Genomic DNA, 72,089 nt, shown 5'->3' with positions numbered 1-72,089 from the left:
AAGTTTGACTTGACCAAGTAGAAGTTGAAACATCAAGTTTGACTTGATGTGTTGCCACATCATAAGGATGACTCATCCTTGCCACATCACATGCCACCTCATGGAGGTTACAACACTTCCCATTCCATTTAATGTGGCCGGCCACATTAAATGAGGGAGTTATGTGTGTGGCCGGCCACACTAAAGAGTAAATGGTTTTCATTTAGTGTGTATTGATGTGTGGTAATTTGATTATCTTCTTCCTTGCTTCTTCCTTCTCTTCTCTTGCTATTTTTCCGTGACTTCCATGGTGTGGAGAAGGTGGTTGAGTGAATTCCAAGAGCAAAGGAAGAGTGAAGGTCACAAAGGAAGGATACTACTAGTGAGTGTATAAGATTTCTTTTGTATCTTCTTCTTTTCTTCCTTTCCAATCCCATTCGAGAGCTCTAGAAAGTGCTAGCACACTTGGGGCTCTCTTCTCCATCCTTTGAGTGTGAGAGACACTCCTTGTTCGTGTGGATATCATTAGAGGAGTGTCTACGTTGACACTCTCGAGATCCGGCGTACCGTTGGACGAGCTGGAACGCGAAATGGCACACATCAAAGGTATAAAGTGTTTTCCTTTGTAGATCTACTGTAGATCTTAGTTTATAACTCGTACTCATGTTTTTCGAAATTTTTCTTTGCACGGATCCTACGGCTTTGGGTGATTCGGGGTTTCCGTGACGCGAAAAGCGGTTTTCGCGGCCCGAAAAACCTAACAGTTGGGACTTTCGGGCCGTAAAAACCGCTTTTTGCGTTGGGGCCGGAAAAATCACTTTTTGCGTTGTGAAAACCGAAGTCTTGCCACCGGATTCGTGCGAAGATTAAAATAAATTCATGTACATGTTTGTTATCCTAGATCTACCTTAGATCTACATGATAAGGGATATACCTTTGAAGTGAAACCCTTCACAAATCCCGCTCATCCAAGGTTCTTCAGATCTTAAGTGTTTTCAAGTGTACACACCTCTAGAAGTATCCACACGGGACAAGAGATGGAAGAAAAACACCTAGAGTGTGCTAGCACTCTTGGATGTTTCGGCCAAGGAGGATGAGAGGGAGAGAAGAGAAGAGAGGAGGAAGAAGAAGGAATGAATGAGCACACAATGCTCTTGATTCCTCAATTAAAGTGGCCGGCCACTTATTGGAAGGTTATAAACCTCCATGGAATATCAAGAGTCAAGTCTCTTGATCTCCCTCATTAGGTGGCACACCTTGATGATGTGGAACACCATGATTGGCCGGCCCATGCCAAGTGGTTTTGGTCAAGTCAAACTTGACCAATGAAGTGGCATTTGGTCAAGTCAAACTTGACCCTTCACCTTCCCTCTCAAGTCAAGTCAAACTTGACACATTTATCTCCCATGATTGATCAAATCCAATCATAGATTCAAGTCAATTTGATTTAATGAATCTCTATTAATTAAATTAAATTGATTCAATGAGTCATAATCTAAATTAGACTCATTGAACACATGAATCAAATTGAGTCCAACTCAATTAGTTTAATTTGGATTACTCTTAATCCAATTTGGTTCATCACATGAACCTAATCCTCTTGGTTCATCACATGAACCTAATCCTCTTGGTTCATCATATGAACATATTCTCCATCTAATTGCCCTTTGTGTGTGACCCTATAGGTTCTTGTAACGTTGGCAATGCTCCTAAACCCATTTAGAAGCATAAGTAATGAGCGGTATCTAGCAACACATCATTACTACCCAAGTTACAAGAATGTTGAGATCCAACATCACCTTGTGACTACTAATTGTGACCCTTCACAATATATGATAATGTCCTTCTATCCTTGACATCTAGATTGATCAATGTAAGGTATAGACCGTGTCATCCTCTAATCAATCTAAATCTTGAACTCCAAGTAGACTTACTCTAATCAAATGAGCTCAATATCTTATATTGACTCATTTGGGCATGGCCATGCACTTAGTGGTCTCACTCTATCAAGAATAATGATGTCACTCCCGTCATATAGGAGGGATAGATCTCATCTGCATCACTCACATCCCTCCGCATAATTTGTTACATACCCAGTAATCACCTTTATGGTCCACCCAGTTATGGGTGACGTTTGACGAAGCCAAAGTATGCAACTCCTTATGTAGGGAACCATGGTGACTTCAGGTCCAAGGACTGATAGTCATACTAATGGTCACACGAGAAAGTATATGACACTCATATAACGATCCATGATACTTTCTCATGGTGCATGGGTCATTCGGTATACATTCTCCAATGCATACCCATGTGTCAACTTGATATCTCTATATCCATGACTTGTGAGATCAAGTCATCGAGTTGACCTACATGCTAGTCTCATCGCATTAACATTATCCCTGAATGTTAATACTTGACTAGGAATGATTAAGAGTAGTGTTCTCTATATCATCTCACTATCGATTCAACCAATCGATTGATATAGATAAGAATCTTCTACTCAAGGATGCTATTATACTTAGTTATTTGGCACCAATACAAGTAAGTATAATAAGCATAAAGAAATGCCTTTATTTATATACAAGAATATGATACAACGAGTCCATACAACAATCATCATATGATTGGCTCTAGGGCTCTAACTAACAATAAGTTTGTACTATTAGAGACCTGCCCTGATGCACCTAATAGTGATTCTAGTGAAGAGGAGATTGAGTATCATAAGAAATGGGTAAAAGAAAATGAGATGGCGTGGTGTTACATTTTGGCTTCAATGTTAAATGTGTTGCAACATCAGCATCAGGACTTGCCAACTGCTTATGATATGATGAACAATCTCAAAGAACTCTTCGGACACCAGAATCGGGCTGCTAGGAAAGAGGCAATGAGAAAATTAATGACAACCACCATGTCAGAGGGGACACCCGTAAGGGATCATATCCTAAAGATAATGACTTATTTGAACAAAATACAGATCCTTGGAGTTGAAATCGATGGGGAAACCCAGATCGATATTATTCTCCAAACGCTACCCAGAAGTTTTGAGCAGTTTCGCCTAAACTATAACATGAAAAAACGGGCTTATACATTGGCGGAACTTCTGACAGAACTTCAGGCAACAGAAGGTATATTTCATCATAGTTCTCAGATTTACTTTGCTGAAAATGTTTCTATTTCTAAGTCAAAAGGCAAGAAGAAGAACAAACATGCTGGCACAGCAAAGAAGGTGAAAAGATCTCTAGGTACTGGACCTAAAGCTGGAGTGAAGAAGCCAAAGGGCAAGTGCTTCATCTACAAGCAGACTAGACATTGGAAGGCGGACTGTCCTCATAGGAGGGAGAACAATATAGGTATATCTTATTCCCTAGTAGTTGAAACATGTCTAGCGGTATTATCTACCAACACCTGGTGTGTAGATACAGGAGCCACTGATCATGTCTGCAATACATTGTAGGGGTTCCAGGAAACCTGGTGACTATATGAGGGAGAGATAACAGTCTACATGGGCAATGCTAAAAAGGTGGCGACTGTTACAGTGGGAGACGTCTACTTATCATTCGATAGGAATAGAACTTTGGTTTTAAGAAATTATCTTTATGTACCAACTTTTAGAAAGAATTTAATTTCAATTTCTGAATTATTTGTGGATGGATATTTTGTTTCTTTTGATGACAAAGTAGTTATCAAGAAGAATAGGGTTATTATCTATTCTGGTACATTAGTAGGCAATTTGTATACTTTAAATCCAATTTCTCCCACAAAGCAACAAATGTAAATTAATAACACATCTTCTAATTCTAATAAGAGAAAGGAACCTTCGAAAATGAACCAAACATATCTTTGGCATCTAAGGTTTGATCATATTAACTTGAGTAAGATTCAAAGGCTTATAGCCGATGGACTCTTGGGTTCATTAGTGTTGGAAAACTTTCCAACTTGCGAATCTTGCTTGGAAGGTAAAATGACCAAGAGACCTTTTAAGGCCAAAGGATATAGAGCCAAAGATGTGTTGGAACTGGTTCATTCTGATAAGTGTGGTCTTATATCTATCCAAGCAAGAGGTGGTTTTGAATATCTTGTCTCTTTTATTGACGACTATTCGAGATATGGATACATTTACTTGATGCGCCGCAAGTCTGAATGCTTTGATAAGTTCAAAGAGTATAAGGATGATGTGGAGAAACGTCATGGTAAAAGTATCAAGACACTACGGTCTGATCGTGATGGAGAATACCTCTTTGAAGAGTTTAGGAATTACTTATTAGAGGCTGGGATTCAATCCCAATTATTTGCACCTAGTACACCCCAACAGAATGGTGTGGCAGAACGAAGGAATATGACTCTTATAGAAATGGTTAGATCGATGATGAGTTATTCAGAATTACCAGATTCGTTTTGGGGATATGCTCTAGAAACAGCAGTATACATTCTGAATATGGTACCTTCTAAATCAGTACCCTCTACTCCCATGAAATTGTAGAATGGGCGTAAGCCTAGTCTGAGTCATATTCGGATATGGGGTAGTCCAACACATGTGCTAAAGGGAGATACTGACAAGTTGGAATCACGTACAGAAGTTTGTCTGTTTGTAGGATATCCTAAGGGAATGAAAGGTGGTTTGTTTTATAATCCTAAAAATCAAAAGATTATTGTTAGTTCCAATGCTCGATTTTTAGAGGAAGATTATGTAATGAACCATAAGCCCATGAGTGAAATTTTTCTAGAAGAAATGCGAGAGGACACGCCAACTTTAGTACCAACAGTGCAAGATGAAATATTACAAGAAACTGCAACACGTATCACAAATGATACACAACAACAGACAGTGTCTCGTCGTAGTGGGAGGGTTGTTAGGCAACCTGAAAGATTCATGTTTTTGGGAGAGTCGTCGGACTTGGTCCCAGGTAAACATGAACCTGATCCCTAAACATATGACGAAGCACTCCAAGATATGGATGCAGCATCTTGGAAAAGAGAGATGAATTCTGAAATAGAATCTATATATTCTAATAAGGTCTGGAGCTTGTAGAACCACCAAATGGTGTAAAAGCTGTTGGATGTAAGTGGATCTACAAAAGGAAAAGAGGGATAGATGGGAAGGTGGAAACCTTCAAAGCAAGGCTTGTTGCGAAGGGGTAAAAAATTTTAAAAAATTCTTTAGGTCTAATAAATTTAAAATGCAGAATAAAAAGAATCAAAAAGGAGGAAGAAAGGTGCGATGCTACCAGTGTCAGAAGGAGGGACACATAAGAGAAGACTGCCCAGAACTCAAAAAGGACAAAAGGAAGTCTCCCAAGAAACACAACCTAAAAGCAACTTGGGATGACACTTCTTCATCTGAATCAGAAGCTCAAGAATACGCCGGGATAGCACTGATGGCAAGCTACGATGGACAAAGTATATCAGAATCGAGCAACGATGAAGAGGGAGCGACCTCGGATGAAGGCAGCGAAGCAGGGGGAGATTCAGGCTTTAAGTCTGACATGGTAAGTGAGGTATGCCTCTTACCCCCTGATCAACTTTACTCTGGCATTAAGGCAATGACTAAATCCATGTATAAATTAGAAAAAGAAAATGCCAAATTAAAAAATGAAATTTTGGAAACAAAAGGAATTTTAGCAAAATCTTGTCTTATAGAGGATTTTGATAGATTGAAAATTGAAAATGAAAAACTAAAAGAAGAAATAGAAAGATTGAAAAAATATAAAAGTTCAAATATTTCTACTTTTAGAAATTATAGAGGTTTAAATTGGTACTATAGATTTCATCAAAGTCAAATTAGAAATATATCAAAAATCTATGTACCTAGGAAATACTTGGTTAACCCTGTAGGTAGGAATCTCTACTGGGTTCCAAAAACCTGTTTAATTTAAAATTAGACTTAGCATTTTCAGCAAGGAAATTAAACGACTAATTTCATTATAAGGCTTTGTCTAAGGAAGTGGTTGTTGCTCCAATAACCAAGAAGGCCTAGTGCCTCGCCACGACCTGGAAGCCAAGTATTGAAATGAAAAGTTTAATTGACTAACTGAAAAAGCATTAATTTAACTTACCTAATGCTTTAAAAGAGTTATTCAATTTGTATTAGAAAAAATTTAAAATTAATTTAAAAAAAAAAAAAATTTAAAATAATTTTTTTAATTGACTTAGAAAATTTCTGAAAATTATTGACTTAGATATTTTTTTTAAATTAACTTATAAATTTTTCTATGAATATTGGCTTAGACATTTTCCTTTGAAAATTGCCTTAGAAATCTTTTATGAAACTAAATAAAAGATATTCTGAATATTGACTTAGATTTTTTTTAAACTAAATATTCTCTTGTGAAACATTGCCTTAGAAATTAATATTAATTGCCTTAGAAAGTTTTATGAAAATTTACTTAAAATTTTTTTTACCTTAGACTTGTTTAAAGAACCCCTATTTTTAATGTGATCAAAGGGGGAGAAGTATGTTAAGTCTAGGGGGAGGTAGATAAACTTTTTATGAAATATCTTAACTTGTTTTTATTACCCCTATTACAAATAAATTGTTTTTATTGCATCTGTTTTTCCCTAGCTTAACTTGGGTTGCTCACATCAAAAAGGGGGAGATTGTTGGAACCCCGAGGTGTTTTGATGTGATCAAACCAAGTTAAGTTAGGTCCTGCGTTGTTTAACCCTTGTGTCTAAGTGTGCAGGAACTTAGGAACACAGGAAGTCGAGCGGAAGACGCGGCTAGCGAGAAGGACGGCACGGGAAAGAGCCGACGGGCTCGGTGCGTCCGAGGGACGAGGTGTCCGCGGAAGAGTACACCGGTGGACGAGAAGAACGTGCGCGGCGTTCGAGGGACGAGAAACCGGGAAGGAAGGCTGCTCGAGGAGAAGGCCGGAACATGGGTTCGGGTGAGCCCTATTCCGGATGGCCAAGATCACCCAAGCTAGTGGAGCCGGAACAGAAGATCCGGACCGAGACGAGCTGAACAAGCGACCGGACGGAAAAAGTCAACGAGTTGACTTTTGGGGTCCGGGGCGAATGTGGTTTTGACCAGATCGAGTCAAACGGATCTGAACGTTGGGGATAAAGTTTTATCCCCAGGCGCCCGGAACCAGGCGCCCCGACCAAGGCTATAAATATAGCCTTGGTCGAGAAAATCAGCACGACGAACTTGTAATCAACTTCTGTGTGCTTTACTTTTCTTCTTGTACGTTCAACGCTGTAAGAGGCTACTCCGCCCAGAGGAGAATCAGATAGTGCGCTTTCTTTGCCTTGGATTAGCAATCCTCTGATTGCAAACCAAGTAATTCCTCTGTGTCTATTTTCTGTTTTAATTAGTCTCTGCCTTTTTAATTACAAGTTCTTTTAAGTTAGTTGAATATCCGAGAAGGGTTTTTGTTTTATTTTGTAGGGCAATTCACCCCTCCCCTCTTGCCGGCCTCCAAAGGGACCTACAAGTGGTATCAGAGCGAGGACGCTTCAGGAGGACTAACCGCCGATCAAAGCAACAAAGATGGCCGGACCAAGCATCGTTCCACCAAAATTCGAGGGGAACTTCACAGACTGGAAGCGTCGTATGGAGGTATTTCTAAAAACCGAGATTGAAATTTATTTCATTATGAAATACGGTTTTGTAGCTCCAACAAATCAGAACGGTGAAGAAAAAGAAGAAAGCAATTGGACAAAAAAAGAGCAGAATGAGTTCGTAGCAAACAGCCGTGCGGAACATCACCTGCTAAGCGTATTACCGCCTCAAGAAGTAAACCGCATCGGAAGCTACTCATCAGCTAAAGAACTTTGGAATAAGTTTCTAGAACTCCACGAAGGCACATCCGAAGCGAAGCTCGCTAGAAGGGACATCCTCCGAAACAAACTAATGAACATCCGCTTGGAGAAAGGTGAGAAAGTAGCCGGTCTACATGCAAAGGTAAAAGAACTAGTTACTGGTCTCGAGAACCTCGGTGAAAAGGTAACAAATCGGGACGCCTTACGCTACGCACTCAACGCCTTTCCCAGAACTCCAGAGTGGACGTCAATAATCGGCGCCTACTACATCTCAAAGGACCTGGAGGTAAGTACATTAGAGGAATGTTTTTCCACTCTTGAATTACACGAAACTAGATGTGCAAGAACGACAAAGGATACAACCCAGACTATAGCGCTGAACACAACTCAGAAGGATGAACTCGAGTCAGACTCCGAAGACGATCAAGAAGCGCACATGGTAAGAAATTTTAAAAAATTCTTTAGGTCTAATAAATTTAAAATGCAGAATAAAAAGAATCAAAAAGGAGGAAGAAAGGTGCGATGCTACCAGTGTCAGAAGGAGGGACACATAAGAGAAGACTGCCCAGAACTCAAAAAGGACAAAAGGAAGTCTCCCAAGAAACACAACCTAAAAGCAACTTGGGATGACACTTCTTCATCTGAATCAGAAGCTCAAGAATATGCCGGGATAGCACTGATGGCAAGCTACGATGGACAAAGTATATCAGAATCGAGCAACGATGAAGAGGGAGCGACCTCGGATGAAGGCAGCGAAGCAGGGGGAGATTCAGGCTTTAAGTCTGACATGGTAAGTGAGGTATGCCTCTTACCCCCTGATCAACTTTACTCTGGCATTAAGGCAATGACTAAATCCATGTATAAATTAGAAAAAGAAAATGCCAAATTAAAAAATGAAATTTTGGAAACAAAAGGAATTTTAGCAAAATCATGTCTTATAGAGGATTTTGATAGATTGAAAATTGAAAATGAAAAACTAAAAGAAGAAATAGAAAGATTGAAAAAATATAAAAGTTCAAATATTTCTACTTTTAGAAATTATAGAGGTTTAAATTGGTACTATAGATTTCATCAAAGTCAAATTAGAAATATATCAAAAATCTATGTACCTAGGAAATACTTGGTTAACCCTGTAGGTAGGAATCTCTACTGGGTTCCAAAAACCTGTTTAATTTAAAATTAGACTTAGCATTTTCAGCAAGGAAATTAAACGACTAATTTCATTATAAGGCTTTGTCTAAGGAAGTGGTTGTTGCTCCAATAACCAAGAAGGCCTAGTGCCTCGCCACGACCTGGAAGCCAAGTATTGAAATGAAAAGTTTAATTGACTAACTGAAAAAGCATTAATTTAACTTACCTAATGCTTTAAAAGAGTTATTCAATTTGTATTAGAAAATATTTAAAATTAATTTAAAAAAAAAAAATTTAAAATAATTTTTTTAATTGACTTAGAAAATTTCTGAAAATTATTGACTTAGATATTTTTTTTAAATTAACTTATAAATTTTTCTATGAATATTGGCTTAGACATTTTCCTTTGAAAATTGCCTTAGAAATCTTTTATGAAACTAAATAAAAGATATTCTGAATATTGACTTAGATTTTTTTTAAACTAAATATTCTCTTGTGAAACATTGCCTTAGAAATTAATATTAATTGCCTTAGAAAGTTTTATGAAAATTTACTTAAAATTTTTTTTACCTTAGACTTGTTTAAAGAACCCCTATTTTTAATGTGATCAAAGGGGGAGAAGTATGTTAAGTCTAGGGGGAGGTAGATAAACTTTTTATGAAATATCTTAACTTGTTTTTATTACCCCTATTACAAATAAATTGATTTTATTGCATCTGTTTTCCCTAGCTTAACTTGGGTTGCTCACATCAAAAAGGGGGAGATTGTTGGAACCCCGAGGTGTTTTGATGTGATCAAACCAAGTTAAGTTAGGTCCTGCGTTGTTTAACCCTTGTGTCTAAGTGTGCAGGAACTTAGGAACACAGGAAGTCGAGCGGAAGACGCGGCTAGCGAGAAGGACGGCACGGGAAAGAGCCGACGGGCTCGGTGCGTCCGAGGGACGAGGTGTCCGCGGAAGAGTACACCGGTGGACGAGAAGAACGTGCGCGACGTTCGAGGGACGAGAAACCGGGAAGGAAGGCTGCTCGAGGAGAAGGCCGGAACATGGGTTCGGGTGAGCCCTATTCCGGATGGCCAAGATCACCCAAGCTAGTGGAGCCGGAACAGAAGATCCGGACCGAGCTGAACCGAAGCAGAGCGACCGGACGGAAAAAGTCAACCAGAGTTGACTTTTGGGGTCCGGGGCGCCCGGAATGTGGTTTTTGACCAGATCGAGTCAAACTCGATCTGAACGTTGGGGGATAAAGTTTTATCCCCCAGGGCGCCCGGAACCCTTCCAGGCGCCCCGACCAAGGCTATAAATATAGCCTTGGTCCAGAAGCAAATCAATTAATCAGAACGACGAACTTGTAATCAACTTCTGTGTGCTTTACTTTTCTTCTTGTACGTTCAACGCTGTAAGAGGCTACTCCGCCCAGAGGAGAATCAGATAGTGCGCTTTCTTTGCCTTGGATTAGCAATCCTCTGATTGCAAACCAAGTAATTCCTCTGTGTCTATTTTCTGTTTTAATTAGTCTCTGCCTTTTTAATTTCAAGTTCTTTTAAGTTAGTTGAATATCCGAGAAGGGTTTTTGTTTTATTTTGTAGGGCAATTCACCCCTCCCCTCTTGCCGGCCTCCAAAGGGACCTACAGGTATTAGTTTATCTTAACTATAAAATTAGACTAGTACACTCTGAGTGTATTGAGCAGGACCATTTAAGGTAAGTTCTTTTTATACTGACTGAATAAAACAACAAGACCTTTAATATTATGGAAGTGTGTGCTCTTAATCATGATATAATAACAAACATATATACTAAATATTCATTTCTTTAATTTATCAAAGGGTGTGATTTAGTTTGATAAATCAATAGGCCCGATAAGTTGAGAAATGGTATTATTTATATGGTGTGTTGTTGATTATAGAATGAAATTGTGTCCTAGTAATCTATGTTGATGATGTCCCCAAGAGGAGCTCATAAGGATTGTCATGTAAACCCTACAGGTGTACTTAGTCCAACATGACGATAAGGTTGAGTGGTACTACTCTTGGAGCTAGATATTAATTAAGTGATTTGCCAGTAACTCATTTAATTAGTGGGCATTCTATATCTTAAACACAGGGAGATTAACATACTCATGATAAGAAGGAGCCCATATAGTAATATGAGATTGGTGCGGTAGTTCAATAATAACTCTTTATTGGAATGAGATATTATTGATGAACTCGAGTTGGGTGTTTGGGGTGAACACGGGAAGCTCAAGTTCATCGGGAGACCAAAACTAATTCCTCCTCTCGGTCCCTGTCGTAACCTCTTATTTATAAAGTGGTATACCCACCCATACCCATCTTCATACCCACCTTAAGGTGGCCGGCCAAGCCTAGCTTGGAGCCCAAGCTAAGGCCGACCAAACCATGGTGAGATGGTTTAAAGAGGTGGCCGGCCCTAGCTTGAACCCAAGCTTGGTGTGGCCGACCACAATAAATTAAAAAGGATTTTATTTTTTAAAATCTTTCTTATGTGGAAGCCATGTTTTTAAAAGAGAGTTTAAAATTTAAATCTTTCCTTTTATAGTTTTCTACAAAAGATTAAGAGAAAGGTTTGATATCTTTCCTTATTTGTAGTTAAAAGGAAGATTTTAATTTTTGATAAAACTTTCCTTTTTTGTAACCATCCTCATGATTTTAAAAGAGAGTTTTAAAATTTAAATCTTTCCTTTTATAGTTTCTACAAAAGATTAAGAAAAGATTTGATATCTTTCCTTATTTGTAGATTGAAAAGAAGATTTTTAATTTTAGAGAAAACTTTCCTTTTTGTAAATCATCCACATGTTTTAATAGAGAGATTTTAATTTATAAAAGTTTCCTTTTATGACCAACCATGAAGGGATTTTTTAAAATAGAAATTTTTATTTAAAAATTTCCGGAAACAAATTAGGAAGGTTTAATTTTGTGTTTAAAACTTTCCTTCCTTGGAGGATTAGATATGGTCGGCCACATTAATAGAGAAAAGGATTTTTAATTAGTTAAATTTTCCTTTTCAATGGCAAGGAAAATAAGGAAGTTTTTATTAAAACTTTCCTTATTTGCCAAGACCAAGGAATATAAAAAAGAGAGTAGAGGTGCCTCACCTCACAAGAACATACATCTAGTATTCCTCTCTTTTCTTCCTTGGTGTGGCCGACCCTCTTCCTTCCCCTCTCTTCTTCTTATGGCCAAACCTCATCTTCTCTTGGAGTTCTTGTGGTAGCCATATCTTGCTTGGAGAAGAAGGAGAGAAAGGAGGCTTTATTTCTTTGCATCCCTTGGAGCTTGGTTGGTGGTCGAAGACCTTCATCTCTAGGAGATTCTTGGTGGCCGAAACTTGCAAGGAGAAGAAGGAGACTTGGGTGGATTCTCGTCTCGGTAGATCGTCACCCACACGATGTCCGAGATAAGAAGAGGAATACGACAGAAGATCGTGAGGTCTATAAGCTATAAAAGGTATAACTAGTTATTAGTTTCCACATCATTACTAGTTCATCCTTTTATTTAGATCTTGAAATACCAAACACAAGAGGCTAATGAATCTAGGTTATCGAATTTATGTTTTCTATTTTGTGTTTCTTTTGTTTTTCAAACTTGTGATTCGATTGTTCTTTTTGGTTAAACCTAGGGTTACTATAAGGAAATTAAATTTTGAATTTCGTTGAAAGACTTTGTTTAGGAAGTGGTGGATGCTCCCATACCCAAGAAGGCCTAGTGCCTCGCCATGTTTAACCTGGAAGCCGAACTCTGAAATTAATATTTAATTGAATTTGTAACATGGGTGGATTTGGATCAATAATGTTAAGCATCGTTTGCGATCCAAGTCTAAACCACTAAGAACAGATAAGTTGAATTTGGATTCAATAATGTTAAGTTCCATTTGCGATTCCAAATTTAATTTCTAAAGAACACAATAGGTTGTTTGGAATGCTCAAGACTTGTACAAAATTTTTGTACAGGGGAACTGACACGATATCCAAATAGCAATCAGCTGTTGGGAAGGATCGTCGAACATTTATACAGCATACTGGTTTTCTATTCAGTCGAGAAAATTTGAAGGAACATTTATACATCTTATATTCAGTTTCGATCGGATAAGCATACCTGACCGATTTTCTATGTAGTCAGGAGGGCTCGAAGGCACATTTATATAGCGCATATTCAATTTCTCTTGATCAGGAATCCCCAAAGGAGTACATCATATCTAGACAAGATACTTAATTTATCATATGAACCTGAAGAACATCAGGAAATAAGTTCATTCATCATCACATATTATTCAGAAGATGACCAGGGGATCTACTTCCTTTGATTATAATCTTTTAATGGAATTTCTCTACATATGGTCAACATATTGGAGAAGGTCATTTATACAAACGCCGTTTATACAAATGCTTGGGTGGTTCTAAAGTAAAGTGAATCACACAAGTGAAAGCAAGTAAGTGTGAACTTTCATTAACATTTTATAAACACTAAATAATATACATCAGTTAGAAATTGTTATCAAATGCAAGTACAAAACCCCAAGTCTACTCGAATTCTCTCAAAAGGTCTTCTGGGAGTTCTCGGTTGAGTCGCCGATGATCTATGAACTGATGGTGCTACTCGAAATTCCGTTCTATTTCCCTTGTATAAAAATTTGTACAAGCACAGAACTTTTCCTAGCAACTCATGTGCTTTTCAGAAGTTAAACTTGGATTGCAAACGAAACTTAACATTATTAATCCAAGTTCAACCCATGTGTTCATTAAAAGTTAAACCATATTACAAAAGTTGATTAAATATCTATTTCAAGATTGGCTTCTAGGTGGTTGGCGAGGCACTCGGCTTTCTTGGGTATGAGATCATCCACCACTTCCTAGACAAAGCCTGTCAAAGAAATTGAATATTTAAACTCCTTACAGTAAACCCTAGGTTTAACTACAGAGACCTCAATTGAAGCACAAGATCGCTAGCCTCTTGTGTTGATATTTCAGGATCCATACAAAGGAAAACTAAATTAGTACACAGCGGAAACAATTAACTAGTTATACCTTTTTTGTATCTTAAAGACCTCGTGATCTTCTATTGTATTCCTCTCCTCCTTTTGGACGTCGTGTGGGTGACGATCTACCAAGACAAAGACACCTGGCCTTCTCCTTCCTTTCCAAACTCTCAGCCACAAAGAATACAAAGTGAAGAGGCGCCTCCTCCTCCTCCTTCTTCTCCTCCAAGCAACCAGCCACCAAGTACTTCTTCTCTTATTCTTGTTGTTCTTCTTCTCCTTCAAGTCGTGACCACCAAGGTGAGATGAGCACCGGCCCTAGAGAGAAGAAAGGGAGGAAGAAGGAAATAGGTGTTGCCGACCTTAAGGAAAGAAAATAGGAGAAGAAGGGGTCGGCCACACAAGAAGAGAAGAGATAACTTCGGTTCTCTTTGGGCACCACCCTCCTCCTTTTTAATATTCTTTGCTAGTGGCTAAAAAGGAAAGTTTTTAATAAAATTTTCCTTTTATTTCTATTGTTGATGGTTTACAAAAATGGAAAGATTTTAACAAAATTAAAATCTCTCTTTTTAAACCATTGTAAATAGCTATAAAAGGAAAGATTATAATCATAAAAGGAAAGATTTTAACAAAATTTTATTTTTTTTAAAAAACTTCCTTTTCTATTAAGTTATGGTCGACCCCATGCTTGGGCACCAAGCAAGGTTTGGCCGGCCCCTTGCTTGGGCACCAAGTAAGGATGTGGCCTGCCCCTTTCTTGGGTAGGAAGGATAATCAAAATGGGTGAATGCGAGGCTTTATAGAGGCTACAACAGGGACCTAGAGGAGGAATTGATTTTGGCCTCCTGATGAGCTTGAGCTTCCTGTGTTCGACCCGAACACCCAACTCAAGTTTATTAATAATAACTCATACCACTAAAGAGTTATTATTGAACTACCACACCAATCCCATATTATATTATGGGCTCCTTCTTATCATGAGTGCGTTAATCTCTCTGTGTTTAAGATATCGAATGTCCATTAATTAAATGAGTTACTGAACACTCACTTAATTAACATCTAGCTCCAAGAGTAGTACCACTCATTTTCATTGTCATGTCAGACTAAGTCCACCTGCAGAGTTTACATTATAATCCTTATGAGCTCCTCAAGGGGACATCATCAACCTAGGTTGGTGGTCGAACTTCATCATCTCATGGAGAAAGTTAGTGGCCAAAACTTGAAAGGAAGAAGAAGGCTTGGGTGGATTCTCGTCTTGGTAGATCGTCGCCCACACGACGCCCGAGATAAGAAGAAGAATACAATAGAAGATCAAGAGGTCTATAAGTTACAAGAGGTATAACTAGTTATTAGTTTCCGCATCATAACTAGTTCATCTTTGGTATAGATCTTGAAAAACCAATCACAAGAGGTTATCGATTTTAATTATCATTTTTTGTATCGATTCTCGTTTCGATTTTATGTCTCGATAATGTGTTTCTATTGAGGTCTCTATTGTTGAACCTTGTTTACTGTGAGAAGTTTAAATATCCGATTTCTTTGAAAGGCTTTGTCTAGGCAGTGGTGGATGATCCCATACTCAAGAAGGCCTAGTGCCTCGCCACGTTTGACCTGGAAGCCGATCCTTGAAATAGATATTTGATCAACTTTTGTAATATAGTTTAACTTAGGAAGATCACATCGGTTGAACTTAAAGTAAGAATGTTAAGTTTCGTTCCCAATTCAAGTTTAACTTCTAAAGAAAAAATTTGGATTAATAATGTTAAGCATCATTTGCAATCCAAATTTAACTTTAGTAGAACACATGTGTAGCTAGGATAGTTCTATGCTTGTACAAATTTTTGTACAGGAGAACTAGGACGGTATTCCGAGTAGCAACCAACATTACAGCAGTCCATTATCCTTGTCCTGGGTTACTTTGTTATCTGCTAACCATGCCCACGGCAAAACAGATATCCGGTCTCATACATAGCATCGCATACATCAGGCTACCTACAGCCGAAGCATAAGGAACTGCCTTCATGTCCTCTATTTCCTTTGATGTTTTAGGAGACATCTCTTTAGATAAAGATACTCCATACCGAAATGGTACAAAACCTTTCTTGGAGTTTTGCATGCTAAAATGAGCTAGAATAGTATCGATGTATGAAGCTTGGGATAAGCACAACATTCTTTTCTTGCGATCTCTTATTACTTTGATCCCAAGAATATGTCCACATTCTCCCAAATCCTTCATATCAAATTGCTTGGACAACCATACCCTTACGTCTGACAACACTTTGATATTGTTGCCAATGAGCAAAATGTCATCTACGTATAGTACAAGAAATACCACCACGTTTTCATCACGCTTCTTGTATACACAAGACTCATCCGGATACTGAATAAATCCATAAGACTTGGATTACTTCATTAAATCGGATGCTCAAAGATCTCGAAGCTTGCTTCAGTCCATAGATAGACCGATTGAGCTTACATACAAGATGCTCTTTGCCCTTCGCAATGTATCCCTCTGGTTGCTTCATATGGATATTTTCTTTAAGACTTTCATTAAATCTCCTAGACTATGCGAAGATATTGTGCATGCTCCTCCTCGGAACACTAGTAGATCAAAATGTCGTCGATGAAAATGAAAACGAACGGATCTAGATACTCCAGAAAGATGCGGTTCATCAAATTCATAAATACCACTGGAGCATTAGTAAGCCCAAATGACATTACCAAAAACTCATAATGGCTGTATCTGGTACGGAAAGCTGTTTTCTGAATATCAGATTCTTTGACTCTCAGCTGATGATATCCGTCGTCCCTGATGCCAGTGAAATCCCATGAGGGTTGGTTCAGAGGTCGGAATGTGACCACCCTCATCTGGAAATCAACTGTTACATGATATGGAGACAGCCAATCCATGCCAAGGATAATGTCGAACTTGACCATTTCCAGTATTAATAGATCTACAGTAAGTATCATGTTGGGAAAATCTATCGGGCAACCTGTGACCTCCTGAGTGACGTCCAAGGTATCACCGGATGGTAGAAAGATAGTCAGTGGCTACGATCTAGGAGTAGATAGTCTACCTATGTCCTTCGTAAAGGTACGGGAAATAAAAGAATGCAAGCTACCAGTATCTATCAGCATATCAGCGGATAATGCATAAAGTAAAACCATACCGCGGAAAACGGATCCGTCGGCCCGCTGTGCATCCTCTCTGGTAACCGCGTGTATACGTCTAGTCTCTAGCGGTGGGGAAGGTGGTAGCGCTACCAAAGGTTGTTGCGCCTGAGTCTAAGCCTGCCACTATGACGGTGCCGGGTACTGAGACAAAGACGGATATGTGGGCTGCGACTGATACTGGACCGGCAGCTGGGGCTGTGACTGGTATTGAACCAGTGGCTGAGGCTGCGTCTGGTACTGGACTAGAGGCAGGGGCTGCATATACTGGACTAGGGATTGAGGCTGCAGCTGATATGAGGTCCCACACTAGAACTCTGTGGTACCATAAGGGAACTGGAGTGCTCCTGTCCATGTATGCCATATGCAACTACGGCAGGGGGAGCTGTCGTCTGCTAACTATGCGAAGATTAGGCTCTCTGCCCTCCTCGCCGAGTCCCTGACTGACTGTGCTATTCTCCATGAACAGCAACCCCGGCAGCCGTGTGCTGAACCTTCAGTGAACAATCTCAGCACAGGTGTCCGGGCAGTTTGCAATAATAGCAAACCGACTGTCCCAGGGAGCAGACTATGATGACGTGGTCTCTAGACCCACACCTGGTGCAGTGAGTGTCGTTGGCGGGCTGTTTCTGGTTCTGCTGAGAAGACCGAAAATGTCCTGATGAAGATTGCCCTGACTTCTGAGGCTGACTTGAAGCCCCAGAAGTACCCTGACCTGGCCGACGGTGACCACTCTGCTGCTGTCCGGTCGCCTGTGTGTTAGTTAGAGCCCTAGAGCCAATCATTTGATGATTGTTGTATGGACTCATTGTATCATATTTCTTATATATATAAAGGAATTTGTTTATGGTTATTATGCTCACTTGTATTGGTGCCAAATAACTAAGTATAATAGCGTCCTTGAGTAGAAGGTTCTTACCTATATCAATCGGTTAGTTGAATCGATAGTGAGATGATATAGGAAACACTACTCTTAATCATTCCTAGTCAAGTATTAGCATTCAAGGACAATGTTAATGCAATGAGACTAGCATGTAGGTCAACTCGATGACTTGATCTCACAAGTCATGGATATGGAGATATCAAGTTGACACATGGGTATGCATTAGAGAATGTATGCTGAATGACCCTCCATGAGAAAGTATCATGGATCTTTATATATGAGTGTCATATACTTTCTCATGTGGCTATTATTATGACTATTAGTCCTTGGACCTGAAGTCACCATGGTTCCCTACATAAGGAGTTGCATACTTTGGCTTCGTCAAACGTCACCCGTAACTGGGTGGACTATAAAGGCGATTACTGGGTATGTAACAAATTATTCGGAGGGATGTGAGTGATGTAGATGGGATCTATCCCTCCTGTATGACGGGAGTGACATCGATATTCTTGATAGAGTGAGACCACTAAATGCATGGCCATGCCCAAATGAGTCAATATGAGATATTGAGTTCATTTGATTGAGTGAGTCTACTTGGGATTCAAGATTTATATTGATTAGAGGATGACACGGTCTATGCCTCACATTAATCAATCTAGATGTCTAGGATAGAAGGACACTTGTCATATTTTGTGAGGAGTCACAATTAGTAGTCACAAGGTGATGTTGGATCTCAACATTCTTATAACTTGGGTAGTAATGATGTGTTGCTAGATACCGCTCATTACTTATGCTTCTAAATGAGTTTAGGAGCATTGCCAATGTTATAAGAACCTATAGGGTCACACACAAAGGGCAATTAGATGGAGATTAGGTTCATTTGATGAACATAAAGGATTAGGTTCATGTGATGAACCAAATTGGATTAAGAGTAATCCAAATTAGGATAATTGAGTTGGACTGAATTTGGTTCATGTGTTAGATGAGTCTAATTTGGACTTAGACTCATTGAGTCAATTTAATTCAATGAATAGAGATTCATTAAATTAAAATTGACTTGAACCAATGGTTAGATTGATCAACCATGGGAGAGAAGTGGTCAAGTTTGACTTGACTTGAGAGGAAGATGAAGGGTCAAGTTTGACTTGACCATTTGCCACCTCATTGGTGAGTTGGCATTAAGTGGGCCAATGGTGATGCTCCACATCATCATGGTTGCTTAAGTGGGATGCCACCTCATGGGAGTTACTAAGAGTTGTGACTCTTGGTATCCCATGGAGATAAAACTCCCTCTTAATGTGGCCGGCCAAAATCAATTCATTGTGTGAGTTTCATTTCTTTTGTGTAACTCTCATCTTCTTCCTCAAGCTCTCTCTTCTCTCCCTCTTCTCCACTTTGGCCGAACCTTTCAAAGGTGCTAGCACACATTTTGTTTGGTTTCTCCATCTCTTGCTTGTGTGGATACACATAGAGGAGTATCTACTTTGATACTCTCGAGATCCGGCGAACCTTGGACGAGCGGGATTAAGCGAAGGGCATCGCATCAAGGGTAAAGCTCTTCTCCTTTGTAGATCTAGTTTAGATCTAGGTTAGAAACTCGTACTCGAAGTTTTTATGAAATTTATTTCTTCACACGGATCCGGTGGTGGGGTTTCGGGGTTTCCGCAACTTAACAAGCGATTTTTGTGGCCCGAAAAACCCAACACTGTGCTTGCTGGATCTGCCCTAATGTCTGACCTAACTGCTTCCTTTTCCTGTCCGGAAATGCTCTCTGCTGAGCTGACTCTTGTTGGAGTTTTCGGGCCGTGAAAACCACTTTTTCGCGTTGCGGAAACCCCGTGTTACGCTCCGCAAGTGTACGGAAATGTCGCAAGTAATATAAAAGATTATCGTATCCACATGGACTGGAATAAGCACTAGAAATGTCTCAATGCGAATTAGCTAAACAACTATCCAATCGTTTCAAAAGTAAAGTAAAGGTAAACAAATCTAATATTAGAGATCAACAAACAAGAGTTTAGTGTTTTGGGTTATGATAAAGGGAGATTCTAGGAGTTTCGGTTTCTTTGTAAGATTTCTTGAATGTAAATGGTTCACCAATTCTTATTCCTCAATTTCCAAACATGTAGAAAGTTGCCGGTTCCCTCTTGCAATAGACAACCGGCTAAGGACTAAGAAATGTATCTAAATAGGATTAATTAGACATGAACCTACGTTGTCCTTACACAGAAGCGCACCTATTACTATGCCTTCCTCGGATATCAACATAGAAGCCCATAACTTATTAATCTATAAAGATACAAGAAGTTAATCATAGAATCCATCCTACTCTCTTGAATATTCCTATTTCCTCTTCAAGATTATCTCTCAAACGTCCTTACACGGGCTTGCACCTGTCACGTGGATCCCTCGGATGATCGAGTGAGAGTTTATCCTTACCGAGTCCATAAGAAATCCAAACAATCAATCAAGAATGAGAATTAAGCACAAACCACCATCAATCATTCAAGATCTAATTGATACAAGCAAGATAATGTCATTGAAGCAAGAAAATGGCAAATCCATAAGAGATTACATCAATCCATCATACAAATACTCCCTTAATCCTAGAATACAAGATCTACTCCATGAATCGAGGAAGAAAACCCGAAAGAATAGAGATTACAAGCATTCCTTGAATCCCCAATCCAAGAAAACAAGAAGAGGGGAAAAGAGAAAACTTATCTACAAAGAAGCTTCGTCTTCGGATCCAATCCACGCTCCGGAGTCGAAATCGTCGAGATCTCCCTTAGAATTGCCCAGAAATCCTCCCAAGAATGGGAGGAAACCACCAAATTTTGCTTTCTCCCAAAGGGGGAGAGATCCCTCAATTTCATGAAGGAGGGTTAAATAGAGGAGGGAATCGGGCGCCACACGGCCCCGTGACACGGCCGTGTGAGATTCACACGACCATGTCCAGTTCATTCTCTGTCAAAACTGCACGGCCGTGTAGTGCACATGGCCACAGCCTGCTTAGTCTCTGGAAATGCTACACGGCCGTGTGGTGCACACGGCCACCACCTGCTTGGCCTCTGGAAACCTCACATGGCCGTGTAGATCCACACGGCCATGTCCTGCTTGGCCTCTGGAAACCTCACACGACCGTGTAGATCCACACGGCCACCACCTGCTTGGCCTCTGGAAACCTCACATGGCCGTGTAGATTTACACGACCATGTAAGGTTTCAGCACTAGATGCCATACATGGCCGTGTGCAGCTCACACCCCCTTGCATGGCCCTTGCACACCCTTTGTCTTAGCTTTGAATAGTTATGTTTCATTGCAACACCTTTTAGGCCACCAAGATGGGGTTTTCTCCCATTGAAGTCTTCATCAAAGTTGTAGATCTTGAAGTTATCTACAAGTCGGTATAAAGAACAGTCCAAATCTCCAACCGAGCACAAAGGTATGGCTGTTTTAGTTTTAGTCTGCAGTGCAGAAAACCTCACACGGCCTTCACACGGCCGCGTGAGGTTCACACGGCCTTCACACGGCCGTGTGAGGTTCGCACGGCCCCAACATGACCCCTACACGGCCTTAACACGCCCATGTGAGTTCTACACGGCCAGAACATGAAGAAAACATAGTTTTACATGCCCATGTCACTCTAGAAGCTCTAGACTTCATTTAAACTCTGTTTTTACTCCAAATCACGTCCTGTCAATCAAAATAAGCAAAGAGTAGATCTCCGAACAGAATATAATGAAAGTATGATATTCTAATGAAATAGGGTGCAATAAACATAGATTATGCCAATGAAATACAAGTAGATGAGCGTCAAAGTATGCATAAAAGAGTATATAATCTACGCACATCACACCCCCAGACTTAAACCTTTGCTTGTCCTCAAGCAAAATGCTGCAGTATAAATTCATATGTTCTACAACATATTCATAAAACCTAGTGCACTTTCCTAATTCTATCAAAAAGTTTCATTAACAAGCGTGATCATGGAAACAAGTAAAGTATGGTTCAAGCATAAGAATCTTGTGCACAGTGTAAAAGTAACTCAACACCCTTCAAGTTTCAATCCATGTCCTAGTCAAGTCGTCATCAAATTTGAATTCCTAATGTTTCCAGTGAAAGACAAGTAACCAGTGATAGACACTTACTCACCATTCACTTGGTTCATATTTCTCAACTAACCCAAGGTCTCAAAGGTGTGCTCAATCTCAAGGGAAGCTAAGCAGTCATTTCCCCAGTAACCTAACTCGGTCTCAAATGGGTGACTTGCTAGATTCCACTCATGACAACTGTTTTTTATATCCCTTTTTTTTTTAATTTTTTTATAAGTGTTTGCATTGTGCAAAACTTATTCATAAATGTACTTTTAGCACACATGTTGGGATATTTTGATTTTTCCAAATGAGCTTTAATGATTTGAGCCTCATTCAGTAACCAAAATGAAAGTTGAGAAATCACCATGGAAACCAAGTACTAAGCAAACAAGATGAATCATGACTATTTCAATGACATCAACTATTCAAGCATCAAGCACAAGTGTAGTGAAGATAAAATCCTTAAGGTTGAACCAAAACTAAAACTCATCACAATAAGATTCTTAGCTTATTAATGCTTCCCAAGATAGAAAAAAGAACTACACAAAGTTTACTACTAGCATCATTCGAACATCATGAATCAAGCCAATAATCGTGCTAACATTTCACTTGAATCCAAGAAAGCATATAAGTGAAGTTTTGATGTTCTCAAGATGTATGCCACAAAAAATCAAAACACAATGCAAGACATAAGCAAAAACAAAAACAAACAAAGCAAATCAAATGCATCTAATGCATCCCCCCAGACTTAAATTTTTCATTGTCCCAATGAAAACTAAAACAATGTGGAGGAGATTTTAAAAGAAGTTACCAAGTGATGAGCTCCAAATGGTTGACGTTCATGTTTTTAAAGATACTCCTCCATCCAATACTCACATTCCTCCACAACTTTGAATTCTACAACAATAAGATAGACAAGAAAAATTAAGTAGAGGATACATGTTTATTATAAAGAGAGAACTAAAGACATAAAAGAAAATAAGGAAAATGAACTTGGGTTGCCTCCCAAGAAGCGCTTGTTTAAGGTCATTAGCTCGACCACCTCATTAGATTCATCTAAATCTTGCTCTTGGAGGGGTAAGATATTTTAGAACCCTCCTACCAAGGGCTCTTATTATGGAGGGAGCTTTCATCAAAGGAGCTACAAAGTAAAGTATAACTCTCTCCATCTTCGTCTTCTTGGAAATTTTTTCAGGTGGTTGAAGACGGTTCAGATTGAGCTTCCAATTATTGGCCCATGTGAAATCTGCACATCCAAAAGAAAAATAAATCTCCCACAAGCATGTTATATAGTATAGAGCTAGAACCATATCAAGATAAGATGAATAAGTAATAAAAACTGAATCACATCCAACAAAGTCAATTATAGGTACCTCCATAAAGTTTTCCAAAAGATCACAAGAAATACTAACCTTACTTTGTTGAGAAATACCTGAAATTTCTAAACATGTAGATGTGACTTCCTCTGAATCAAATGATGGTTCTGGCTCTAGCTTAGGTGTTGATGATATCAATGATAGTGATTCTCGAGACTCTACTAGCTCTGTATAAGTCCCTACACATTGTTCCACAACATGATCAATTCTTAAAACCTCTAAGGGTTGTCTTGACAAAGGTGGTGATCCTTGAGATGCTGCTTCCACAACACAGCTCCCTACACATTCTTCCATATCATCATCATCAACACATACATCAAAAAATAAACCAACATCTATGTCCTCAATAGGAGAATCAATAACAAGAGGATCAATAACTTCACTTGCAGTTTTAAGTTGATCTACCACATCACATTCATCATCTGAAAATTCGATGTCACTATAACACCTTATAAAATTTTGAGATAGATCTGAAAACTTATTTACCACTACATTATCAATAAAATCCTCATCTGAAAAATCTTCATCTTCATATATATTCAAAAATCTACACTCAACCATATTAGTGTCACAGGATTTGCCGAAGTCTTTATTTTCATTGACCCCCACTAACCTTTGTGGAAAAGGAACCCTTAGTGAAGGTCCTGGGAAAGACTGAACTCCCTTTTTCCCAAATTCCCTTTGAGCTTTTGGAGGAGGTCCAACTTGCTTATCTAATGTTGGTGTGATTAATCATTCACGGAAAGGTACTTCTGGCCTTTGGGAACTTCCCAGAGAAATGGAACTGAGTTCTTGTGATCTTCTATTATTCTTCTCCTCAATTCTAAACATGTCGTTCTTCAGAAGTTCTTCATGATTTTTTTCACTTCTCAACCCAACATCATCACACTTTTCATTGGATCTTGACTGTGTAGGAGGGGGATCTTCTTTAAACCATTTTTAAATAATACTATCAAGCTTTGCCCCCAAATGTTTGAACTCCTCACTCTGTGACTTGTGAATTTCAACATTTTTAGGTGGTTGAATTCCATTTTGTTTGATAGGCTCTCTTACATTTATAGCTTGCACTTTTTGAATATCTGAGGGAAATTCCATCCAACTTTTGTTCGACCATTCATGGAGGTTCAATGTCACTTGATCAATTAACGAATAAGCTTCATCTACACTTTTGTCCATAAAAGAACCTCCAGCTGATGAATCCAATAAAGTCTTGTCTGAGAAAGAAATTCCCCCATAGAATATGTGCAAAATCAATCATTTTTCAAAACCATGATGAGGGCACTGTCTTTGAAGACTCTTGAATCTATCCCATGCTTCAAATAATGATTCTCCATATGCCTGAGAAAAATTTGTTATGCAATTCCTCATATACACCGTTCTACTTGGAGGGAAAAAATGATTCAGAAATTGCTTCTCCAATTGTTCCCAACTTGTGATGCTTTGAGGACAGAGAGAATATAGCCAAGTCCTTGCTTTATCCTTGATACTGAAAGGAAATATCATCAATCGAACTGCATTTGCTGATACTCCTTCACATTTCACCAAATCACAAATCTCAAAAAATGTTTCAAGATGTAGATAAGGACTTTCTGATACTTCTCCTCCAAATTTGTGACCTTGTATCATGAAAATTATCTCTGGGTCTAGTTGAAAACTTTCTGCTTCAATTTGAGGTTGCACAATGGGAGATAAAAATCTTGCAGAAAAGGGTGTAGAAAAATTTCTCATGGGCCTGCTTGACATGTTAGTGCTCATGGATATTCAAGAAGAAAAAGAAAATTATCAAGAATCAAAAACAAGAAATAAAATGCAATATGAAAAGCAAGAAAGCAAATGCAGAATTTAAATTGCAAGAAAGAAAGTGCATAATGAAAACAAGAAAGAAAAGATAAAAGAAAAAAGAAAAATGTCTAGAATAATTCATATGTTAAAGATTGCAAGATATGTTTACAAAAGAAAAGAAGAAAGAAACAAGATCAAAAGAGAAAACAGAGAAAAGTTAGATTAGAGTGCTAGAAATCAAGAATGCAAAGTTAGAATCAGAATTAGAATTGCAACAAAAAGAATTGTCAAGAATGTTATTCAAGAAAGGAAAAACTTACGAAAACAGATTTCTAACAATTAGTTATAACTATGCAAATCAAAAGAAAAAAGGAAAAGTTATGTTTAGTCTAACTCAATTGATAATTCCTAATGTTATAGCGCAGTCCCCGGCAACGACGCCAAAAACTTGTTACGCACCGCAAGTGTACGGAAATGTCGCAAGTAATATAAAAGATTATCGTATCCATAGGGACTGGAATAAGCACTAGAAATGTCTCAATGCGAATTAGCTAAACAACTATCCAATCATTTCAAAAGCAAAGTAAAGGTAAACAAATCTAATATTAGAGATCAACAAACAAGAGTTTAGTGTTTTGGGTTATGATAAAGGGAGATTCTAGGAGTTTCGGTTTCTTTGTAAGATTTCTTGAATGTAAATGGTTCACCAATTCTTATTCCTCAATTTCCAAACATGTAGAAAGTTGTCGGTTCCCTCTTGCAATAGACAACCGGCTAAGGACTGAGAAATGTATCTAAATAGGATTAATTAGACATGAACCTACGTTGTCCTTACACAGAAGCGCACCTATTACTATGCCTTCCTCGGATATCAACATAGAAGCCCACAACTTATTAATCTATAAAGATACAAGAAGCTAATCATAGAATCCATCCTACTCTCTTGAATATTCCTATTTCCTCTTCAAGATTATCTCTCAAACGTCCTTACACGGGCTTGCACCTATCACGTGGATCCCTCGGATGATCGAGTGAGAGTTTATCCTTACCGAGTCCATAAGAAATCCAAACAATCAATCAAGAATGAGAATTAAGCACAAACCACCATCAATCATTCAAGATCTAATTGATACAAGCAAGATAATGTCATTGAAGCAAGAAAATGGCAAATGCATAAGAGATTACATCAATCCATCATACAAATACTCCCTTAATCCTAGAATACAAGATCTACTCCATGAATCGAGGAAGAAAACCCGAAAGAATAGAGATTACAAGCATTCCTTGAATCCCCAATCCAAGAAAACAAGAAGAGGGGAAAAGAGAAAACTTATCTACAAAGAAGCTTCGTCTTCGGATCCAATCCACGCTCCGGAGTCGAAATCGTCGAGATCTCCCTTAGAATTGCCCAGAAATCCTCCCAAGAATGGGAGGAAACCACCAAATCTTGCTTTCTCCCAAAGGGAGAGAGATCCCTCAATTTCATGAAGGAGGGTTTAAATAGAGGAGGGAATCGGGCACCACACGGCCCCATGACACGGCCGTGTGAGATTCACACGGCCATGTCCAGTTCCTTCTCTGTCAAAACTGCACGGCCGTGTGGTGCACACGGCCACAGCCTGCTTAGTCTCTGGAAATGCTACACGGTCGTGTGGTGCACACGGCCACCACCTGCTTGGCCTCTGGAAACCTCACATGGCCGTGTAGATCCACACGGCCATGTCCTGCTTGGCCTCTGGAAACCTCACACGGCCGTGTAGATCCACACGGCCACCACCTGCTTGGCCTCTGGAAACCTCACATGGCCGTGTAGATTTACACGGCCATGTAAGGTTTCAGCACTAGATGCCATACATGGCCGTGTGCAGCTCACACCCCCTTGCATGGCCCTTGCACACCCTTTGTCTTAGCTTTGAATAGTTATGTTTCATTGCAACACCTTTTAGGCCACAAAGATGGGGTTTTCTCCCGTTGAAGTCTTCATCAAAGTTGTAGATCTTGAAGTTATCTACAAGTCAGTATAAATAACAGCCCAAATCTCCAACCGACCACAAAGTTATGGCCGTTTTAGTTTTAGTCTGCAGTGCAGAAAACCTCACACGGCCTTCACACGGCCGTGTGAGATTCACACGGCCTTCACACGGCCGTGTGAGGTTCACACGGCCCCAACATGACCCCTACACGGCCTTAACACGCCCATGTGAGTTCTACACGGCCAGAACATGAAGAAAATATAGTTTTGCATGCCCATGTCACTCTGGAAGCTCTAGACTTCATTTAAACTCTGTTTTTACTCCAAATCACGTCCTGTCAATCAAAATAAGCAAAGAGTAGATCTCCGAACAGAATATAATGAAAGTATGATATTCTAATGAAATAAGGTGCAATAAACATAGATTATGCCAATGAAATACAAGTAGATGAGCGTCAAAGTATGCATAAAAGAGTATATAATCTACGCACATCACCCCGAAACCCCCTAGCCATTGGATCCATGCAAAGAAAACTTTTGAAAATACGAGTACGAGTTTCAAACTATGATCTACAGTAGATCTACAAAGGAATAAACATTTTATACCTTTGAAGCGTGCCCTCGCAAATCCCGCTCGTCCAACGGTACGCCGGATCTCGAAGTTGTCGACGTAGACAACTCTCTAGTGATATCCACACGAACAAGAAATGTTCTCTAACACTCAAAGATGGAGAAGAAGAGCACCACAAGTGTGCTAGCACTTTCTAGGGCTCTCGGGTAGGATTTAAAAGGGGAGAAAGGAGAGAAAGAAAAAGGAATCTCACATACTCTTCTAGGTACCCTCCTTTGTGACCTTCACTTCACCCTTTCTCTTGAAACTCAACACATTCCTCTTCACCTTGCTTGAAACTCTCGGCCAAGAAGAGGAGAAGGAGGAGGAAGAGAGCTAAGGAAGAAGATGCATTCAACACCACTTTAATTTAACAAAATGAAAACCTCCTCCGCATTAGTGTGGCCGGCCACACACATGTAACTCCCCTCATTAATGTGGCCGGCCACATTAAATGGAATGGTGTGTAACCTCCATGAGGTGGCACACCATAATGAGGTGGAGATGATGTGGCAAGGTTAGTCATGCCATGTAGGATGAGTCAACCTTCATGATGTGGCAATACATCAAGTCAAACTTGATGTTTCAACTTCCATTTGGTCAAGTCAAAATTGACCAATTCTCTTCCTTTGTTGAGTTAAAACCAACATTTGTTCAAGTCAATTTTAATTTAATGAATCTCAATTCATTAATATAAATTGACTCAATGAATCAAATTTAAATTAGACGCATTCAACAATTGAATCTAATTGAGTTTAACTCAATAAGTCAAATTTGAATTAATCCGAATCCAATCTTTGGTGCATCATATGAACCTAATCCAATTGCTTCATCATATGAACCTAATCTCCATCCACTTGTTCTTTGTGTGTGACCCAATAGGTTCTTGTAACGTTGGCAATGTTTCTAAACTCCTTTAGAAATATAAGCAATGAACGACATCTAGCAATACATCATTGCTACCCAAGTTACAAGAAATGTTGAGATCCAACATCACCTTGTGACTACTAATTATGACTCCTCACAATATATGACAAGTGTCCTTCTATCCTAGACATCTAGATTGATCAATGTGAGGCATAGACCGTGTCATCCTCTAACCAATCTAAATCTTGAACTCCAAGTAGACTCACTGAATCAAATGAGCTCAATATCTTATATTGACTCATTTGGGCATGGCCATGCACTTCGTGGTCTCACTCTATCAAGAATACCGATGTCTCTCCCGTCATATAGGAGGGATAGATCCCATCTACATCACTCACATCCCTCTGCATAATTTGTTATATACCCAGTAATCGCCTTTATAGTCCACCCAATTACGGGTGACGTTTGACGAAACCAAAGTACATAACTCCTTATGTAGTGAACCATGGTGACTTCAGGTCTAAGGACTAGTAGTCATACTAATAGCCACATGAGAAAGTGTATGACACTCATATAACGATCCATGATACTTTCTCATGGCGGGTCATTCAGTATACATTCTCCAATGCATACCCATGTGTCAACTTGATATCTCTATATCCATGACTTGTGAGATCAAGTCATCGAGTTGACCTACATGCTAGTCTTATTGCATTAACATTGTCCCTGAATGTTAATACTCGACTAGGAATGATTAAGAGTAGTGTTCCCTATATCATCTCACTATCGGTTCAACTAACCGATTGATATAGGTGAGAACCGTCTACTCAAGGACGTTATTATACTTAGTTTATTTGGCACCAATACAAGTAAGTATAATAACCAAAAACTAAATGCCTTTATTTATATATAGAATATGATACAACAAGTCCAAAATACAATCATCAAATGATTGGCTCTAGGGCTCTAGCTAACAATCTCCCACTAGCACTAGTGTCAATCAGTGTAGGCTTCCTATGTGCCCATCATGCTTCCTATGTGCCAAAGCCTTGGTCAAGGGATCTGCGATGTTAGCCTCTGTAGGTACTCTACAAATCTTCACATCTCCTCTCTCGATGATCTCTCGAATGAGATGGAAGCGCCGTAGTATGTGTTTGGTCCGCTGGTGTGAGCGAGGTTCCTTCGCCTGTGCTATAGCTCCATTGTTGTCACAATAGAGCTCAATAGGGTCAGCAATGCTAGGAACCACCCCAAGTTCAGTGATGAACTTACGAATCCAAACTGCCTCCTTTGCTGCCTCTGATGCAACAATATACTCGGCCTCTGGCGTAGAATCAGCTACTGTGTCTTGCTTCGAACTCTTCCAGCTCACAGCACCACCATTAATGCAAAACACGAACCCCGACTGCGATCTATAGTCATCCTGGTCGGTCTGGAAGCTAGCATCACTGTAACCCTTTACAGCTTGCTCATCATTGCCTCCATATATCAAGTATTTAGTCCTTCTTAAGTACTTAAGAATATTCTTGACCGCTATCCAGTGACTTTCACCTGGATTTGACTGGTATCTGCTCGTCATGCTCAAAGCATACGAGACATCAGGTCAAGTACATAGCATGACGTACATGATCGATCCTATGGCTGAGGCATAAGGGATCTGATCCATGCGGTCTCTCTCCTCTCTAGAAGAGGGACCTTGAGTCTTCGAAAGACTCACGCCATGTGACATCGGCAGAAATCCCTTCTTGGAGTTCTGCATGGCAAACCGAAGGAGTACCTTGTTAATGTATGTACTCTGACTTAGGCCAAGCAATCTCTTAGATCTATCTCTATAGATCTGTATCCCTAGAATGCGGGATGCCTCACCTAAGTCCTTCATTGAGAAGCAACTCCCTAGCCATGTCTTGACAGACTGAAGCATAGGGATGTCCTTCCCAATGAGTAGTATGTCATCCACATATAATATGAGGAAGACAACTATATCCCCTACAACCTTCTTGTAGACACAAGGTTCATCTTCATTCTTGATGAAACCAAACTGTTTGATTGCATCATCGAATCGAAGATTCCAGCTCCGGGAAGCTTGCTTTAGTCTATAAATGGACCTATGCAGCTTGCATACTCTGCTAGTATGCTGTGGATCTACAAAACCCTCAGGTTGTGTCATGTACTCATCCTCGAGTAGGTTTCCATTCAGAAACGTGGTTTTGACATCCATCTGCCATATCTCATAGTCATGGTAGGCTGCAATAGCAAGCATGATCCGAATGGACTTAAACATCGCTACTGGAGAAAAGGTTTCATCAAAGTCAATACCATGAATCTGCTTGAAACCTTTAGCTACCAAGCGACCCTTATAGATAAGTCCATCCATGTCAGTCTTTCTCTTAAAGACCCACTTACACCCAATGGGTTTTACCCCTTCAGGTGGATCAACCAAAGTCCATACTTGGTTGGTGTACATGGATTCCATCTCGGATCTCATGGCCTCTAGCCATTTCTCGGAATCTGGTCTCATCACAGCTTCCTGATAGGTGGTAAGCTCATCATCTATGAGCACAACGTCATCATGGTCAGACAAGAGAAATGAGTATCTCTCAGGCTGACGACGTACCCTATCAGACCTGCGAAGAGGTATGTCTACTTGAACTGGTTGTTGTTCCTCAACTCTTTGTGTAACAACATCATCCACAACACTTTGTGGTTCCAGTTCAACTTCCTTCGAGGCTTCAGTGCTATTGTTCGCATCTTGAACTTCTTCAAGATCGAACGTGCTCCCACTAGTCTTTCTAGAAACAAAGTCCCTTTCTAGAAAGACCCCAGTCTTTGCCACAACTACCTTGTGTTGACTGGGAATGTAGAAGTAATATCCCTTAGTTTCCTTGGGATATCCAATGAAATATCACTTGTCAGATTTGGGTCCTAATTTGTCTGAGACTTGACGTCGAACGTAAGCCTCACAACCCCAAATCCTTATGAAAGACACCTGGGCATCTCTCCCAGTCCATATCCTATATGGTGTCTTTATCACGGCCTTTGATGGAACTCGGTTGAGTATAAAAGTTGCCGTGTCTAGAGCATAGCCCCAAAGGAATGTCGGAAGATCTGTGTGACTCATCATAGATCGTACCATATCTAATAAGGTACGATTCCTCCTTTCGGATACACCATTCCACTGTGGTGTTCCAGGAGGAGTGAGTTGGGATAGAATCCCACACTCAGCTAGGTAGTCACGAAACTCATGGCTAAGGAATTCTCCACCTCGATCTGATCGAAGTATCTTAATACTCTTGCCAAGCTGGTTCTGTATTTCATTCTTGAATTCTTTGAACTTTTCAAAGGATTCAGACTTATGTGTCATCAAGTACACATAACCATATCTGCTGAAGTCATCAGTAAATGTGATGAAGTACCTATAACCGCCTCTAGCAGTGACATTGAAAGGGCCACATACATCACTATGTATGAGTCCTAACAAATCAGTCGCTCTCTCGCTGTGCCCACTAAAGGGAGTCTTCGTCATCTTGCCTCGTAGGCATGACTTTCATATCTCATATGATTCAAAATGAAATGAGTCCCGCAAACCATCCTTTTGGAGCTGGGATAAGCGCTTGTCATTTATATGACCTAAGCGACAGTGCCAGAGATAGGTTTGGTTCAGGTCATTTGACTTGAACCTCTTGGTATTTATGTTATAGATAGGGCTTTCAAGGTGTAGAATATAGAGTCCATTTATCAGAGGTGCACTACAATAGAACATATCGTTTAAATAGACGGAACAACATTTGTTCTTTATTGTAAACGAAAATCCTTTCTTGTCCAATCAAGAAACTGAAATTATGTTCTTAGTCAAGGCAGGCACATAACAACAATCATCTAATTCTAGTACAAGCCCAGAGGGCAGAGATTGATGGTAAGTTCCTACAGCAATAGCAGCAACCCGTGCTCCATTGCCTACTCGTAGGTCTATCTCACCCTTCGTCAATGCCCTGCTATTTCTCAGCGCTTGTACTTTAGTACAAATGTGCGAAGCACATCCGGTATCTAATACCCACGATGAAGAAATAGAGAGGTTGACTTCTATAACATGTATACCTGAAGTAGAAATCTTATTTATCTTCTTCTTAAGATCTTCCAGGTATTCTTTGGAGTTCCTCTTCCAGTGCCTTTCTTGTCCTTGATATAGGTGACAAAGATGTTCAACCATATCGTAAGCGCCCATCAACTCATGTTGCTTCTGAATCTCAGAGTTCATGGTCGCGAGCATAAGACAGGACACATCTAATGCGTCATCTTGATGCTTCTCATAAGCATCTCGGTCTGCTCGCGTGGTAGTGGCAGGAGGAGCCTCCGGAATGGGCTGCTCCAGAACGTACAGTTTACGTTCTTGGGTGAGAACTATTCTCAGGTTCCTGTACCAGTCCAGGAAATTTGCTCCGTTGAGCTTGTCCTTCTTAAGGACAGAACGCAGAGAGAAGTTGTTCGTTTTTGACGTCATGGAAATTCTACAATAGAAAGAAATACAAAAATAAATATCATATTCTTTTAAATCATTTAATTAGGCCTTTAACTAAATGATTCTCCCATTGAATTCTATAATTCATGTGGGACAAGATCCACATCATACTAACCCTTGAGTTAGCTTTGGCTAATACGCCCAAGACTTAGTATGATCGGTAGGTAACGATTACCAATTACATCTCTATGCAACTCTTGTTTATAGGATCAAAATCCGCATTTATATTAAAACTTGAGTTAGCTTTGGCTAATACGCCCAAGAGTTAATATAAACGTGATTTTGACCTATCTACCAACCATTGGATAATGCCTATAGTTAAACTCGTTCTAATTGAGTTAACTAGTTACTCAATCTAATTGAGCTGTACTCACCCATGCGTTGATAGGCGGGACCAAGATTGTCCCTCCGTATCCTACCAAGATAGTATGTGTTGCTCTGCTTTGGCAGATTCAACAACTACATGCAATCGAGGTAGTGGTAGGTATCTCGGCATGGTAGGCATTACGAGTTGACACGATTTAGATCTAATCTAAACGATGATGTGTATCATATACTCGATAGATCTAATCTAATCGAGGGGTGCATCATGTGCACGATTTAGATCTAATCTAATCGCTAGGCACTAATTAACTACTTAATTAAACATGCATCACATACATATAAGCAATTAATTAAATTATTTTGTGATTGTTTCATGGCCCTACTACGATCTTCTCAAGCCAATGAGAAGATCGGATGGTCAACCTAAGGTCAACAGCTTCTCAAGTTTCTTCCTTTGACCACCTTGTGTTGCTCGCGCCCTCCTCGTAACTCCGTCTCGTGTGGACCTTCCACCGCTTCAAAATTACATTACAATTTTGAAACTCGAGTTACATTCGAGTCTAAATCTAATTTACAACCAGAATATAAGAGAAAGGCACGACGCGCAGGCCGTGAAAATAAAATAAAATAAAATAAATACAGCACGCACATCACATAACGGCACGCAGGCCGTATTATGAATTACAACACATTTCCAAATCCAATTTGTGTCGTTTGGGCCATGACTATCACAAAATTAATATATAATTCAAAATTATATATTTCTATAATTTCTGTAATTTTTTTTTATAATTTTACATATTTTATGAGTAAATTTTTCCCGGCAGTCCCGATTAGCGATTTCGTGCGTAATCGCGGAGCAAATCCCCTTGCGGGGTTAGGGGCAGTACCCCTACCCGTGATCTAACCATCGTGAGTTGCTTCTAAGCGATCCAAGAGCGCCTTAGCCCGCTGTCCCAAAAATTTTTGGAGTGAAACTTTGCCGTTTTGAAAAATTCTTCTCGGTAGTCGAAGCCTACAAGTGTCGAAACACTTGTGCTTCGCTTCTACGAGAAAAATACCCATAAAAACTGTAAAAACTATAAAATTACAGAATATCACAAAACTGAATTTTTTTCATAAAAACAAAAACTAAACTCGTACATGCTTCGCACGTGGCTCTGATACCACTGTTGGGTTTTTCGGGCCGCGAAAATCGCTTTTTCGCGTCGCGAAAACCCCGAAACCCCCTAGCCATTGGATCCGTGCGAAGAAAACTTTCGAAAATACGAGTACGAGTTTCAAACTATGATCTACAGTAGATCTACAAAGGAAAAAACATTTTATACCTTTGAAGCGTGCCCTCGCAAATCCCGCTCGTCCAACTGTACGCCGGATCTCGAAGTTGTCAACGTAGACAACTCTCTAGTGATATCCACACGAACAAGAAGTGTTCTCTAACACTCAAAGATGGAGAAGAAGAGCACCACAAGTGTGCTAGCACTTTCTAGGGCTCTCGGGTAGGATTTAAAAGGGGAGAAAGGAGAGAAAGAAAAAGGAATCTCACATACTCCTCTAGGTACCCTCCTTTGTGACCTTCACTTCACCCTTTCTCTTGAAACTCAACACATTCCTCTTCACCTTGCTTGAAACTCTCGGCCAAGAAGAGGAGAAGGAGGAGGAAGAGAGCTAAGGAAGAAGATGCATTCAACACCACTTTAATTTCACAAAATGAAAACCTCCTCCACATTAGTGTGGCCGGCCACACACATGTAACTCCCCTCATTAATGTGGCCGGATTAAATGGAATGGTGTGTAACCTCCATGAGGTGGCACACCATAATGAGGTGGAGATGATGTGGCAAGGTTAGTCATGCCATGTAGGATGAGTCTGTTGGGTTTTTCGGGCCGCGAAAACCGCTTTTCGCGTCGCGGAAACCCCGAATCGCCCAAGCCACGGATCTCGTGCAAGGTAAAACCGAACGAAAATATGAGTACGAGTTTGAAAAACTTTAATCTACAGTAGATCTACATAAGGATAAACCATTTATACCTTTGATGCGATGCCCTTCGCGTTCCCGCTCGTCCAAATGATGCCGGATCTCAAGACCGTCAAGCGCCGGTCCTCTAGAAGTATCCACACGGACACACTAGATGGAAATGACCAAAAACCAAGGTGTTGTAACAACCCACCCTTCTTACTACTACTCTCTAAGGGCGACCGTTACCTAACTCCTACTCTACTTACTAGTGTCACTTATGCTATTATTAGCGACACTTAGATTTATCACGGTTCAGAGAAATTCCTACCGAAAAATTTCGGCAGAGTCTCCCCTGTACCGGTGACCAAATCTATAATACACAAGATATATATACACAGCCACATGCGGCTGGATCACAATTTATTCACAACCACACAGTAATAAATCATATCATAATCAAAAACTAATCTAGCAACATTAACTAAACTCAATCTCCCAGAATGAAGCATAATAAGCTACAATGCACATCAAACTCAATCATAACTCATAATTTCATAACAGAAATAAGGAAAATGAACTAGACATAAACTCTAAATAAATAAGTCTTGCTAGTCCCCTCTGGACCTCTCCATAGTTCAGTCACCACACACATCCATCATCACCACCACCCTGTCGCCTCCCTTCATATCTTAGCTTTTCCTTTATCTGCAGTAGGAGGAAAGAAAACAAGATCTATAAGCGAAAACGCTTAGTAAGTACTAATCTATCCCCCTTTATCTGCTAGTCCCCTCTGGACCTCTCCATAGTTCAGTCACCACACACATCCATCATCACCACCACCCTGTCGCCTCCCTTCATATCTTAGCTTTTCCTTTATCTGCAGTAGGAGGAAAGAAAACAAGCGAAAACGCTTAGTAAGTACTAATCTATCTCACAAAACTCGAAATGCATAAATGAAATGCATAAGTGCTGAAACTGAAATAATAAAGCTATCTGCATGTGCTCATGGTATACAGAAAATGGACGGAATACAAATCATACTCAGTATCAAGCAGGATAACAAGAAACTAACACTGTAAACTTAGAATCAAAGAAACTAACCATTCTTATTTATTCTAAGCTTGGAACTTATTTCATTTCTTATATCCTTGTGTTAGAAATTAATCTTTTAATTTCTATCTTTTACTTTCTTCTTCTTTCTTTCTTCCTTCTTACTTAACTTTTCTTTTCTTTGGTTTTCTTTTCTTGGGCCCAGGCCTAGTACCAACTCATGCGCGTTCCCTAATAGGTTGGGGTTGCGAGCCACCAATCCTAAAAGAGCAGACCTCGGTCTACCAGGGCCAAGACCTCGGAAATGGTCACCTGGATTTGTTTAACGACAAGCTCTTGGATGTCGGGTACTAGCCTCTTGCTTTACTTACTTATTATCTTTCTTATTCTGGAAATTAAAAGGAAATGCCTTGACGTTTAATTAAGCTCTTAATGTGCTTATAATCCAAAATTACTTTTCAAAATGGTTAAGAATTTCTAAAACATGGTAGTAGCATGGAAAAGTCTAATTCTGCATGCTTAAATTAAGTGGCACATAAATCTCAAGCTACATACTTTAAAATAGCATGCATATAAATTCTTCATGCACAAAAATACGCTAAATCTGTACACATGCTTATCATCACTAAAACTTACTGAAGCTTAAAATCTGTATAAATTGTTGTAAAGAAAACTCATACTTTCACAAGGCAACAGAAATCAAAACTTGTTGCAACTATCTGTAGTGCCACGGCAGTAACTAAAGCTCTAAACAAAACAATCTAATAAAATTGTTCTTATTCCTCATATAGCAATGAAATTGAATCTAAAATCACATGCTCAGTTCTGTACGTGTTTGTATATAAATTCTTCACGCTAAATCATTAAATTTGCTACCAGAAACTAAAGAGGTAATAACAACATATTTTCATGCTCTCCATCTGCTATGGAAGAAAACCAAAAATTCCAGCAAACTCTAAAGGAGAAACTTTGGAATTAAACATTCCTTAAACATTCTTTACAGTAGCAATGAACTAAAAAGGAACCTATATTTCTAGCAACCATATCCGGTTACAGCAGGTTCCAAAGCAAGGAACTAAAATCCCTAACCTATACCATCTTTCCTTTCTTTGTTCCCATTTGAGGCTCACGTCAACAACCTCAAAACCAAATCCGAACTACAATGGAAGCAAAGAAAACCAATCGAAGCTCGGAACTACTCGGCACGGCAAAAACCGAAGCAAGGAAAACAAATCGAAGCTCGGAGCAACTCCTACCGCAGGTGAGTAGTACTTACACTTGCTTTTAGGACTTACAACCAGAAGGAGAAATTTAGGGGTTCGGATGGAGCTTGAAGATCTCGGTCCCTTCTCGTCCGTGCGTTCACCTTGCCGAGAGTTCTCTCGGATGTGTGCCGAACCCTCGGTGGAAGAAGCTCGTCGGCCGCCGGAGTTAAGCCCTAAGCCGGCTTTCCTCGTTTCCACCGCGAGAGGGGAAGAATCGCGCCGCCGCTGTCGCGAGAGAGGAGAGGAGATTCGGGAGAAAAAGAAAAATAACCTAATCCCTCCTAACTTAACCTTTTATAACTAGGTCTAACTTTAAACTTTGGGTTCTCATTATAACTCAACTATATTCGCTTCGTACTTGGTTAACAAAACGAGCATAGCTCAGTTGGTTGGGCCGTGTCCGGTTGGGTTGGTCCGACCCGAGGTCGTGGGTTCGAGCTTCGGTTTTGACAAATTTTTTTCTTTTTGTAAACATACTAAACGACTTCCAAAAATTACGTAAAAATACTCTAAAAATTTCTAAAAATCTCTAGAATATTTTAAAAGCATTTCCAAATATTTTTATGGACTTTTAGAACTTGAAATAGGGAAAATTGGGTCGTTACAGGTGTGCTAGCACCTATGTGGTTCGGCCAAGGTTGGAGAGGGAGAGGGAGAGCTTGAGAGGGAGAAGGAGGAAGATGCACACAAGTGAATGAAAAATGAATTTCTTCACCCAAAACAAAGTGGCCGGCCACATTTCAAAATTCACATTAATTGCATTAATTGCAATTAATATGAAACCATAAAATCACATTAATTGCATTAATTGCAATTAATATGAAACCATTAAGAGAGTGGCTTTGTCACTTCCATGAGGTGGCACCCATGATGATGTGGAACATCATTATTGGTCCACCTAATGCCAACTCACCAATGAGGTGGCAAAAGGTCAAGTCAAAATTGACCTTTGGTCTTCCTTCTCAAGTCAAGTCAAACTTGACTCAATCTCTACCATGGTGGATCTAATCCAACCATTTGATTCGAGCCAACTTAATATAATGAATCTAATTCATTAAATTAAATTGATTCAATGAGTCAAAATCTAAATTAGACTCATTTAACACATGAATCAACTTGAGTCGAACTCAAGTTAGCCCAATTAGGATTACTCTTAATCCAATTTGATTCATCAAATGAATCTAATCCTCTTGTTTCATCATATGAACCTAATCTCCACCTAATTGTCCTAAGTGTGTGACCCTATAGGTTCTTGTAACGTTGGCAATGCCCTAAACCCATTTAGGAGCATAAGTAATGAGCGGTATCTAGCAACACATCATTACTACCCAAGTTACAAGAATGTCGAGATCCGACATCACCTTGTGACTACCAATTGTGACAACTCACAAAATAATGACAAGTGTCCTTCTATCCTAGACATCTAGATTGTTCAATATGAGGCATAGACCGTGTCATCCTCTAATCAATCTAAATCTTGAACTCCAAGTAGACTCACTCGATCAAATGAGCTCAACATCTAATGTTGACTCATTTGGGCATGGTCATGCACTTAGTGGTCTCACTCTATCAAGAATACCGATGTCGCTCCCGTCATATGGGAGGGATAGATTCCATCTACATCACTCACATCCCTCCGCATAATTTGTTACATACCCAGTAATCGCCTTTATAGTCCACCCAATTACGGGTGACGTTTGACGAAACTAAAGTACATAACTCCTTATGTAGGGATCCATGGTGACTTCAGGTCTAAGGACTAATAGTCATACTAATAGTCACATGAGAAAGTATATGACACTCATATAACGATCCATGATACTTTCTCATGGCGGGTCATTCAGTATACATTCTCTAATGCATACCCATGTGTCAGCTTGATATCTCTATATCCATGACTTGTGAGATCAAGTCATCGAGCTGACCTACATGCTAGTCTTATTGTATTAACATTGTCCCTGAATGTTAATACTCGACTAGGAATGATTTAGAGTAGTGTTCCCTATATCATCTCACTATCGATTCAACTAATCAATTGATATAGGTATGAACCTTCTACTCAAGGACGCTATTATACTTAGTCTATTTGGCACTAATATAAATAAGTATAATAACCAAACAAATGCCTTTATTAATATACAAGAATATGATATACATGAGTCCATACAATCATCAAATGATTGGCTCTAGGGCTCTAACTAACAATCTCCCACTAGCACTAGTGCCAATCAGTATAGGCTCTAAGGCCTAAAGACCTAGTGTGACCATCATGCTTCCTTTGTGCCAAAGCCTTGGTCAAGGGATCTGCGATGTTAGCCTCTGTAGGTACTCAGAAATCTTCACATCTCCTCTATCGATAATCTCTTGAATGAGATGGAAGCGCGTAGTATGTGCTTGGTCCACGGTGTGAGCAAGGTTCCTTCGCTGTGCTATAGCTCCATTGTTGTCACAATAGAGCTCAACTGGTCGTGATGCTAGGAACCACCCCAAGTTCGATGATGAACTTGCGGATCCAAGCGCCTCCTTTGCCTCGATGCGAATATACTCGGCTTGTAGAATCACCATCGTATCCCGCTTGAACTCTTCCGGCACCACCATTAATGCAAAATACGAACCACGACTGCGATCGGTAATCATCCCGATCGGTCTGAAAGCTGGCATCACTGTAACCCTTTACAGTTAGCTCATCATTGCCTCCATATATCAAGAAATATTCTTTAGTCCTTCGTAAGTACTTAAGAATATTCTTGACCGCTATCCAGTGACTTTCACCTGGATCTGACTGGTATCTGCTCGTCATGCTCAAAGCATACGAGACATAGGATGGCGTACATGATCGATCCTATGGCTGAGGCATAAGGGATCTGATCCATGCGGTCTCTCTCCTCTCTAGAAGAGGGACCTTGAGTCTTCGAAAGACTCACACCATGTGACATCGGCAGAAATCCCTTCTTAGAGTTCTGCATGGCAAACCGAAGGAGTACCTTGTCAATATATGTACTCTGACTTAGGCCAAGCAATCTCTTAGATCTATCTCTATAGATCTGTATCCCTAGAATGTGGGATGCCTCACCTAAGTCTTTCATTGAGAAGCAACTCCCTAGCCAGGTCTTGACAGACTGAAGCATAGGAATGTCCTTCCCAATGAGTAGTATGTCATCCATATATAATATGTGGAAGACAACTATGTCCCCTACAACCTTCTTGTAGACACAAGGCTTATCTTCATTCTTGATGAAACCAAACTGTTTGATCGCATCATCGAATCGAAGATTCCAGCTCCGAGAAGCTTGCTTTAGTCCATAAATGGACCTATGCAGCTTGCATACTCTACTAGTATGCTGTGGATCTACAAAACCCTCAGGTTGTGTCATGTACACATCCTCGAGTAGGTTTCCATTCAGAAACACGGTTTTGACATCCATCTGCCATATCTCATAGTCATGGTAGGCTGCAATAGCAAGCATGATCCGAATGGACTTAAACATCGCCACTGGAGAAAAGGTTTCATCATAGTCAATACCATGAATCTGCTTGAAACCTTTAGCTACCAAGCGACCCTTATAGATAAGTCCATCCATGTCAGTCTTTCTCTTAAAGACCCACTTGCACCCAATGGATTTTACCCCTTCAGGTGGATCAACCAAAGTCCATACTTGGTTGGTGTACATGGATTCTATCTCGGATCTCATGGCTTCTAGCCATTTCTCAGAATCTGGTCTCATCACAGCTTCTTGATAGGTGGTAGGCTCATCCTCTATGAGCACAATGTCATCATGGTCAGACAAGAGAAATGAGTATCTCTCAGGCTGACGACGTACCCTATCAGACCTGCGAAGAGGTATGTCTACTTGAACTGGTTGTTGTTCCTCAACTCCTTGTGGAACAACATCATCCACAACACTTTGTGGTTCCAGTTCAATTTCCATCGAGGCATCAGTGCTATTGTTCGCATCTTGAACTTCTTCAAGATCGAACGTGCTCCCACTAGTCTTTCTAGAAACAAAGTCCCTTTCTAGAAAGACCCCAGTCTTTGCCACAACTACCTTGTGCTGACTGAGAATGTAGAAGTAATATCCCTTAGTTTCCTTGGGATATCCAATGAAAAATCACTTGTCAGATTTGGGTCCTAATTTGTCCGAGACTTGGCGTCGAACGTAAGCCTCACAACCCCAAATCCTCATGAAAGACACCAGGCATCTCTCAGTCCATATCCTATATGGTGTCTTTATCACGGCCTTTGATGGAACTCGGTTGAGTATGAAAGCTGCCGTGTCTAGAGCATATCCCCATAAATATGTCGGAAGATCTGTGTGACTCATCATAGATCGCACCATATCTAATAAGGTACGATTCCTCCTTTCGGATACACCATTCCACTGTGGTGTTCCAGGAGGAGTGAGTTGAGATAAAACCCACACTCAGCTAAGTAGTCACGAAACTCATGGCTTAAGTATTCACCACCTCGATCTGATCGAAGTACCTTAATACTCTTACCAAGCTGGTTCTGTACTTCATTCTTGAATTCTTTGAACTTTTCAAAGGATTCAGACTTATGTGTCATCAAGTACACATAACCGTATCTACTAAAATCATCAGTAAATGTGATGAAGTATCTATAACCGCCTCTAGCAGCAACATTGAAAGGGCCACATACATCACTATGTATGAGTCCTAACAAATCAGTTGCTCTCTCGCTATGCCCACTAAAGGGGGTCTTGGTCATCTTGCCTCGTAGGCATGACTCGTATATCTCATATGATTCTAAATCAAATGAGTCCAGCAAACCATCCTTATAGAGCTGGGATAAGCGCTTGTCATTTATATGACCTAAGCGACAGTGCCAGAGGTATGTTTGGTTCATGTCATTTGACTTGAACCTCTTGGTACTAATGTTATAGATAGGGCTCTCAAGGTCTAGAATATAGAGTCCGTTTATTAGTGGTGCACTACAATAGAACATATCTTTCAAATAAACAGAAAAACATTTGTCTTTTATTATAAAAGAGTACCCTTTCTTGTCTAAACAAGAAACTGAAACTATGTTCTTAGTAAGAGCAGGCACATAACAACAATCATCTAAATCTAGTACAAGCCCAGAGGGCAGAGATAGCTGATAAGTTCCTACAGCAATAGCAGCAACTCGTGCTCCATTGCCTACTCGTAGGTCTATCTCACCCTTCGTCAATGCCCTGCTATTCCTCAGCGCTTGTACATTAGTACAAATGTGCGAAGCACATCCGGTATCTAATACCCACGATGAAGAAATAGAGAGGTTGACTTCTATAACATTTATACCTGAAGTAGAAATCTTATTTCTCTTCTTCATAAGATCTTCCAGGTATTCTTTGGAGTTCCTCTTCCAGTGCCTTGCTTGTCCTTGATATAGGTGACAAAGATGTTCAACCATATCGTAAGCGTTCATCAACTCATGTTGCTTCTGAAGCTCAGAGTTCATGGTTGCGAGCATAAGACAGGACACATCTAATGCATCGTCTTGATGCTTCTTGTAAGCATCTTTGTCGGCTCGCGGGGCATTGGCAGGAGGAGCCTCCGGAATGGGCTGCTCCAGAACGTACAGCTTACGCTCCTGGGTGAGAACTATTCTCAAGTTCCTGTACCAGTCCAGGAAATTCGCTCCGTTGAGCTTGTCCTTCTCAAGGACAGATCGCAGGGAGAAGGAATTCGTGTTTGACGTCATGGTTATCTACAACAGAAAATTTGCAGAAAATCATATTCTTAAAAATCATTTAATTAGGCATTTTAATTAAATGATGCTCCCACTGAATTCTATAATCTGTGGGACAAGATCCACATCATACTAACCCTTGAGTTAGCTTTGGCTAATACGCCCAAGGCTTAGTATGATCGGTAGGTAACGATTACCAATTACATCTCTATGCAACTCTTGTTTATAGAATCAATATCCGCATTTATATTAAAACTCGAGTTAGCTTTGGCTAATACGCCCGAGAGTTAATATAGATGTGATATTGACCTATCTTTCCAACTATTGGAAGAATGCCTATAGTTGACTCGATCCAACCGAGTAACTATGAATACTCAATCTAATTGAGTTTGTATTCACCCATGCGTTGATAGACGGGACCAAGATTGTCCCTCCGTACCCTACCAAGATAATATGTATTGCTCTGCTTTGGTAGATTCAACAATACATGTGATCGAGGTAGTGATAGGTATCACGGCACGGTTAGGCATTTTAGAGTTGGTTCGATCTAGATCTAATCTAATCGAGAAGAATGCATCTTGTGCACGACTTAGATCTAATCTAATCGCAAGGGTGCATCATGTGCACGACTTAGATCTAATCTAATCGTTAAGGCACTAATTAATTAATTAATTATTAAACATGCATCAAATACATAATAATTAATTAATTAATCTATTTTTGATTTAGTCATAGCCCTACTACGATCTTCTCAAGCCAATGAGAAGATCGATTGGTCAACCTAGGGTCAACAGCTTCTCCAAGCGCCTCCCTTTGACCACCTTGTGTTGCTCGTGCCCGCCTCGGAACTCCGTCTCGTGTGGACCCTCCACCGCTCCAATTTGTACATTACAATTTGAAACTCGAGTTACATTCGAGTCTAAATCTAATTTACAACAAGAAAATATGAGAAGGCACGACACGCAGGTCGCGAATATAATACAACACTCGCAAACACATAACGGCACGCAGGCCGTATTATGAATTACAACATAACCAATCATATTGGGTTTTGGGCCATGACTATCACAAATTAATATATATAATTCAAAATTATATATTTTCATAATTTTCTATAATTTTAAAATTAATTTTTACAATTTTACGAATAAAATTTACCGGCGGTCCCGTTTAGCGGTTTCGGGCGCAATCGCGGAACGGATCCCCTTGCGGGGCCCAGGGGCATCGCCCCTACCCGCGATCTAACCATCGCGAGGGTTCCGTTGCGATCCAACAGCGCCTAAACCCGCTGTCCCAAAACGATTTGGGTCGAGACATTGCCATTTCGGAAAAATCTTCCCGGCGGGTTCGTTTTTAGCGATTTCGAGTGCAATCGCGGAGCAAATCCCCTTGCGGGGTTAGGGGCAGTACCCCTACCCACGATCTAACCATCGTGAGTTGCTCCTTTGTGATCTAATGGCACCCAAGCTCGCTGTCCCAAAAGGATTTGGGGCAAAACGAAGCCGGTTTTGAAAGATCTTTCCGGTAGCCGAAGCCTACAAGTGCCGAGACACTTGTGCTTCGCTTCTACGGAAAAATTACCCATAAAATCATAAAAAACTAATTTTTACAGAAAATCACAGAAGGTTTTATTTTTCATAAAAATAAAAACAAACTCGTACAAGCCTTGCACGTGGCTCGATACCGCTTTTCGGTCGCGAAAACCGCTTTTCGCGTCGCGGAAACCCCGAATCGCCCAAGCCACGGATCTCGTGCAAGGTAAAACCGAACGAAAATACGAGTACGAGTTTGAAAAACTTTAATCTACAGTAGATCTACATAAGGATAAACCATTTATACCTTTGATGCGATGCCCTTCGCGTTCCCGCTCGTCCAAATGATGCCGGATCTCAAGACCGTCAAGCGCCGGTCCTCTAGAAGTATCCACACGGACACACTAGATGGAAATGACCAAAAACCAAGGTGTGCTAGCACCTATGTGGTTCGGCCAAGGGAGGAGGAGGAGAGGGAGAGCTTGAGAGGGAGAAGGAGGAAGATGCACACAAGTGAATGAAAAATGAATTTCTTCACCCAAAACAAAGTGGCCGGCCACATTTCAAAATTCACATTAATTGCATTAATTGCAATTAATATGAAACCATAAAATCACATTAATTGCATTAATTGCAATTAATATGAAACCATTAAGAGAGTGGCTTTGTCACTTCCATGAGGTGGCACCCATGATGATGTGGAACATCATTATTGGTCCACCTAATGCCAACTCACCAATGAGGTGGCAAAAGGTCAAGTCAAAATTGACCTTTGGTCTTCCTTCTCAAGTCAAGTCAAACTTGACTCAATCTCTACCATGATGGATCTAATCCAACCATTTGATTCGAGCCAACTTAATATAATGAATCTAATTCATTAAATTAAATTGATTCAATGAGTCAAAATCTAAATTAGACTCATTTAACACATGAATCAACTTGAGTCGAACTCAAGTTAGCCCAATTAGGATTACTCTTAATCCAATTTGATTCATCAAATGAATCTAATCCTCTTGGTTCATCATATGAACCTAATCTCCACCTAATTGTCCTAAGTGTGTGACCCTATAGGTTCTTGTAACGTTGGCAATGCCCTAAACCCATTTAGGAGCATAAGTAATGAGCGGTATCTAGCAACACATCATTACTACCCAAGTTACAAGAATGTCGAGATCCGACATCACCTTGTGACTACCAATTGTGACTACTCACAAAATAATGACAAGTGTCCTTCTATCCTAGACATCTAGATTGATCAATATGAGGCATAGACCGTGTCATGCTCTAATTAATCTAAATCTTGAACTCCAAGTAGACTCACTCGATCAAAGGAGCTCAACATCTAATGTTGACTCATTTGGGCATGGCCATGCACTTAGTGGTCTCACTCTATCAAGAATACCGATGTCGCTCCCGTCATATGGGAGGGATAGATTCCATCTACATCACTCACATCCCTCTACATAATTCGTTATATACCCAGTAATCGCCTTTATAGTCCACCCAGTTACGGGTGACGTTTGACGAAACTAAAGTACATAACTCCTTATGTAGGGATCCATGGTGACTTCAGGTCTAAGGACTAATAGTCATACTAATAGTCACATGAGAAAGTATATGACACTCATATAACGATCCATGATACTTTCTCATGGCGGGTCATTCAGTATACATTCTCTAATGCATACCCATGTGTCAGCTTGATATCTCTATATCCATGACTTGTGAGATCAAGTCATCGAGCTGACCTACATGCTAGTCTTATTGTATTAACATTGTCCCTGAATGCTAATACTCGACTAGGAATGATTTAGAGTAGTGTTCCCTATATCATCTCACTATCGATTCAACTAATCAATTGATATAGGTATGAACCTTCTACTCAAGGACGCTATTATACTTAGTCTATTTGGCACTAATATAAATAAGTATAATAACCAAACAAATGCCTTTATTAATATACAAGAATATGATATACATGAGTCCATACAATCATCAAATGATTGGCTCTAGGGCTCTAACTAACAGAGTCAACCTTCATGATGTGGCAATACATCAAGTCAAACTTGATGTTTCAACTTCCATTTGGTCAAGTCAAAATTGACCAATTCTCTTCCTTTGTTGAGTTAAAACCAACATTTGGTTCAAGTCAATTTTAATTTAATGAATCTCAATTCATTAATATAAATTGACTCAATGAATCAAATTTAAATAAGACTCATTCAACAATTGAATCTAATTGAGTCTAACTCAATAAGTCTAATTTGAATTAATTCGAATCCAATCTTTGGTGCATCATATGAACCTAATCCAATTGGTTCATCATATGAACCTAATTTCCATCCACTTGTTCTTTGTGTGTGACCCAATAGGTTCTTGTAACGTTGGCAATGTTTCTAAACTCCTTTAGAAACATAAGCAATGAGCGGCATCTAGCAATACATCATTGCTACCCAAGTTACAAGAAATGTTGAGATCCAACATCACCTTGTGACTACTAATTATGACTCCTCACAATATATGACAAGTGTCCTTCTATCCTAGACATCTAGATTGATCAATGTGAGGCATAGACCGTGTCATCCTCTAACCAATCATTGCTGCCTTTATTTATATATAGAATATGATACAACAAGTCCAAAATACAATCATCAATTGATTGGCTCTAGGGCTCTAGCTAACAACTCTATCATCAGGGCTCGATCCAGTGTCTCTATGTAGGATAAACTCGCAAAATCGGCAAGCTTACTTGCAGATGTCCATCCAGCCCCTAAATAAACTGATGCATATGGGAACCATCCTCGGCAACTAGTTCTGGACAGAATTTGTCCAACTAGTTAAACTCAGCATTATACTCTGTCACCGAGCGGTTGTTCTATCGCAGACTCAGAAAATTCTGGCGGCGAGTCATCTGATATGCCTGTAGGAAGTAGCGGCTCTCAAAAGCCTCTCTGAATCGGGCCCAAGTGATGTTCTGCTCACCTATGATGGAACGCTGAGTATCCCACCAAATATCCGCCTCGTCCCGTAAATGGAAAGCAACCAACTCTACTTTCTCCCACTCGGAGCAAGCCATGTAGAAGAAGGTCCGCTCCATGGTCTCTATCCAGGACTGAGCCACACTCGGATCAATCTCTCCTCGGAAGAGTGTGAATCGACTCTTCATCGACTCTGCCAGTGCTGGGATCTAGGCTCGTGCCGCGACTATATCAGTGAGGTGAGTAGGGACGGCTGCAGGAACTGGCGGAACCACTGGAGCTGATACTACAGGGGGTGTCGCTGGATAGACCGGGGGTGGTATCCCTGGTGTTGTCGCATAAGCTGGGGCAGGTGCCGCTGGTGGCACTGTAATTACGATAGGGGTAGGTATAGCGGGTGCAGCTGAGGTAGGTACCTCTAAAGGAGCCATCAGCACGCCCGCATCACCTTGAGTCTGTCCTTGACCGATAAGCTCAAACCCAGTAGGGATCTCTGGAGAGTCCGCTGCCAGAGATTCCAAAGTCCTCTTACGTGGTCGTCCAGCACCACGTCTCAGCACAGAAGCACGTGCACCTCACCTCATATATGTTGAATTATAACACAGATATTGCTACATGTATCAACTATAAAATTAAACATCATATCGATTTACTGTCTGGAGATGTTCCGTCGCTGTCCAGTCCCCCTTTATAACCTCAGAATCCCGTACGAGAAAATCAATGGAATCCATACAAATCCAAAACAAAATCCGAAACATAAACATAATGGAAATTCATACAAATCCGAAAATACCCAGATTGACTCGCAGACCTCGCTCTGATACCAAAAATATTGTCACGCCCCAGGTAGTCCCTGCTAGAGAAAATTTCGGTAGCATCTCCCCTGTACGGGTGACAATATGAAATTTTCTACAATGCCCCCAGGGCCACATATACATCGGCCAACACGGTCGGAACAATAACAGTACAAATATAGCAGTACAAAAAGTAAACATCCACGCAGTTTTATAATGACAACGAAACATAAGCAAAGATAAGGAAAACATCGAAAAAATCATCCTCAACTACACTCATAAAGCACAAACCCGATATCCTACTCAACTACACTCATAAAGCACAAAACTGATATCATTCAAACAAAAACCCATCGATAACAAGGGATAGTACAAAATCCAAATTCCAGCAGATACAAGTCTGAAACATAGTCTAACATAATAAGAAAAACCAAAACAAGGATCCAAATTGGAAATCCTCGCAACTTGAAGGGGGACTAGCGACTGGAACTCCTCCGACAGCCTCAACCTGAAAAGAGTAATAACGGGGTGTGAGTCCAACACTCAGCGAATACCTAGTTGACATGCATAGTAAACTATAACAAATAGCAATAACTATGCGTACAGTCTCCTGATATAACATATAGAAAGTGCAGAACCAAAAAATAAGGAGTAACTGTACTAACCGGAACCTAGGTATCAAGGCCGTCAGACCCAAAGTATCATAACTCCTGTATGCATGTCAAACAATGCATCCAACCAATATGCAGCATATAAAGTGCAACAAACACAAGCAATAAGTGCAAATAATGCATATGATGCCAATAACATGTCCTGGTCACCCCTGATGCCAGTTAGCCATCTCACACACGATGGTGAGACCGAGTGGGTAGAGTTGTGACAACGGTGCACTCTGTCGTCACTACTCTTGATAAGTGACCGAGTGGATGGGATGCTGTCGGAGTACACCTATCCTCCTACCTCAAACATAGTGAGGGAGCGCAATGCTCTCATCTCCCAGTACGCGATGACGGGGAGGGATCCCTGCTGGCTACCACGCTGCGTCACACACACACCCTGCCTGAATAAAAACCACTAACCCATGAGTGGTTGTGTGTGCAGATCCATGTAACTGGCGACGCGCTCACAATAATGGAGCTGCCAACCGCTTAACATGCAATCATGCAAGATGGTGCATGTCACTAAGCCGGGAAACATCTTAATCCTATCCCACTCCATATAATGTGTACCAAGATATGTCGATCAAATAATATGATCTAGGTACACATGTCAAGTAGGGTATCTAACCAGTGCAGTATATCATAGAGCATGGCATGTCACTACCTCATAAATAATAAACAGGTAACAAACAATACATGATCGGAAATAAATAGTGACATGCCGATGCAGATATAATCATAATTATTACTATTTGTTAAAATTTACTAGACATATCAACAAGACGTATCAAAATAGATAGGTCAAGGTACCTGCCTCAAATAGAAGGTCCAATCCAGTCAAATCCAAAGTCAAGACGCCGGTCTCGAATCAGAGTCCTGCGCCAAACAATATACAAATATTTTATTTAGCTAAATTCATAAGAACAGCTAAATAAAATCCCTAGGACTAATTTAGGATAAAACCCTAATCACATAAAATCAATTAGTCAACTAGGGTTAGTTTCCTTAACCCTAGTCAACCCACTGCTTAGTTTGATTTAAGACTAAACTTAAATCAACTTGAACTCTCCCAATATAAACATAATCAATCTACACATGTTCGTCTAACTATAAAACATATTAAATACCTACCCTTACCTAAATTCACAACCGCTGCTGCCGCTGAACAAGGTGCTGCAGGATGGGGTTGCTATCAGAATCAAGAACACCCCACAGAACTGAGTCTCCCTGTCGAAATCCTTCCCTCTGATCAGATCAAGTTGAGTTCAATAAGTGAAATCACAAATCAAGCAACAACCTAATCTTACCTCACTGAACCTCACTGATATCAATCGGATCAAGCAGGAGGTCACTGATGTGATCGAGCAGAGGGGTGGCGACTGAGGAGGATCGCAAGCTAGGGCACGAGGAAAAAACTAGGACTTGAATCCTCCTTGCTCATGGCCGGAAACAACCCGAGCAGAGACATGCCGGCAAAGGACCTAGGGCACAAACAACGTGAGGAAGATGAGGATCGGGTGAGGCGATGTCGCGGGGAAAAAGGCGATCGGCTCGAGGACTCTCGGTGGCTGGCATAGAGGAGATCGGAGAGGGGCGGCGGCGGATCAGGTGCTAGGGCACCGCTGGAATGAAGCTCACATGCTGGTGGAGGTGGATAGGCCGAGAGGAGGCAGTAGTGCGCAACCTAAATTAGGGCAAAGGGATAGGAAGTGGAGTCGAGACCTCGACTTTCCTTTGGCTGGTCGTTTTGTAGGCAAGGGGAGGAGCGGAATTGACGCAACGGCAGTGGCGGTTTGGGAAAGAAGTGAAACCGTCGGAGTGAAGAGGGACGGCGTCGGGGAAAGGAAACAGGCACGGGTTCGGCGGGTGAGGAAAAATAAAAGGAAAAGGAAAAAGAAATAAAATAAATAAACTTTTCCTCACTTAAATGGGGTAGCCTAAACAGGCTTTCCCAGACCCAACTTTATCCTCATAACCTAAGTCATACGAGCTCCGAAAAATTCTCGAAAAATTTCTAAAAATTTCAGAAAATTCCCTTATGGTTATCCGCCCTTTTCGATATTTTACAAGTGGTGGCCGACCATGTAAAGGAATAAAAGGAAGTTTTAATTTTTTATTTAAAACTTTCCTTTTTTGGTTTCACCAAGGATTATAAAAGAGAGGGAGAGGGTGCCTCATTGAGAACAACCTAAGCCTTGCATCCTCTCTATTGTGGTCGAAACTCCTCTCTTCTATTCCCTTGGTGGCCGACCCTCTTCCTTCTCTCTTCTCCTTTTGTTTTCTTTCTTGGAGGCCAGCAGCATCAAGCTTGGTTTTCTCTTGGTAGCCGGTTGCTTGAAGGAGAAGAAGAAGAGAAGGAAGCTCTCTTGTCTAGCATCCCTTGGAGGTTAGTTGGTGGCCAAAACTTGGAAGCAAAGGAAGAAGCTGTTGGAGGATCGGTGGCCGGCTAGAAGGGGGGTTGGATAGCTAGGTCACCCCCAAGTTCGATTTCTTCTCTACACGGTTAGTTTACGCAAGCAGAAATGAAAACTAAAACAAGAAAGCAATAAGTAAGAACACAAACGCTAACACGATTCTTTTACGTGGTTCGGAGATTGCTTGCTCCTACTCCACGGTGTGTCCTTGAGGTGGACGAGCCCTTGATCCTTCGGTGGATCAGTCCCCGGCAATCTCTGGCTTAAGCTTCTCCTTCTCGGTGGAGCAAACCTCTCACAAGGGCACTCTTCCTCTTTATAAGATGGAGTTAGAATTAGGAGGAAGAGAATTGACTTGGGAGCTTTGGGCACAGAATAGGAGTTAAACTACAAGCATCAGTAACCTCCCTAATGCCCCAAAGCTCCCCTTAAACAAGAGGAGAGAGTTGATCACTAATCAACTCAAACCCCGACACCAGTCGACTGGTCCAAGCACCAGTCGACTGGTGTGCCGTTGGACCCAGCCAACGGCTCTCTGCAGAAAGCCAAATCCTGCCAACGGCTATGTACCAGTCGACTGGTCCCCATAGCCGACAAGCACAGAATGCTTCTGTGCATTCTGTGAAGTTGGATCAGTCGACTGGTCCCAGTACATTCACTCCTCTCATCCTATCCGGAGTCGCCTTTGAAGTCCTCTTCTTCGGCCTTCGTCCCTCAGATGCACCCGAGCCCGCGGCTCCTCTCCGTGCCATCCTTCACGCTGCCTTGAAGTCCACTTCCCTCGGCTCCACTCCATTGCTCCTCGTCCAGCGGTCCCTCGGATGTCTTCCACACCATCCTTCACCGACTCAAGGATCCGAGCCCTTGGATGAGTTTCTCATACTTGGCCGTACCAAGTTCTCATGTGTTCCACCAAGTCATGCAAGACTCAAACACATATCAAATACATATGAAAGTCTAACTTAAACTCTTTGACACACACATCAAAACCTAAGTCGATTGCACCAACAATCTCCCCCTTTTTAATGTGTGGCAATATGTTTAAGTTAGGCATAAATAACAACTTTGAAAATTTTGAAGCAATATGTAAACATGAAGCATAAAACCCAAGCTCCCCCTTAACACATGCTCTTAACCTTAATTTTCAAAGATTTGCACACAAGTAAACCAAGTAGGTTACTAACTTAACTTAACCTTCCCTTTTCTCCCCCTTTGACACCATCAAAAATATTGTACCAGACACACACACATACTATGGTATCAATTCTAATCAATGTTGAACCAAAAACTTGATTTCAGAAACCCTCAAAGTGATGTAAGGCTGGTACCAGTCGACTGGTACCTGTCACAATCGACTAATACATGCTGAATTCGAATTTCAACCTTTTGAGGCCAACTTCAGAAATGCATAAAAAATTTCAGAAAATTCAAAAAATCATGAAATTTTGAACACATATTTCTTGACATGTTCTTCACCAAGGAAAAATATGTTTTCATGAAAAATCAAAGTATTTTTGAAATTTTGACCAAATCTCAAAAATCTCAAAACCATGCAAGTTTGTATCAATTTAAAACTCAGTTTTGCACTCATATGTTTCAATATAGCTATACCATAGTAAATAAAACATAGGATTGTTTTCAAAATATTTAAAATATCCAACTATGATCTATGGGCAAGATGTCCATTAATTAAACATTTACTTTCCCCATAGTTGGTCTATGATTACTAATCATATGATACAATTCATAACTCATCAAAATGCCATAAGCATAAGTGAATTATTTATATCATCCTAATATCTCACATTCATGGTTAGAAAATAAAACAAGTCATTGTGAGATAAAGGTAACTTCTACTTAGCCCTCTTAATCATGAATTTCTATCAAGGCTAAGTCCTCCCCCTCAAGGTTCCAAGTCAACCATTTTTTAATAATTTGAGTTATGATTTCATTGGTTGACTAAACCCAAAATCCTCTAACCCTTGAGGATTGATTTTGGCACCCAATAGAAATTCTTTCTAATTGGGTTAACCAAATATTCCTTGGGGATCCATTTTCTATCTATGATTTTGGTTTTTGATTGCCCCCTAGCAAGTAAACAATGGTAGGTTTTGTCATTATTTGGTTCATTGTATCCTATCCCATTTTTCTTAAGACTTGCCCTTTAGCTCCCAATGATCATATTTAGGGTTTTAGAGCTAATTTCAAATTTCCTAAGGGCATTGGTAAGGTATTCTATCTTTTCCCTTAATTCCCTATTTTCTTCTTCTAAACATGAATCATTTGAGGAATTAGAAGAAACATGCATATTGTTGTCCTTAGAGCACATAGATTCTAATTTTTCTTCAAGCATACTAATATCATGTTTCAAAGATTTGTTTTTCCTTTTTGCCTTGAACAAGTCATCATTTGTGCTTGAAATAATTTTAATTAAAATATGAGGAGGAAGATTATGTACCTCACTTACCGAGAAGTCTGAATCCGAAGTTTGACCTCCCCCTTCACTTGAGCTCCCTTCTTCACCTTCACTTGAGCTCCTTCCTTCTTCTTGTTCGGATGAGGTGGAGGCTACATCATCAATTCCCATTAGAGCAAAATTGACTACATGGTGCTCTTCTTCCTCCGATGATGATGATGGATCATCCCATGTCGCCTTTAGATTTTTGACTTTCTTCCCCTTTTCTTTTGTCTTTTTCTTTTCTTCCTTCTTCTTCAATAGGGGGCATTCATCTCTTATGTGTCCCTCTCCTTGGCAATTGTAGCAAATGATCTTCCTTGTCCTACTTTTGCTTCTTGAGCCTTTCTTAGCATGAGATTTGTTAGTAGAAAACTTCTTAAATGCCCTTCTCATTTTTCTTACCATATACGCCTCTTGATCACTATCCATTGAGGCGCTTGATTCTTCGGAGTCGGAGGATGGTGGGGGCGAAGACATCTTCTTCTTACCCTTTCCCTTGTTTGCCACAAGGGCTACTCCTCTTGATCTATTCGCTTCTCCCTCTAATCCTTCAACCCTTGTTTCATGAAGCTCCATGGTTGAGAAGAATTCATCTAGAGAGCTCTTCTCTAGATCCTTTGAAATGTAGAATGAATCTACAATGGAGCTCCATGTCGAGGATCTTGGGAAAGCATTGATAGCTTTCATTATGATGTCCCGGTTGGAGAGTTTATCACCTACACTTGTTAGTCCACTTAAGATTTCTTTAATTTTAGCATGAAGTGTAGATACCTTATCTCCCTTTTCAAGCTTTACATTGTTGAGTTGAGTTCGGAGGAGGTCCCTTCTTGCCAACTTAGCCTCCGATGTGCCTTCATGAAGCTCCACTAGCTTCTCCCATAACTCCTTGGCACTTGAGTATGTTCCAACTCTTGTTACTTCTTGTTGGGGAAGAACATGTAGTAGATGATGTATGGCTTTAGAATTTGCTAAATGTTCTTCCCTTTGCTTCTTGCTCCATCTTGTCTTCTCAAGTATCTTGTTGTCTTGATCCCTAGGCACTTCGAAACCATTTTCCATGATTAGCATAATATCAAAATCGGTTTCATAGAATACCTCCATTCTCATTTTCCACCAAGAGAAGTCCCCTTCGAATTTGGGTGGATGAATGTTTGAGCCGGCCATTTGATGATGTTGTTCTTCTTGGTGATTAGTCCGTTGAAGAGCGTCCTTGCTCTGATACCAATTGTTGGAGGATCGGTGGCCGGCAAGAAGGGGGGTTGGATAGCTAGGTCACCCCCAAGTTTAATTTCTTCTCTACACGGTTAGTTTATGCAAGCAGAAATGAAAACTAAAACAAGAAAGCAATGAGTAAGAACACAAACGCTAACACGATTCTTTTACGTGGTTCGGAGATTGCTTGCTCCTACTCCACGGCGTGTCCTTGAGGTGGGCGAGCCCTTGATCCTTCGGTGGATCAGTCCCCGGCAATCTCTGGCTTAAGCTTCTCCTTCTCGGTGGAGCAAACCTCTCACAAGGGCACTCTTCCTCTTTACAAGATGGAGTTAGAATTAGGAGGAAGAGAATTGACTTGGGAGCTTTGGGCACAGAATAGGAGTTAAACTACAAGCATCAGTAACCTCCCTAATGCCCCAAAGCTCCCCTTAAATAAGAGGAGAGAGTTGATCACTAATCAACTCAAACCCCGACACCAGTCGACTGATCCAAGAGCCAGTCGACTGGTGTGCCGTTGGACCCAGCCAACGGCTCTCTGCAAAAAGCCAAATCCTGCCAACGGCTATGTACCAGTCGACTGCTCCCCATAGCCGACAAGCACAGAATGCTTCTGTGCATTCTGTGAAGTTGGATCAGTCGACTGGTCCCATTACCAGTCGACTGGTCCCAGTACATTCACTCCTCTCATCCTTTCCGGAGTCGCCTTTGAAGTCCTCTTCTTCGGCCTTCGTCCCTCAGATGCACCCGAGCCCGCGGCTCCTCTCCGTGCCATCCTTCACGCTGCCTTGAAGTCCACTTCCCTCGGCTCCACTCCATTGCTCCTCGTCCGGCGGTCCCTCGGATGTCTTCCACACCATCCTTCACCGACTCAAGGATCCGAGCCCTTGGATGAGTTTCTCATACTTGGCCGTACCAAGTTCTCATGTGTTCCACCAAGTCCTGCAAGACTAAAACACATATCAAATACATATGAAAGCCTAACTTAAACTCTTTGACACACACATCAAAACCTTGGTCGATTGCACCAACAGAAGCTTGGGTGGATTTCATCTTGGTAGATCGTCGCCCACACAACGACCAAGAGGAGGAGAGGAATACAACAAAAGATCAAGAGGTCTATAAGCTACGAAGAAAGGTATAACTAGTTATTTATTTCTGCATCATAACTAGTTCATCTTCTTTGTATAGATCTTGAAAAACCAAACACAAGAGGCTATCGATTTTAGGCTATCATTTTTGTTATCGATGAACCTAAAGGTCCATCGGCTATTAGCCTTTGAATTCTACTCAAGTTAATATGACCAAGCCTTAGATGTCAAAGATATGTTTGGTTTATTTCCGAAGGTTGCTTTCTCTTATTAGAATTAGAAGATGTGTTATTAATTTTCATTTATTGTATCATTTGAGTTATTAGATTTATAGTATACAAATTGTTAACCAATGTACCAGAACAGATAACTACCTTATTTTTCTTGACAACTACTTTGTCATCAAAAGAAACAAAATATTCATTCATAAATAGTTTAGAAATTGAAATCAAGTTCTTTCTAAAACATGGTATGTAAAGATAATTTCTCAAAATCAATGTTTTATTTCTATCAAAAGATAAATAAACATCTCCCACTTCAATAGCTGCCAATTTTGTAGCATTGTCCATGTAGACAGTAATCTCCCCTTCATGTAGTCGTCAAGTTTCCTGGAACCCCTGCAATGAATTGCAGACATGATCAGTTGCTCCCGTATCTATATACCAGGTACCGGTAGATAACACCACTAAACATGTTTCAACTACTAGAGAATAAGATATACCTTTATTGTTCTCCTTTCTACGAGGACAATCCACTTTCCAATATCCACACTGCTTGCACTTGCCCTTAGGCTTCTTCACACCTGCATGCGGTCCAGTCCCTAGAGATCGATTCACTTTCTTTGCTGAACCAACTTGTTTCTTTTTCTTCTTTCTGCCTTTTGGCTTAAAAGAAGAAACATTTTCAACAATGTGAATTTGAGAACTTTGATGAAATAGCCCTTCTGCTGCTTGAAGTTCTATCAAAAGTTCCGTCAATGAATAAAACCTTTTGTTCATGTTGTAGTTCAGGCGGAACTACTCAAAACTTTTAGACAGCGTTTGGAGAATGATATCAACCTGGGTTTCTCCATCGATTTATGCTCCAAGACTTCCATCTCATTCAAAAGAGCCATCATTTTGAGGATATGATCCCTTACGGGTGTCCCCTCAGTCATGGTGGTTGTCGTCAAGTTTCTCATAGCCTCCTGCCTAGCAGCCCGATTCTGGTGTTTGAAGAGTTTCTTGAGATTGTGCATCATGTCATAAGCAGTAGGCATGACCTGATGTTGATGTTATAGCAGATTTGACATAGAAGCCAAAATGTAACACCGCGCCATCTCATCTGCCCTGACCCATTTCTTATGATACTCAATCTCCTCATTACTATAATCGCTATTAGGCAGGCTTGGACAGATCTCAAAAGGTACGAAATTGTAACCTTCAGCAGTTAAGACAATGCCCAAGTTTCGTTTCCAATCAATGTAATTGAGACCAGTAAGTTTGTTATCTTTCAATATAACAGCAAGAGGATTGAAAGACATTTGAAATCCTAAGAATCACAAAATATTTGGTCAAAAATTTAGAATTTAAAATAATATTAATTCCTCAAACAATATCATTTAAATTCACCAACACCTCAAAACACTGTGAATTTTGTATGTCACGATAGTGTGGATGTATACAAATTCAAACATTTGTAAGAGGGGATTTTACCCATTAATTTTATTATCTTGTCAACCTAACTTTATGACAAATAAAATTAATAGTTGATTTTTTTTCGATCACACAAATAATAGCAGTGACTCCGATGGTGATGATACTATTAAATGCGCCTAAGTGTATACCATTACTTGATACTTAGTCCATTAAATAGGATTGTGCCCCTTCAGATGGAGAAGATCACACAAACCTAAATAATTTCCTATAATCATCCATAAAGGGAGTTTGATCTAATGATCCGCAAGCAAACTCATCCATTGTGGAGGAAGGCACTCAAAGTCAACGCGTAAGTTTGAATGCATCACTTACAAACTAGTAATGGAGACCGTGGAATTTAAATAATTCCCCTCACACTTAAGTTATTTAGAATGAGGAATTTTAACATGCACACACACACAACACATATAAACAGCATAAAAGGCAATAGATATGAAAAATAATTTTCCAACTATTATGGCCTCATCCATAGATGTCCTCCGTGTGCCACCAACCCTAGCCGCAGCCAATGGGTTATGTCATCGCGTCTATCTTGCTTCCTTTTTCGCTGCACCTCTGGTCCTCAAATAGAACACCGCCTTACAAAGATACGATCCATGACAAAAATAAAATTTATACATTTATCGATCCTATATTCCACAAGGGAATGTACATGTAATCTAGATCGAATAGAATGTAAAATCCTAAAACTAATATAGCTCCTGTTGTATTTAATAATTACAATCATGCACACACATAAAATGCCCTCAACATGCCCGAGGGTCCAAATCACACACAAACACAATAGGGCCATAATATTTGGAACTAGGATGTCTGCAACCATAGAGTTAATCTATTTGCACATCCTATTATTATCCTGCCTAAATTTATGTATGAAAATTATATAATTTAATTGAAAACCAAACACATAGAGGCAAAAAACTAGCTCTGATACCAATTGTTGGCGCTACTCAGAATTTCGTTCTATTTCCCTTGTACAAAAATTTGTACAAGCATAGAACTTTTCCTAACAACCCATGTGCTTTTCAGAAGTTAAACTTGGATTGCAAACGAAACTTAACATTATTAATCCAAGTTCAATCCATGTGTTCATCAAAAGTTAAACCATATTACAGAAGTTGATTAAATATTTATTTCAAGGATTTACTTCCAGGTCGTTGGAGATGCACTCGACCTTCTTAGGTATGGGATCATCCACCACTTCTTAGACAAAGCCTTTCAAAGATATTGAATATTTAAACTCCTTACAGTAAACCCTAGGTTTAACTATAGAGACCTCAATCGAAGCACAAGATCGCTAGCCTCTTGTGTTGGTATTTGAGGATCCATACAAAGGAAAACTAAACTAGTACACAACGGAAACAATTAACTAGTTATACCTTTTTTTGTATCTTAAAGACCTCTTGATTTTCTGTTGTATTCCTCTCCTCCTTTTGGATGTCGTGTGGGCGACGATCTACCAAGACAAAGACACCCGGCCTTCTCTTTCCTTTCCAAACTCTCGGCCACAAAGAATGCAAAGTGAAGATGCGCCTACTCCTTCTTCTTCTCCTGTAATCAACCAACCACCAAGTACTTCTTCTCTTCTTCTTCTCCTTTAAGCCATGACCACCAAGGTGAGATGAGCACCAGCCCTAGAGAGAAGAAAGGGAGGAAGAAGGAAATGGGTGTCGCCGGCCTTAAGGAAAGAAAACAAGAGAAGAAGGGGTCGACCACACAAGAAGAGATAACTTCGGTTCTATTTGGACACTACCCTCCTCCTTTTTTATATTCTTTGCTAGTGGCTAACAAGGAAAATATTTAATAAAGTTTTCCTTTTATTTCTATTGTGGATGGTTTACAAAAAGGAAAGATTTTAACAAAAATAAAATCTTTCTTTTTAAACCATTGTAAATAGCTATAAAAGGAAAGATTATAACAAAATTTTGTTTTGAATAAAATCTTTCTTTTATTCCTATTATGGTTGGTTATAAAAAAGGAAAGATTTTAATAAAATTAAAATCTCTCTTTTTAACCATTGTAGATAACCATAAAAGAAAAGATTTTAACAAAATTTTGTTTTTAAAAAAAACTTCCTTGTCTATTAAGTTATGGCTGACCCCTTGCTTGGGCACCAAGTAAGGATGTGGCTGGCCCCTTTCTTGGGTAGGAAGGATAATCAAAATGGGTGAATGCGAGGCTTTATAGAGGCTATAGCAGGGACCTAGAAGAGGAATTGGTTTTGGCCTCTTGATGAGCTTGAGCTTCCTGTGTTCAACCCGAACACCCAACTCAAGTTCATCAATAATAACTCATACCATTAAAGAGTTATTATTGAACTACCCACCAATCCCATATTACATTATGGGCTCCTTCTTATCATGAGTGCGTTAATCTCCCTGTGTTTAAGATATCAAATGTCCATTAATTAAATGAGTTACTGACAACTCACTTAATTAACATCTAGCTCCAAGAGTAGTACCACTCAACTTCATTGTCATATTGGACTAAGTCCACCTGCAGGGTTTACATGACAATCCTTATGAGCTCCTCAATGGGGCATCATCAACCTAGATAACTAGGACACAATTTCCTTCTATAATCAACAACACACCATATAAATAATATTATTTCTCAACTTATCGGGTATATTGATTTAACGAATAAGTCTCACCTTTTGATAAATTAAAGAAATAAATATTAAGTACATGTGCTTGTTATTATATTGGGATTAAGAGTACACACATCCATAATAACAGAGGTTCTGTTCTTTTATATTGTCAATATAAAAGGAACAACCTCAAATGGTCCTGCTCAATACACACATAGTGTACTAGTGTAATTTTATAGTCAAGATAAACTAATACCAAATTACACTACAATCATTCCAATGGTTTGTCCCAATCCATCTTGGTTGTGAGCTACTATTTATTATTTATAAGGAACTGATAATATGATCTTCTGTGTGACACCACACACCATGTTATCTACAATATAAATTAAATGGACAATTGCATTTAACTAAATGCAGACATTTGACCAATGTGATTCTCATTTCAAAATAAATATTCATACAAAAAGCTAGACTTTTAGTATACATTCTAACATGAAAAAGGGAGGAGGGACTTTAGATAAACAACCCGCCTCTTTTAGTTGTTTGATTACTCCATCAACTAAGTGAGTGAGAGCTCCTACAATGCGTAGTACATTGTTAGTTAGAGCCCTAGAGCCAATCATTTGATGATTATTGTATGGACTCGTTGTATCATATTCTTGTATATAAATAAAGACATTTGTTTTTTTGGTTATTATACTTACTTGTATTGGTGCCAAATAACTAAGTATAATAGCGTCCTTGAGTAGAAGGTTCTTACCTATATCAATCGATTGGTTGAATCGATAGTGAGATGATATAGGGAACACTACTCTTAATCATTCCTAGTCAAGTATTAACATTCAGGGACAATGTTAATGCGACGAGACTAGCATGTAGGTCAACTCGATGACTTGATCACACAAGTCATGGATATGGAGATATCAAGTTGACACATGGGTATGCATTGGAGTGTTAGAGTGTATACTGAAAGCCAAAGCTTTTGTAGACATTTATTTTGAATAAAGAATCACATTTGGTCAAATTATCTACATTTATTTGTAGTTGTTCAATTAATTTATATTGTAGATAACATAGTATGTAGTGTCACATACAGAAGATAATGTTATCAGTACCTTATAAATTATAAACAGTAGCTCACGACCAAGATGGAAAGGAACAAACCATTGGAAGGTCGTAGTGTAATTAGATATTAGTTTATCTTAACTATATAATTACACTAGTACACTTAGAGTATATTGAGTAGGACCATTAGAGGTCGTTTCTTTTATACTGACTTTATAAATGAACAAAGACCTCAATTATTATGGAAGTATGTGCTCTTAATCCTAATATAATAACAAGCACATATATTTGATATTTATTTCTTTAATTTATCAATGGGGGAGATTTAGTTTGATAAATTAATAAGACCGATAAGTTGGGAAATGATATTACTTATAGTGTGTGTTGTTGATTATAAAGGGAAACTGTGTCCTAGAAAGCTAGGTTGAGAATGTCCCCAAGAGGAGCTCATAAGGATTGTCATGTTAAACCCTGCAGGTGGACATAGTCCGACATGATGATAAGGTTGAGTGGTACTACTCTTGGACTAAGATATTAATTAAGTGAGTTGTCAGTAACTCATTTAATTAGTGGATATTCATTATCTTAAACACAGGGAGACTAACATACTCATAATAAGAAGGAGCCCAAAAATGTAATTTGGGATTGGTGCGGTAGTTCAATAATAGTTCTCTAGTGGAATGAATTATTATTGATAAAATTAAGTTGTGTGTTCGGGGCGAACACGGGATGCTTAATTTTATCGGATGACCAAAACCAATTCCTCCTCTCGGTCCCTATCGTAGCCTCTTAGTTATAGAGTACTATAGCCACCTATACCCACCTTCATATCCATGTTATAAGGGTCGGCCAAACTAGCTTGAGGACCAAGCTAGGGTCGGCCAAGCCTTGGTCCATGGGTGGCCGGCCCTAGCTTGAACCCAAGCTTAGGTGGTCGGCCCTAATAAAATAGAAAAGAATTTTAATTTTAAATTGTTCTTATGTGGAAGATATAATTTAAAAGAGAGATTAAAAAAAATTAAAATATCTCTTTTATAAGTTTCTACAAAAGTTTGAGAAAAGAGATTAAATCTCTTTCCTTATTTGTAGATTAAAAAGATATTTTATTTTTCTTCTTTCTAAATTATCCACATGTAGAAAAAATAAAATTATAGAAATTTCTTTTTATCAACCATGAAGGGATTTTAAAGAGAAATTTTATTTTTTTAAATTTCTGGAAACAAATAAGGAATTTTAATTGGTTGATTGAAAATTGCCTTATTTGCTCTTCCATGATGTGGCCGGCCATGACATGGGCTATTAGGGAATTTTATTTAATTCTTCCTAATTAATTCATGTCAAGGAAAGTTAAGGAAATTTTATTATAACTAAATTTCCTTATTTGCCAAAGCTAAGGATTATAAAAGAGGGGATTTGGGTGCTTTCAAGAGACACAACCTCTATTCTATTTTCTCTCTCTTTTCTTCCTTGGTGTGGCCGACCTCTCCCTTTTCTCTTCTCTCCATCTTTGTGGCCGAACCTCCTCTTCCTCTTCGAGATCATGTGGTGGCCGGATCCTAGCTTGGAGAAGAAGAAGAGGAAGCTTGCATCCCTTGGAGCTTGGTTGGTGGAATAAGTTCTTCATCCTTTGGAGGTTTTGTGCTTGGCCGAAACATGAAGGAAGGAGAAGAAGGTGCTAGGTGGTTCTTGTCTCAGAAGATCGCTGCCCACACAATGTCCGAGATTAGAAGAGGAATACGGTAGAAGATCAAGAGGTCATTATTTACAAAGAAAGGTATAACTAATAATTGTTTTCCCCATCATGTTAGTTTTTGTTTCTTTGTAAAAATATCAAATACAAGAGGCATGCGATTCTAGTTTTTTTGAATTAGTTTTCAAAATTATGTTCTTTTGTTTTTTCTTTTCCTTGTGATTTGATTGTTCTTAGCGGTTAACCTAGGGTTACTATGGGAAGGTTAAATATTTAATTTCCTTAAAAGGCTTTGTCTAGTCGGTGGTGGTTGCTCCCATATCTAAGAAGGCCAAGTGCCTCGCCATGCAGTACTGGAAGCCGATTTTGGAAATAGATATTTAATTGTCTTCGTGACCTAGGTGATTTGGATTGAACGTGTTAAGTTCCGCAGGAGATCCAAGTCTAAACCTAAAAGAACAAATAAATTAAACTTAGGATCAAACGTGTTAAGTTCCGCAGGTGATCCAAGTTTAATTTAAAAGAACACATGGTAGCTAGGAAAAGGTTAAGACCTTTGTACAAAATTTTTGTACAGTGGAACCGTTAGGTTTTCTGAGTAGCAACCAACAATTGGTATCAGAGTTAGGGTTTTGCCTTTGTGTATTTGGTATTAGTTTAATTATGCACATGCCATACATAATTTAGGCAGGATAATAGTAGGATGTGCTAACTTTGTGGATGCAGGATCCAACTATTATGGCTTATAGTTATTGTGTGTGTGATTGGACCCTTGGACATGTCAAGGGCATTTGATTGTGTGTGCATGATTGTATTATAAAATATAGCAGGAGTTGTATTTAGTTTTATTAGGATTTTATTTTTGATCTAGATACATGTACATTCCTTCGAGGAATATAGGATCAAAAAATGTAAAATTCTATTTATGTCACGAATCGAATCTTGCAAGGCATGGAACCTTTTGAGGACCAGAGGCGCAGCGGAACAAGGAGCAAGATGGATGCGACAACTAGATCCGGTGGCGGTGGGCAAAAATGGCAGCAGCTAGGGATGGCAACACACGGAGGACAATAATAGATAAAAGCCATAATAGTTGAAAATTAGTTTTTCTATTTATTGCTTTTATGTCGTGCTGTGTGTGTTTGTTAGTATGCATGTTAAGTAGGCTAGCATAGTCAAAATTCCTCATTTTAAATAACTAAGTGGGAGAGGGATTTTAAATAAATTCCACGGTCTCCATTACTGGTTTGTAAGAGATGCAAACAAACTTGCGCGTTGGCTCTGAGTGCCTTCCTCCATATCGGATGAGTTTGTTTGTGGATCACTAGATCAAACTTCCATTTTGGATTACTATAGGAAATTAATAAAGAGCGTGTGATCTTCCCCATCGGAAGGGGCACAATCTTATTAATGGACTTAGTGTCAAGTAATGGTATACACTTGGGCACGTCTAATAGTATCCTCCCCATTGGAGTCACTGCTATTATTCGTGTGACCAAAGGAAACCAACTATTAATTTTATTAGTCAAAAAGTTAGGTTGACAAGATAATAAAATTAATGGGTTACACCCTCCTTTTACAAATGTTGAATTTGTATACATCCACACTATCGTGGCATACAAAATTCACGGTGTTTTGAGGTGTTGGTTAATTTAAAATAGTATTGTTTGAGGAATCAATATTATTCTAAATTTAGAGTTCTGACCAAAAGTTATTTGTGATTCTTAGGATGACTTTCAACCCACTGGCCATCATACTAAAAGAGAACAGACTTACTGGTCCTAACTACATAGATTGGAAAAGGAACCTGGACATTGTTCTTACTGCTGAAAGCTATAAGTTTGTACTGACTGAGCCTTGCCCTGATGCACCCAATGGTGAATCTACCCAAGAGGAGATTGAGTATCATAAGAAATGGGTAAAAGCATATGAGATGGCGCAGTGTTACATTTTGGCTTCAATGTCAAATGTATTGCAACATCAGCATCAAGATTTACCAACAGCTTATGATATTATGAACAATCTCAAGGAACTCTTTGGTCACCAGGATCGGGCCTCTAGGCAAGAAGCCATGAAAAAGATAATGACGACCACTATGCAAGAGGGTACTCCTGTGAGGGATCATATCCTAAAGATGATGGCTTATCTAAATGAAATACAAATCCTTGGAGGAGAAATTGATGGGGAAACCCAGATCGATATGATCCTCCAAACGCTACCTAGAAGTTTTGAGCAATTCCACCTGAATTATAATATGAATAAAAGGGTATATTCATTGGCGGAACTACTGACAGAACTTCAGGCAGCAGAAGGTTTATTTTGTCACAATTCTCAGATTCACTATGCTGAAAATGGTTCTACTTATAAACCGAAAGGAAAGAAGAAGAAGAAACAAGTTAGCTCAGCAAAGAAGGTGAATAAATCTCAGAGTACAGGACCTAAAGCTGGAGTGAAGAAGCTGAAAGGCAAGTGCTTCATCTGCAAGCAGTCAGGGCATTGGAAGGCGGACTGTCCTCATAGGAATCAAAATAACAAAGGTATATCTCATGCTCTAGTTGTTGAAACATGTTTAGCGGTGTTATCTACCAGCACCTGGTGTGTAGATACGGGAGCCACTGATCATGTCTGCAATTCTTTGCAGGGGTTCAAGGAAACCCGACAACTATATGAAGGAGAGATAACCGTCTACATGGGCAATGCTACTAAGGTGACGGTTGTTGCAGTGGGAGACGTCTACTTATCTTTTGATAGGAATAGAAAAATGGTTTTAAGAAATTGTCTTTATGTACCCAGTTTTAGAAAGAATTTAATTTCAGTTTCTAAACTGTATTTGGATGGATATTCTGTTTCCTTTAATAACAATGTAGTTATAAAGAGAAATAAAGTGATTATCTGTTCTGGTGCATTAGTTGGCAATTTATATACTTTAAATCAAATTTCTTCCACAAAGTAAAATATGAAAATTTATAACACATCTTCTAACTCTAATAAGAGAAAACAACCTTCGGAAATGAACCAAGCGTATCTTTGGCATCTAAGGCTTGGTCATATTAACTTAAGTAGGATTCAAAGGCTTATAGCCAATGGACTCTTGGGTTCATTAGAGTTGAAAAATTTTCCAACTTGTGAATCTTGCTTGGAAGGTAAAATGACCAAGAGGCCTTTTAAGGCCAAGGGGTATAGAGCCAAAGAAGCGTTAGAATTGGTTCATTCTGATTTGTGTGGTCCTATGTCTATCTAGGAGAGAAGTGGTTTTGAATATTTTGTCTCTTTTATAGACGATTATTCAAGATATGGATACATTTACCTAATGCGCCATAAGTCCGAGTGCTTTGATAAGTTCAAAGAGTACAAGGCTAATGTGGAGAAACGACTAGGTAAAAGTATCAAGACACTACGGTTTGATCGTGGTGGCAAATACCTCTTAGGAGAGTTTAGGAATTACTTATCAGAGGCCAGGATTCAATCCCAATTGTCCGCACCTGGTACACCCCAACAGAATGGTGTGGTAGAACGAAGGAATAGGACTCTTATGGAGATGGTTAGATCGATGATAAGTTATTCAGAATTACCAAATTCATTTTGGGGATACGCTCTGGAAACGGCAGTGCACATTCTGAACTTAGTACCTTCTAAATCAGTATCTTCTACTCCCATAGAATTATGGAATGGGCGAAAGCCCAGTCTAAGACATATTCGAATTTGGGGTAGTCCAGCACATGTGCTGAAACCAGATGCTGATAAGTTAGAATCTTGTACAGAAGTTCGCGTGTTTGTGGGTTATCCCAGAGAAACGAAAGGTGGTTTATTTTATAGTCCTAAAGACCAGAAGGTCATTGTTAGCACCAATGCTCAGTTTTTAGAAGAAGACTATATAATGGATCACAAGCTCAGTAGCAAAATTGTTTTAGAAGAACTTAGAGAGGGCACGTCTACTTTAGTACCAACAGTACAAGATGAAGTACCACAAGAGACTGCAACACGTGTCACACATGATACACAACCACAGACGGTGCCTCGTCGTAGTGGGAGAGTTGTGAGGGAACCTGAGAGATTCATATTTTTGGGAGAGTCTTCGGACTTGATCCTGGGTAAACATGAACCTGATCCCCAAACATATGACGAAGCACTCCAAGATATAGATGCAGTATCTTGGCAAAAGGCAATGAATTCTGAAATAGAGTCTATGTACTCTAATAAGGTTTGGGAGCTTGTAGAACCACCTGATGGTGTAAAAGTCGTTGGATGCAAGTGGATTTATAAAAGGAAAAGAGGGACAGACGGGAAGGTAGAAACCTTCAAAGCAAGGCTTGTTGCGAAAGGGTACACTCAGAAAGAGGGAATCGATTATGAGGAGACCTTTTCACCGGTAGCCATGCTTAAGTCTATCCGGATACTCTTGTCCATTGCCACTCATATGGATTATGAGATTTGGCAAATGGATGTCAAGACAGCTTTCCTTAATGGAAGTCTTGAAGAAAACATCCATATGAAGCAACCAGAAGGGTTCATTGAAAAAGGCAAAGAGCATCTAGTGTGCAAGTTCAATCGGTCCATTTATGGACTAAAGCAAGCTTCAAGGTCTTGGAACATCCAGTTTAATGAAGTAATCCAGTCATATGGATTTATTCAATATCTGAATGAGTCTTGTGTATACAAGAAGTGTAACGGAAATGTGGTGGTATTTCTTGTACTATACGTAGATGATATTTTGTTAATTGACAACAATGTCAAGGTATTATCGGACATAAGGGTATGGTTGTCCAAACAATTTGATATGAAGGACTTAGGTGATTGTGCACATATTCTTGGGATCAAAGTTATAAGGGATCGCAAGAAAAGAATATTGTGTCTGTCCCAAGCTTCGTATATAGATACAATCCTTGCTCATTTTAGCATGCAGAATTCCAAGAAAGGTTTCTTACCTTTTAGACATGGAGTAGTTCTATCTAAAGAGATGTCTCCGAAGACATCAAAGGAGATAGAGGACATGAAAGCAGTTCCTTATGCTTCGGCTGTAGGAAGTCTTATGTATGCAATGCTGTGTACGAGACCTGATATCTGTTTTGCCGTGGGCATGGTTAGCAGATATCAGAGTAACCCTGGACAAGGGCATTGGACTACAGTAAAGCATATATTAAAGTACCTGAGAAGGACTAGAGATTATATGCTAGTTTACCAAGCAGACGATTTGCTCCCTGTGGGTTACACGGATTCAGATTTCCAATCGGATAGGGACAACAGTAAGTCTACATCAGGATATGTGTTTACTTTAGGAGGTGGAGCCATTGCATGGAGGAGTGTTAAGCAGAAATGCGTTTCGGATTCAACCATGGAATCTGAGTATGTAGCAGCCTCTGAGGCAGCTAAAGAAGCAGTATGGCTCAAGAACTTTCTAATGAACTTAGATGTGATTCCTAGTTTGCCCAAAATCATCACAATTTATTGTGATAATAGCGGTGCAGTTGCAAACTTGAAGGAACCATGAGCCCATAAGGCAAGTAAACATATAGAGCACAAGTAACACCTGATACGAGATATCGTGAAGCGAGGAGAAGTTGCCATCGCCAAGATTACATCAGCAGATAACCTGGCATATCCTTTCACTAAGGCTCTTCCAGCAAAAGCTTTCGATCGGCATGTGGAGGGGATGGGAATCAGATGTATGGCAGGAGATATCCCTCCTATATGACGGAAGTGACATCGATATTCTTGATAGAGTGAGACCACGAAGTGCATGACCATGCCCAAATGAGTCAATATGAGATATTGAGCTCATTTGATTGAGTGAGTCTACTTGGAGTTCAAGATTTAGATTGATTAAAGGATGACACGGTCTATGCCTCATATTGATCAATCTAGGTGTCTAGGATAGAAGGACAATGTCATATATTATGAGGAGTCACAATTAGTAGTCACAAGGTGATGTTGGATCTCAACATTCTTATAACTTGGGTAGTAATGATGTGTTGCTAGATACCGCTCATTACTTATGCTTCTAAATGGGTTTAGGAGCATTGTCAACGTTATAAGAACCTATAGGGGTCACACACAAAGGGCATTTAGATGGAGATTAGGTTCATTTGATGTATCTAAAGGATTAGGTTTATGTGATGAACCAAATTGGATTAAGAGTAATCCAAATTAAGCTAATTGAGTTGGACTCAATTTGGTTCATGTGTTAAGTGAGTCTAATTTGGACTTATACTCATTTAATTAATTTAATTCAATGAATAGAGATTCATTAAATTAAAATTGACTTGAACCAATGGTTAGATTAGATCAACCAACGGAGAAAAGTGGTCAAGTTTGACTTGACTTAAGTAGGAAGATGAAGAGTCAAGTTTTGACTTGACTTTGACTTGACCAATGCCACATCATCAAGGCTTCTTCATTTGGTCAAGTTTGACTTGACCAAATGCCACCTCATGGAGGAGATCAAGAGACTTGACTCTTGATATTCCATGGGGGTTAAGAAGGATAAAGTGGTCGGCCACTTTGGATGGAAGTTACAAGAGTTAATTGATTTTCATTCAAGTGTTCTTCCTCCTCTCAACCTATCTTCTCTCCCTCTCTTCCTCCTTGCCGTGACCATCAAAGGTGCTAGCACACCTTTTGTTTGGTTTTCTCCATCTCCTTGCTTGTGTGGATACACATAGAGGAGTATCTACTTTGATACTCTCGAGATCCGGCGAACCTTTGGACGAGCGGGATTACGCGAAGGGCTTCGCATCAAGGGTAAACTCCTTTCCTTTGTAGATCTAGTGTAGATCTAGGCTAGAGAAACTCGTACACAAAATTTTTATTTTATAAACTTCGCACGGATCCGTGGCATGGGAATTTCGGGGTTTCCGCAACGCAAAAAATAGTTTTTGCGGCCCGAAAAACCCAACATACTTCTCACCAAATTCAGGGGAAGTTAAATAGTCTTTGCATTTGATATGCCATCTCTCTTCCTCGCTTACTCTATAGGTTTGAAATTCAGATTACAGGCTATCTTTCTCCCCTTGCAAAGTAGTCTTCTCTGCCTTGACCTCTGTTAGTTCTTTTAGGAGTGAGATTATTTTTAAATCTTGAACTCATAGTTTTTCTTTTTGTTGGAACAAGGTAAAGTCCTTAGAAGCTAATTCTGGGACTAAATCATAAGATCCCAAACCGTGCGATTGTTCCAGCTGGTTCAGCAAAGTAGTTTTATGAGTAATGTCTGAGAGGGCTTTATCTTGTAAATCCCTTTCAACACCAAGGGTAGAATTAAAGTCCTCTAGCTGTAATTCCAAGTTCCTTTTTTCCTCCTCTTTAGATTGTAACATCTGGCGGGTGTCTTGTAGAGTCTTTTCTAAATTAGCAGTAAACTCAACTTGTGATTTCACCCTATCCCGTAGTTGGAGGAGTTGATTGTTGGGGAGGTTAGAGGCAGCTTGTAACTCTTCTACCTTGTTCTTTAACATTTGATTAGTCCTCTCTAGATTCACAACTATCTTGCCCAAGTTCAAACTCGAAGCATATAGCTAAGGGAAATAGTAGTAAGATTACATTTCGTAAGTATGAAACAAGGAAGTTAAATTCAAAAACTTACCGTAGTGGCTTGTTGATTATGGTCATCGACACGCTCAACATAGGTGCTTCTTCTCAAAAGCACCTGAGATTGCAACCAAGACTCAGCCAATGCCCCCTTTAGTTGTAATAATCCACACGGGGCAGAGGTAGGAGCTTGATCAAGAAAGAAATGGTAAACTATGGCCTTGTTGAAATAAAATAGAAGGACAAAGAGAACTTGTAAATAGTGAGGAAGAGGAAGGATGATGTTCAAAGGCTGGAGAAGAAAGGTTAGGAGATGGGAGGCTACCTAATGGAGGATCCTACTCAATGGGTGTTGTAGTAGATCCAGAAGTAATTGTTCTCCTGCAAGGAGTTCTCTTGGCACGGGGCCTAGTAGAAGAGGAAGGTAGAGCTTGGAGAAGGGGCAATGTAGCCTCAGGAGCAATAGGTGTCTCCTCTGATAATGAAACATCTGGGGGAATAACAGGAGAGGTAGAATGAGGAGTCTTGGTCTCATCATAAGTAATGCAAAATTAGAATGAGCATATGTAGGAGGAGCAAGTTTTTTACCTTTAGAATAGGAGAGAGGACAAGGACCTGGGGTACGAGATGGCCGACATTTCACCGTGAAGGGACCCTCTGACTCTGAGGAGTGGGAGGACTCCTAAGGTTGTTCGGAAGGGGTAGTAGACTAAGGGAAGAAGAGGGAGGATGATCTCTCAACAGTTCCTCACCTAGTCTAGTTAAAGCTACCCTCGTCAAGCGAGTATTCTTGTATATGAGGGCAAGGAGAATAGCATTAGCTGGAGAGAAAAGAAAAATGTGTCTTAACAACAACACAAAAAATAGTTCAAAACATGAGTAAAAAGAATAATCTTACCAAAGCGAACATCCAAGGACGCTTCTGCTGTGCTAAGACTAAAAACAAATAATAAGCCTTC

General features: G+C 39.8%; 1 non-coding gene across 1 annotated transcript; it reads left to right on the top strand.

Moving 5' to 3' along the window:
* Positions 1-24,654: 24,654 nt before the first annotated feature.
* On the top strand, positions 24,655-24,760 carry LOC121988043. Its single transcript, XR_006113806.1, has one exon. It is a non-coding gene; the product is annotated as a small nucleolar RNA R71 (small nucleolar RNA).
* The last annotated feature ends 47,329 nt before the right edge of the window (positions 24,761-72,089 follow it).

This window comes from Zingiber officinale, chromosome 5B, assembly GCF_018446385.1.
Source record: "Zingiber officinale cultivar Zhangliang chromosome 5B, Zo_v1.1, whole genome shotgun sequence".
Taxonomy (NCBI): domain Eukaryota; kingdom Viridiplantae; phylum Streptophyta; class Magnoliopsida; order Zingiberales; family Zingiberaceae; genus Zingiber; species Zingiber officinale.
The sequence above is the reverse complement of the archived record's forward strand: the minus strand, read 5'-3'. Positions and strand labels throughout refer to the sequence as shown.